At 43.0% G+C, this 72,089-nt stretch overlaps 2 protein-coding genes and 1 pseudogene across 2 annotated transcripts; 2 read left to right on the top strand and 1 right to left on the bottom strand.

The window, feature by feature from the left end:
- The first annotated feature begins 18,744 nt into the window (after positions 1–18,744).
- LOC145933768 (zinc finger protein 862-like) lies at positions 18,745–19,836 on the top strand. The gene has a single exon (XM_083033758.1). The coding sequence runs from the start codon at positions 18,745–18,747 to the stop codon at positions 19,834–19,836; it is 1,092 nt and encodes a 363-aa protein (XP_082889884.1).
- Positions 19,837–20,900: 1,064 nt separating this feature from the next.
- On the bottom strand, positions 20,901–24,727 carry LOC145933765 (uncharacterized). Its single transcript, XM_083033754.1, has 6 exons — positions 24,622–24,727; positions 24,210–24,494; positions 23,659–24,163; positions 22,316–23,575; positions 21,591–22,258; positions 20,901–21,085 (listed from the first exon to the last, which is right to left on the bottom strand). Exons 1-6 carry the CDS (start codon positions 24,725–24,727, stop codon positions 20,901–20,903), a joined length of 3,009 nt encoding a protein of 1,002 aa, XP_082889880.1.
- Positions 24,728–28,391: 3,664 nt separating this feature from the next.
- Positions 28,392–34,962, top strand: LOC145933764 (uncharacterized; annotated as a pseudogene).
- Positions 34,963–72,089: the final 37,127 nt, after the last annotated feature.

The following is a 72,089-nucleotide window of genomic DNA, read 5'->3' as shown; positions in this document are numbered from 1 at the left end:
GAGATCTTTCGCTCGAGCGCCTAGCGAAAGGTCTCGGGTTCGATTCCCGATTCAGCGACTTTCGGATCTATATTTTTCTCGCCTATAATTCTGTAGGGGGGTTAGAGGGGATCTTTGGAATTAAAAATCTCGAATTGAGATTGTTCCGTAATAAAGTCTTGGCGGTGTACCAAGCAAAATGTGTGCCCCGTGCACAATTAGTTAATTCCAACGAAAAATTAATTTTCGTTGGAATCGACGCACCGACATCCGCGTACGGCTCGAATAGCCTATCTATTACCGATTTATATTTGATATATATCGAGCCTTTATATTCTTAGTGTTTAATTAATAATTGTTATTTTTCTTTTGCACCAATTATAATTATAGAGTTTCAAATGTGCCCGCGAACTGCCGGCAGCACCAGGATGATATCTTCGCACGAAAGGGCCCAGGACTTTTATTTTGGAATTTGTTTATGAATAATAAATATAAAATAATTATCCATCAAGCTAAAAAAAGTATAAATATTTGATAAACAATAAATTATAGTGATTCAATCGTCGTTGAAGGAGAAGGAGAGGGAAATGTCCGATTATGTTTATTTATCAATCATGAAGTGAAGAGGTTCGTATTTTATAAATCTAATTATTTTTTTACAAATTTGCTAATAAATTGTGAATCGAATATTCGATTGAATTTGCTCGATTCCATGAAGTTCACAACTTGAATTTTTATCAACATTCATAAGTAAAATTATGAAATATAACTAATTTTTTTATCGAGCAAATTCAATCGAAGATTCGATTGACAATTTATAAAGCAAATAAAAATATCATTTGATTTATAAATTACGAATCTCTTCAATTACGAATATCTTCAATTGACTGATAAAAATAAATAAACGTAAAAGATTTTTCTTTCCTCCCCTTTCGATGACGATCAATTTCATTTATTGATCAATATATTTATATTCTTATTAGTTTGATGAATAATTATTTAACAATTATTATTCATAAAAAAAATACAAAAAAAAGTCCTGGGCCCTTTTTTGTACGGGGATATCATTCTGGTGCTGACGGCAGTGCGGGTACATATCCTGGTGCTACGTGCGATGCGTGCGGGGGGGGGAGCGACATTTGTCGCCATTCTCGTGTCCGCTGGTAGCGGCGTAAATCGCATCATGCGAAAAAGGGCATCATGTCCTTCTCAGTCTTGAACCCGAGTTCGCACGGTGATAATCCCACGCACTAAACTGGCGCCACAGGACTTAAGGTATCAACATAGATTTTTATGAGACATTTTAATTAAAATAATACTACAAATTGTAAAAAAAAATAATATAAATTGTTTTTTTAGAAACGTTTTTTATAGAAAAATATATTATCGATACACTTATTTTAAAAAGATAAAAGTAGTTTTATTTTGTGTTTTATCTTTTTGAAATAAGTGGATGAATGATATTTTTTCTATAAAAAAACGTTTTTATAAAAACAATTTATAGTATTTTTTTAAAAACAATTTGTAGTATTATTTTATTTAAAATGTCTCATAAAAATCCATATTGATATCATAAATTCTGTGGCGCCAATTTAGTGCGTGGAGTTATCACCGTGCGAACTCGGGTTCAAGACCGAGAAAGACATGTCCTTTTTTCATTTCCTTTTTTTTTTTAATTTATATATTAGACATATTTTTTAAATTATTTATATTATTTATTTATATTATTTGTAAATATAAATAAGAAAAAATTCTAATGCAATACTGCTTCGTTGAAAGCGAAAAAGACGCTCGAGAGACAAAAAGACATTATTTCTAAATGTGACATGAGTATTGAGTGTCTGTGTGTGCGCCGCGCAATCCTTATCTACAAACAAACAACAATCAGCCGCGCGGCAACAACGCACGTTGCTTGCACGAGCTCGGGAATCGGCAGTTCGTTTTTTGTCGCCGAAGAGAGTGGAGTGAAGACAACGATGCCTAGATGTAAGTATTTTATATCTTTTTTATTCTCTCTCTCTCTCTCTCTCTCTCTCCCTCTCTCTCTCTCTCTCTCTCTCTCTCCTATCTTTCCTCGCGCACGGTGTCGATTAGTTGTGGCACGTATCGCTCTCTCGTATTTCTGTCTTTTTCGAGTGCATTATACCACATTTACACATCAAGCAATCACAACTATCACTATTAACTAGCAGTCTCGTTGGGAGCTGCTTCAATTCTGCCTGCACGCTGCATCCAACGGGTGAGAGTTTCTCTTATATCTTTCCTTAAATCATAGAGAGAGGATTAAGCGACAGTAGATTAGACAGTTGGAGTCATCGTCAGACGTGTGTCGCGATGTCAAAACAAAGCGGCGCGCGGCAGGGCATCGACCCTATTGTTGACAAAACAAGCGAGAGGAAAACATTACCAAAAAGGCCTTCGCAACTATCCTTGTCTGGCAAGTCGGACAGGAGCGTATCTTCGAGAGGTAGCTTAGATCTCACTAAAATTAATGCCCTGAAATCGTCGATTAACGAACAGTACGACAACGTAATGAGAATTCTCCTATCTAGCAAGGAAACTGCAGATAGGAAGAATCAAATTGAGTCCACTCTCCGTCTCTGCAAGGAGTCGTTCTTTGAGGCAGCTTCGGCACTCATTAACCTTTTGGAGGAGGGCTCGCCCGAAAAGATCGAGGCGATAAAGGGCGCTCTCAGGGAGGTTCTCAGCGAGAGGGGCGGCGAATGTCAGCCGACGCATTCAAATGCTGATACTACGAGGACCTATGCATCAGCAACAAAAAGCAAGGCCCCCATGGTACGTGTTTCACGTGGCGCCGCTTACGAGGTGCCAATGACAATGTCCTTCGACATTGTACCCGATAAAAATGAGTCGACGGGGTGCACATCGTCGCAGGCCACTAGGGAAACTGTGTGCGGAATCCTCAAACCCTCCGAATCCGCTCTAAAGGTGACCCGAATTAGTGACCTGAGAAATAATGGAATTCGGATCGAGGCCGTCTCTCCGGATCTAGAGAAGATCAAAGCGCATCCAGATCTCACGAGTGCTGGTTTCAAAGTAATCGAGCGAGAAAAAATTAATCCGAGGCTAATCGTACGTGGAGTGCTCTCTTATATGACCACTGAGGACATTCAAAAAGGGTTGATTTCGCAGAATCTCGGCGGGGAGTGCTGTGATGACGGATTCAAATTAGTACACAGAGTATCAGAGTAAAACAAACAAGAGCTTCACAAACTGCATTATCGAAGTGATGCCTGGAATACGAAAACGGCTGCTTGAGAATGGTCGGATATACCTGGGGTTTTCGGCATGCAATTTTGGAGACCATATAAGGGTTCTTCAGTGCTTCAGGTGCATGGCCTTCGGGCACATTGCAAGGGACTGCAAGTCAGCGGCGGTCTGTGGGCACTGTTCGGAAGCTCACGAGATGAAGAACTGCGATAAAGAAAAACGAACACCTTGCTGTGGCAACTGTAAGAGGACATCGAGGGGATCTCCAAGCGACAGATCTCATTCGGCCTTGGACACGGATAATTGCCCGATACTTCGCGATAAAATAATTGACAGGATTAAAATGATCAACTATGGATAGACGGACACAGGCATGCGATGGGCTGTCAATCTGTCATGTGAACTGTCAATCTTTGGTGGCGCACTTTGACGAATTTAGTCACTACTTTGGAGACTCTAAATACCACATCATCTGTCTATCCGAAACGTGGCTGAGACCAGAGGTTCCTGATTGCATGGTAAAGATTCCTGGTTATAATTTTATAAGGAATGATCGCGTTGGTAAGAGGGGAGGTGGAGTGGTCTTCTACATCAGGGACTCCATTGGTGCTGTTGTTCTGGACAGATCTGCGTCCGACGTGCAATATCGTAAGCCGGAGTTTCTCGCAGCGGAGATCATTTTCAGCAATGTGTAAATTACTCCTCGCGGTTGTTTATCGACCACCGAACTGCGGGTACCTCAATGAATTCATGGACATCTTTCAGGATCTACTGACCAAGTACCAACACGCTGCGATTTTTGGCGATTTCAACGCGGACATGAACTTCAGCACGTTTGACAACTCAGATCGAGAATTTTGTTGCAACTTCTGGGATGTATCTAGTGCCATACGGTAACACCCACCACCTAATGAACTCCAGCACCTTCCTTGATCTGTGCATGGTTGATGATGTTGATAAGCTCATCAACTATGATAAAACAGCTGTGCCTTTCCTGTCGGCGCACGATCTCATTGAGATCATCTATGGCATAAATGTTGAGAGACGAGGAGAGAGGCGTGTCCTATGTCGGGACTACAGAGGTTTCAATGAAGAAGACTTCCTTTTTGAGGAGAGCGAGCTTGACTGGTCGGACCTGATGTCACTGGAGAACATAGAGAGCAAGATGCTAATTTTTAACGATAGACTATTGAACTGCTTAAATAGACATGCGCCGCTGAGACAAATCCGCTTCAAGAACCTCCCGGCACCATGGCTTACGGGTGAAATACGTAGCGCAATGCATGCAAGAGATGTCGCGAGAAGAGTGTGGAGGAGGACGAAAAATATCACAAATCATGAACATTTCAAAGTTAAAAGAAATTACGTACAGAATCTTATTAGGACAGCCAAGAAGAATTATTATCTGACCCTTTTCCGTCAGGACAAACTTGCCGTAATCTGGAGCAAACTTAGACACCTGGGTCTCATCAAAGCCAAAGATCTAAACGGAAGACTAGTACATACGGTCGAAGAACTGAACTCGTACTTTGCGGACGCTGGGATGGGTTTTCGGGATCTTGTTGGGAATGCGGCGGATGGAGATAATCTTGGACGCGTGGACTTTGACGAAAACAAATTTTATTTCAAGTACGTCAAGCCTGACGAGATACGGAGGTCACTCCGCAACAAGTCGGGTGGAGCGGGAATGGATGGAATCTCATCCAGGCTCATTCAAATGGTGTTGCCTTTTTTTTTTTCTTTTTCGCTGTGGAAACCTTCAGAAGGTACCCTTGCCCCCCGGGTAGGGACCAGGGGTTATGTGGGTTTCCTTCTCCTCGCCCCAGGGAGAACCGAAGTTCTCCCTGTGGCGAGGCACAGAAAGGGACCGCACTAAAACCACAGCGGGTGTCCTTCCCGGGCGTTTAGGTAGGGAGCGCGGAGGATGCTGGTTGCCCATGCCGACTCCACGCCCCCCCCGACTTTCCGTCTCGGGGGAAGACCGCAGGAGCAGCCTTCCCTCCGCCATCGTGCGGACTCCGCGGTTGCAACGCAGGGCGACACCAACCCCACGCTGCGCCCTCCCAGAAAGTTTGGGGGGCGGGGTCGCGGCTCGAGTATTCTCGCTCGGGCCGCGGCCCCCCGCCTCCAGGGCTGTCGCTCCCTCCGCTCCCCGAAGGGGACGCGGATTCGACGGTCAGCCCTGGAGGCCCGCTCCAGATGACTTTCCTCAGAAGGAAAGAGGTCATCTCTACAGCGGGAGAGCCCTCGCACCGGTGCACTAGGCTCCCGGTACGAGGGCTCCCTTCGCTGCATCTCGTCCGTGAGGGGAGGCGCGTGCCCACCCGGGTGCCGGGCCCGAAGCCCCGACTCCCGGGCGCGCGCGCCCCCCCCCCGACCCCACCGGTTGGCGCTCCCACCACCCCCCTAGGGGTTAGGCCTCGGCGACAACCGAGGGGGTTGCCCATTCGGGGGCCGGGGAGAGGAGACCGCGCCCTAAAGCGCGGCCACCCCAGCCCAATCCCCGATTTCCCGAGAGGTCACCGGGGGGGAATTTGGGGACTTAAGCGTCTCCGTCTCCCCCCGGTGACCTCATCCCGCATCCTGACTGGATGTGGGTGTTAAGAGGACGCCCCCCCCCTCGCCGCATCCCGACCGCAGGTGAGCCCACGGCCAAGGGCGCAGAGGGGGGAACGCCCTCGACTGTCTCCTCCTCGTCGCCCTCTTCCTCTTCTTCCTCAAACTCCACTCCTCATCTTCGCTGCTCTCACGCCTCTCCATCTCTCTCTGTCTCTTACCCGTCCTCTCTCGCTCTCTCTCCGCCTCCTCCTTCTGCAGCATGACGTTGCTGCAGAAGGAGGAGAACGCCTTCCATCCATCATCATTGTCTGTCACTGCCCGTATTACTGCGGGCAGTGACACATCCGTCCCGATTGCGGCCACGAGCTCGGATCTTTCGTCCGCCCAGGCAGCACATTCCGCTAGTGTGTGCTGGGCGGAATCCAGCCCGTGGTGGCAATGGTGGCATCGTGCCGTGCGCTCCTTCTGTATGCGACCCAGGTACTCACCAAAACAGCCGTGGCCTGTGAGCACCTGGGTCATATGATATGTGACACCCTTGCGTGTCCTGTCTAGCCATTCTTCTAGACAGGGCAAGATGGCCTCGACGGTGCGCTGACCCGGTAATCGTGGGTCGAGTAATCTTTCCCCCCACTCCCGGATCAGCGCCCGCCGAGTGTGGACCCGTAGGGCCTGCCGGACACCGTCCGTGACTGGAATGCCCGCCCGCTGATACTCCCGTGTACGCCGATAGACATCGGCGTACATGCGGGCTAGCAACTCCACGAGGGGTACTCTGGAGAGCACCCCCACAGCCGTCCAGCTTACCGTACGGTACCCCCGGCAGATCCTGTTCGTCACCCGCTTTTGCAGCTGATGCAAAGCATCTTTGGCTCTGCGGGTGGCGTCCAGTCTCTCCGCCCACACTGGGGCACCGTACAGAAGCATCGAGTGGACGGTGCCGGCGTACAGACGGCGAACATTCCCGTCCGGGCCCCCGAGATTGGGCAGCAATCGGCTGAGTGCCACCGCCGCCCGCTCTACTCTCGGGGCTATGCGACGGAAATGCTCGCCGAAGCTCCACTTGCCATCGAGGTGAAGACCCAAGTATTTAATTTGAGTCCCGATCTCCACAGGGGCGTCCTCCACGTAGATTTGGGCCCTTGGCGGCGCCCCACGGCGGCCGTTATGCATAAAAACGGCCTCCGTTTTTTGGGGCGCCACCCTGAGCCCAATCTGACTTATGCGCCGCACGACACGAGCCACCGCAAGGTTGGCCCGCGCAGTCGCTTCTTCCCACGAGGATCCCCCGGCCATCACGATTGTGTCGTCTGCGTAGCAGACTGCGTGACAGCCGGGGGCAGGACCGTCCGAAGAACGACGTCGTATACGAGGTTCCACATTAGGGGTCCTAGCACTGACCCTTGTGGAATCCCGCATGTCATTCTTATGTGTCGCTCCTCGGCGTTACCGTCCGTGTAAGCCAGCTGCCTATCCCGGAAGTAGTCCCCGAGGATTGTGACCAGGTACGGGGGCACCCTATGGTATGTTAGGGCCCCCCCCGACCCGGCTCCAGGGCAGAGTGTTAAACGCGTTGGAGATATCCAACGATACCGCCAATAACACCCCGCCCTCTCTCGTTACGGCCTCCGCGATTGAGCGGACGCGCAAGATCGCGTCAATGGTCGACCGCCCGGCGCGGAAGCCGTATTGATCGTTGTTAAGATTGGGATCCTCCCGGGACAAATGATGGACGAGGCGATCGGCAATAATCCTTTCAAGGATTTTTCCCGCCTCGTCCAAAAGGCAGATTGGCCTATAAGCCGATGGAGAATGCCCCGGCTTGCCCTGCTTGGGAAGGAGGACGATGTTAGCCTCCTTCCACTCTCGTGGGAATCGGCCCATGCGGAAGCACTCATTGTATAGGTGCCGCATGGGCTTGGCGAGACCCCGATGGGCTAAAGCCCAGGCCTTTCCGTGGACGCCGTCAGGACTGGGGACTTTCCCCTTTTTTATTTTCCTAACGGCGTCTTTGAGCTCTCCTCCCGTGACCCCCATAGTCTCATCGTCCCACTCCCACTCCCGCGCCGGAATCGGGTCAACATCTTCCTGTCTGCGCGGAAATAGGGTGTCGACGACTCGGCTAACGAACTGGGGGTCGAGAGATTCCGTCATCGGAGGCGCCCCGCCCCGTAGTTTGTTCAAGACTATTCGGTATGGGCGCCCCCACGGGTCCTCATCTAGGGAGGAGAGCAACTCCTTCCACGCCTGGGCTTTTGACTTCCTTATGAGAACGCGTAGGGCGTCCCGTCTATGGCGGTACGCGTCCCACGCGTCCTCGTAGCTCTCGGGGTCTGTCTGCGCGAACCGCTTCCTTCGCCGAAGGTGCCTTCTTGCGTGGTCGGAGGATCGCCGAGCCTCGGCGATTTCCTCCGACCACCAATATGCCTTCCGTGGGGACCTGGCCGTCACCTTGGGCATGGCTGCGTTGCACGCTTTTTCAATCGTGTCTTGCAGCCATGCCCGATGTCCGTCCAGGTCCCCTTCATGTCCTCGCCATCGGCCATGAGGACAGCCTCAACCGCGGACAGGAACGCGTCCTGGTCCATCTTGCGTAGGGCCTACCTGTGAGAGGCAGCCTCCCGAAATCGGCGGCGCTCCATGACTTCGCGGGGGTAGGCATCGACGGAGAACCCTATATACCGATGGTCGGAAAGGGTTTCTGCCTCCGTCAACACCCGCCACCCACGAACCATCCTCAGTGCGGAGCGGGTCACCCATGTGAGATCCACAATTGACCCGCCCCGCATTCTAACGCAGGTGTTCTCGCTCCCTGTATTGCAAGGAGCGAGATCACACCTCGCCGCCATCTCTAGGAGTTCGCCGCCCCGCCAATCTTAGCGTGGGGAACCCCAAACGCCAGATTTGGCGTTGAAGTCCCCGGCCATAATCACGGGGGCGGGGCGACGACTGTTGATCTGCCTCTCTAGGGCGCGTAACCTCTCGCCGTAAGTCTGTTTATCTAGACTGGGCGAGAGGTACACGCCCACTACTACGATGGACCCCCACTGGGCCACTACGTGTCCCTCCCCGGCTTGTATGAACCTAAGGGGGGAGACGTGGGCGCGTTCCTTCGGGTGATCGCAGCCAAGCCGTCTTTGCACCCAATTTGTCTTTTTGGGTACTCTGTACGGCTCGGCTACGATACCCAAGCCACAGTCTCTCTCCGCCAGATTATGGATGAAGAGATCCTGGGCGTCCCTCGCGTGGTTGAGGTTGGCTTGCAACTTTACAGGCCATCTTGCCCTGTCCTCATGGCTTCCCCCTCTGCCGCGACCTCCATCTCGGCGGGGTTTCCTTCTCTGAGGTCTTCCCGCAGGCGCTGTTTTTTACTTCTGCCTGCGGGAAGCACCTCCTCCTCCATTCTCTTCTCTCGCACCCTCGGGGTCCTCCTCTCCTTTGGCTCCTCTAGGGTGGGAGCCTCGTTGGAGAGGGGTGTCCCCTTGGGTGCGTCTCCCTCCTTCTTTACGGGTGTGCTCCCTCCTTTCTTCTCTGCCGTCTTCCCCGCTTTTTTCCTGCACCTGGAAGGTGGTCGCGTTCGGCATTGAGGGGGCTGTCACTTTATTGAGTGGGAGCCCCCTCTTGCCTTTCTGCACTGGTGTGCAGTTCTTGCTGCCCGTCCTATGATTCGCGGGCAGTCCTTTATCACTGCACACCGGGCAGTTGACTTCTGCCGCACATTGGCCGGCGTTGTGTCCCTCTTGACCGCACCGGTAGCATCTACCGCTGCGGTCCGCTTTGTTTGGGTACCGCGCGCGTACGTGCCCACCCTCCAGGCATTTATAGCAATGGAGGGGGCGAGCTTCAAGAAGCTCTGCACGCGCCAGTGCCCAACCGATCTTGATCAGTCCTGTCTTTGTGATCTGGTTCGCTGCCTTGAGTGGGCAGCGAACCCAGACCACTCCCATTCCACCTGGGGTCTTTTTGATTTCCCCCAGGTGAACTTCCTCTTCTTTACATCCGCCCGTTCGGGCGACTGCCTCCAAGACCTCGGGGGCTGTTATCGAGTCGTCCAGCCCCCTCAGTCTTAGTTCCGCCATTTTGGCGGGCCGCTGGACGCGGACACCGTCCTTCCCGGCAAGAGCTTGCCGTAGGCTGAACGCTAGTTTATCGGCCAACTCATGGCTGCCCTTGCCGGGGATCTCAAATATGAGGGCCCCGGTTATTGCTCTCCGGATTTTAATTCCGGAGATACCGAGGCCCTCGTGACTTATCTTCTGGCGCGCCTCCCGGATTGTCTCCTCGTATTTTCCAGGAGGACACGTCACCGACACCGCCGCCAGTCTGGGCTCCTTGCGTTGGACCGGCGGCGGCTGTTGTTGTTGTTTGGCCACCTTGGGAGCAGGGGTCTTCTTTGCTGCAGCTGCCGATGCAGCTGCGGCCACCGTTCCCTTGGCGGCCTGCTTGGCTCTCCTAGACACCACCTCCGTCCAGGAGGATGGTTTCTGAGCCGTCTCCTTCTGCTGCTGCTGCTGCTGTGGCTGCTGTGCCCCTTTGCCCTTGGGCGGTTGGGGTTTGGCAGCCACCTTTTTTCTTGCCTCTGCCGAGGTCTTTGGAATCCTGGTCATGGCAGACCTTGCCGGAGGGCCGAGTGTCGTGACAGGCAATATTTTCACTGCCTTCTTCACGACCTCAACCCTCTTTATTACTGGCTTCGCTGCTCCCACGTTGGGCTTTCCCTCAGCGGTGTCGGTTGCCTTTTGCTGCGGGACCGCCGTTGATGTTCCCGCGGTGGGCTTTCCCGCAGCAGTAGCTTTCGCTTTCTGCTGCGGGACTGCCTTTATCGGTTGTTCGCGAGCTGCCTTCTTCACCTCCTTCTGTTGGCAGTAAGAGAGCAGTGGGACCCCAAGCTCTTGTCGAGTATTCTTTCGACAATGCCTTCGAGCTTGGCTATTAGGGCCTCGCTTTTCTATCTCTCCTCCTACTTTTCCCTTCTTGAGGGGCGGTTAGTTTTCTTCCCCCTTGATAAATCTGCAGGGCCCCGAGTCCCCGCGTTTCTTTGGCTGGTTGGATTGGAGGAAGGTCTCCTATGTCCAAGACAAACTCCTCTTCGACCTCCATCCTTTCCTCCTGGACCGGTGAGGCACCCCCATCAAGTGGTGGAAGCGGTGCCTCCTCTGTCCCTTCCTTTTGGGTCTTCGGGGCTTCCCCACCTTTCGGTGGAGGCGAGGCTCCGTTAACCCACTTGTCCTTTCCTTTGCGAGATTTTTCGTCTCGCTGAGCGGCTTCTGCGACGTTGTTTCTGTCACTTTTCCCCTTTCCATCAGCCCTGGATGGTGGGTCCCCGTCCTTCTTTTCTTTGGCTGCTGCTCCAGCATCTGCCGCAGCTGGCTGTTCTCTCTCTTCAGCTGCTGCATCTGCTGGCGCATCTCCTCCACCTGCTTCTAGAGAGATTTCCTCTGGACACTGCGCCTTAAGGGCAAGGACCGTGGCAGCGGCGCACATTTCGGCCGCCGCTTCCTTGGCCCTCTTGGTATATGTACCTTTCATTTTGTCGGAGGAGACGGCGATTTTATAAATTTCCGTCGTCCTCTCCGACACCGTCGCCTCAAGGTTGGCGATCGAGGAGTGTTCCAGCTCCTCCTCTCTCTCTCCCTGATCATCTCCAAAAAGTCCTCATATGACTTTGTTTGGGAGGGCTTGATCAGGGGTCAAGAATTTCCTGTTCCCTCCTATTCTCCCTTTCCTCGGCTTCCGCTACCTCTCTCGCCAGCTTTCTCCTGTAGTTGCCGGTCGTTTCTTTCCTTCCCCTTCCTCTCTTTTCGGGGAGGGATGGCAGGGTTGCTTCAGCTCCTTCCTCCTCTTCCTTATTTCCCCGAGCTTCCTCCTGTGGTTCCTCAGGCAGGGCGGGGGCAGCGACCTCCATTTCCTTGTCACTTCCGACGTTGTCGGTCTCCTCCGCGTCCTCCATTCCTCTCTTCTTCGCAAGGTCCCTTTCCCTGGCGCTCTTTCTCTCCACCTTCTTAGCTCGGTGGAGGCTCCCCGTCGCGCTCGAGTAGCTGTTCTCGCTAGCTGCTTTCTCCGAGCCGACAGAGAACACGCTATTCTTTGAGTCGAATCTCTCCAGTCTTACGACTGGTTGGCCGACTCCTTCCAGCAGGAAGCGCTCGCTCGCCTCTTTTCCCGCGTCATTGTTGCGGGAACTTCTCGCCGTTTCTGCCCTTGTGACAGATGCGGCTCGCTGACGCGTTTGCACGCCAGCCACTCCATCCATATCGGTGTTTTGTGGGTTTGTGTTTGTGAAATTCATTTTGTTTTAATCCCACGATCCCCACGGAGCTCTGTCAGCCAGCGTATCTCCCACCGACCGGCATCGCCCCCCGGTCGGGCCTCGGGTCCTCCCGGGGTGCTGACATATGTCGTGGGGCGGGGGGGGAATACGCGCACTCCCGCCACTGGACTCCAAGCCCTCTACTCTCCATTCGGATTTCAGGGGTCCCTTACTTCCGACAATAGGGGCACTCCGTGGGGCGGCGCCACCCGGGGGGTCCCACAGACGGTTGGGGCTGGGTCGCCGCTCCCCGGCCCAGCCTTGCCCGCTGTGGCGACCAGCACACCCCTGGCTGGGGGATCAAGGCCAACGCGGGGGCAACTCCTCCACCGGCCGGTCGGTTCGGAAAGAGTAACGGTCCCGACCGACCGGTGGCATCTCTCTCGTCGCCGGGCCCCGCCTCGGAATACGTCCGAGCGGCCCCGGCGACCGACCGGAGATGTAGGGTCTCCGGAGTCCAAGGACTCCCTTGGCCCGAATGTTCCGGTTGTTAAACTCCGCCCTCCTGATCCTGCCCCGGATTATGTCCGGACGGCTCATGGAGGGCACGGACGGTGAGTCCGGAGGCTTCCGGATGCCCAGATATCTCTGGGCATATGCCTCGCCGTCCGTCTTCCCACTGGGATGGGGCGCTAGTGGGTGAGACCACGTCTCCCCCACCACTCGCCCCGCCAGATGGGAACATCCCCTTGTGGGACGCCGCTTCGCCCGCCATGCCAGGCCGCGAGCGACGGGAGACTACGCGCCGCCCCAGCCCCAGACACGTGAGCGACCGGCACCCACATTCCCCCCGTATTACCGCCGAAGCGATAATACTGACAGAAGGACTGGCACAGCAGCGCCGTGCAATGCCCTTCTGCTAAACCGCCCTCTCACGGAGCTAGGAAACTGGCGGAGCACCGCCGTGCATAAGTTCCCCCCTTTCGGTGCCGTGCCACCGGGCGTTTGAATTCCGGGTCGCCATCCCTTACCACCTACGGTCCATCTCCTCTGAACAAACGAGGAGAGGCCTCCTTTCGAGGAAGTGGTCCCCGTCCCCCCAAATAGGGAGGAGCCACCCCCGGCGCGGGTGGTCTTTCATGTACAGCCGAAGCCGTACGGGTCACTGTTAGCACTCCAATGCAGACTATCCTCTGCATTAGGGTGAGCCCTCTCACCACGACAAGGTCGTGACCCTCGAGAGGGAAATGGTGTTGCCTTACATAATGCCAATCATCGAGCATATACTCAACTATTCTCTCATGTATGGAGTGGTACCTGCGGTTTGGAAGTCGGCAGTCATAACGCCCATTCCCAAGATTGGCCATCCGACTTTGGTGCAGCACTACAGGCCTATTTCCATCCTACCGTTTCTCTCGAAGGTTTTGGAGAGAGTAGTTTTTGATCAGTTAACGGATTATCTGAGAGGAAATGATCTCTTAGATCCATGCCAGTTTGCTTATAGACGGAATTCCTCCACTCAAACCTGTATTATAAGGATGCTTGATGATATTCGCCTAGCTGCCGATCGAAGAAGAGTCACCATCTCTATCTTCTTCGACTTTTCCAAGGCTTTTGATAGAGTCCAACATGGAGTCCTTCTTAAAAAGCTAAAAGCATTAGGTCTCTCTTGCATCCCTCTGGATTGGGTTGCTTCTTACTTGAGTGACAGAACGCAAGCAGTGAGAGACGGGTTTGACGGCACTATCTCATCTCCGGTACACCTGACTGCAGGAGTTCCTCAGGGTTCCGTGCTTGGACCGCTCTTATTCACCCTATACGTGGCAGATATCAGCAAGGTCTTACAACATTGCAAGCACAACTTCTACGCGGACGACCTGCAAATCTATTACCATTGTGAGCCAGCTGATCTACCTAACGGACTTCTGAAGGTGAACAATGATATCGGTTCCATTGTTCAATGGGCCACTAACTATGGACTCACGCTCAACTCGACTAAGACACAAGCTATCATCTTTGGTACGGCCAGATACGTACATTCAATCGAATATGACTCACTGCCTGCGTTCAGCATCAATGAACAGGCTATCAAACTCTCATCCAGCATCAGGTATCTCGGAGTAACTATCACCAACACATTGTCATGGAATCTTCATGTTCAAAATGTCGTCAAAAGAGTACGTACGAAATTATATCAGCTTAATTTGTCTAAACACCTGTTACCTACTGAGCTCAGATTGCACCTAATCATCTCACTGGTTCTTCCGCATCTGGACTACTGCTGTGCGGCGCTAACTGACATAACGGATCAGCAGAACATGCAGCTTTATAGAGCAATGAATGCCTGCATTAGATTCGTGTCTAACGCAAGATGGGATGAGCATATAACATCGCATTATAGAGAACTTCGCCAGCTCAAGAGTGAAGCCAGAAGAAAGTACTTGGATCCAGGACTCATTGGATGCCAGCTCTTCAATATAATATGCACACAGGAGCCACGTGTCATATATAACGAACTGGCCTTTAAATCTGCAACAGCACTGAGAATCACGCGAGCTTCAGGGGACTTACTCACCCTGCCCTTGTGCAGAACTGAAATCTACAAACACTCTTTTAGATCCAGCGCATCCAGGCTATGGAACGACTTGCCGTCTGAAATACGGGGGGCACGAACTATAAATGACTTCAAAAGCAAACTCTATGAACACTTGTTCAGTACGACTTTTTTGTAACTTTTGCTTCCGCCTCACCTCGTCTTGAAGTATACTATAATTATATTCTCACTATATTCACCATTTCATCTTTCATCCTTCATCTCTCAAATGCACACTTCACCCAAATTTTTATTTTTTTTATTGTATTTATCTTTCCATTATAATATACTATTATACTATTTCACTACATATAAATATACTATTTCACTACACACAGAGATACATATGCGAGGTTGCGAGACGTACACGCCACACATTTATTCATTGTCTCATTCGTCTATATATTGGAGTATCTGTGAGAGCGAATCATGTGACGCGACACATGGTGTATGAAATCTTTTATACTACTTTGCTTGTAATCTGTTTTTCGTGCGCTTGAGGGGACGTAGTCCCAGAGCGCTCTCAATAAATATAAGCTTTCTCTCTCTCTCTCTCTCTCTCTCTCTCTCTCTCTCTCTCTCTCTCTCTCTCTCTCTCTCTCTCTCTCTCTCTCTCTCTCTCTCTCTCTCTCTAAATGTTATAAATAAATATAATTATAATATACTTTTATTTCAGCAAGAAGTGAGGGATACATCCCGAGACGGAAGACGACGGTGACGGCCCCGCTACCAGCGGACACGAGGAAGGCGACGGCGCCGTCATCAGCGGACACGAGGAAATCGACGGCGCCGTCACCAGCGGACATGAAGAAGGCGACGGCGCCGCTACCAGCGGACACGAGGATGGCGACGGCGCCGCTACCAGCGGACACGAGGATGGTGACGGCGCCGTTACCAGCGGACACGAGGATGGTGACGGCGCCGCTACCAGCGGACACGAGGATGGCGACGGCGCCGTTACCAGCGGACACGAGGATGGCGACGGCGCCGCTACCAGCGGACACGAGGATGGCGACGGCGCCGCTACCAGCGGACACGAGGATGGCGACGGCGCTGCTACCAGCGGACACGAGGATGGCGACGGCGCCGCTACCAGCGGACACGAGAATGGCGACGGCGCCGCTACCAGCGGACACGAGGATGGCGACGGCGCCGTTACCAGCGGACACGAGGATGGCGACGGCGCCGCTACCAGCGGACACGTCAGCGCAAAATGTAAAGAAGGTTAGTTTACTCAATTAATTATTTAATTTTTCCCATAATACATATTTCTTCTTTCAATACAAATATATAAAATAAAGGCTCAGACAAAGATAATGTAAAGGATAGATCAAGTATTCAGATCATTTATACGTTTTGATCCTGATATCGGATCAACGTCAACAAGTACCAGGACAGAAATGTACATGATCTGAATACTTGATATGTCTTTTACATTATCTTTGTCAGAGCCTTAATTTTTTTATATATTTGTATAAAAACAAAATATACATTATTGGAAAAATTGCTTCTGTTTTCTCATTTGTGTACGTTTCGGTCCTGGTATTTTATTGAATATAACAAACACGCACGCAATTGACATAATGTATCAGTGTATATATATATATATATAAAATATATGTACATTCTGATACATTGTGTCAATTGCGTGCGTGTGTTTGTTACAATAAAATACCAGGACCGAAACGTACACAAATAGACCAAAATATATATAAATATTAAAATATTACTCTTTTCTTGCAGCGGATTAATAATGCTGTACGCAAGGCAGTGAGTAAGGAACGAGCGCGGCAGCGGAGATACGTCGAGCGGCGCCGTACGTATATTTCGCCCGCTGCACCGGGATACGTACACGCACCTTCAGCAGCAGCGTATATACCCGCACCGCTGGTAGCACCAGGATATGTGCCCGCACCGCTGGTAGCACCAGGATACGTGCCCGCACCGCCGGTAGCACCAGGATACGTGCCCGCACCGCCGGCAGCACCAGGATACGTGCCCGCACCGCCGGCAGCACCAGGATACGTGCCCGCACCGCTGGCAGCACCAGGATACGTGCCTGCTCCGGCGGCAGCACCAGGATACGTGCCTGCTCCGCCGGCAGCACCAGGATACATGCCCGCTCCGGCGGTAGCACCAGGATACGTGCCCGCTCCGCCAGGATTTCTACATTATTTCTAAATCTTGTACAAATCTTGTACAAGGCATTCTTATAAGAATGTAAGAGGGTAATCGTCATCGCTATAATTGATTCGAAAAAAAGGAGAAAAAATGTTGAATTATATGCGATTATATTTTCTACATATTTCTTTTACTTTTTATATACAACTATATAAAAGTTAAAAGAAATATATAAAAATATAATCGCATGTAATTCAACATTTTTTACCCTATTTTTCGAGTCAATCATAGCGATGACGATTACCCTCTTACATTCTTATTACAAGAGTGCCTTGTACAAGATTTTAGAAAGCGCTTAAAAAAAATAAAAAAAATAAATCTCTAAAAAAAAAATAATGTGAACGCATAGACATTTTATAATAAAAATGTATGTATTTATAATAAAATTGATTAAAAAATAATTCTATCTCTCTCTGATACATGCTCACATTATAAATAATAAATATCAAGTTTACAAATATCTCTCTCTCTCTCTCTCTCTCGCTCTCTCTCTCTCTCTCTCTCTCTGTTTCTCTCTCTTTCTCTCTCTCTTTCTGTCTGTCTCTCTCTCTCAAAATGTTCGTTCAAAATAAGCGAGTGATTTTCGAGAGAGAGATTGTGCGTGCGTGTGTGTGCGTGCATGCGTGCGTGCGTGCGTGCGTGGATAGTGCGTGTGTGTGTGCGAGCGTGCGTGTGTGTGCGAGCGTGCGTGTGTGTGTGCGAGCGTGCGTGTTGCGTGCGTGCGTGAGAAAGAGAAAGAAGACACGCAGCAGTAATATTAATGTGTGTGTGATGTATACATGTATATTACCCTATACATGTATATAACTCTGCATGAAAGAGACGAAGATAATATGGTTGTCTATCCTTGTCAACTACACCGATTACAGCTCTCTCTATCGCGATATCACGCAACTAATTTTTTGCTCTGTTTTATTCCTCAGCCTCATCTCGCACACACACATATAAATGAAATATTTCTATTTCGAAATCTTTTTTATTAGACTTCTAAACTCATTTCTGCAAGTTCACTGATACTCCTTCATGCAATCCTTAGGACGAAGTTCTCTTATTTCGAATGTACAAATTGTAAAACTTTTATATTAAGTAAGTATTGTTGTGAGCTGTCACGAGAAGCTAATAAAAAAACTTGAATTTTCTAATTTTTTGTCATTTTACATTAAATTCGGATCACTTCGCCCTAGATTATTATATTCACTTTAATCCTGGAAAAGCTTTTTTTATTCTATTAAACCAATAAAAAGTTCTCGATATAGAAAAATATAACCGTTTTGGTCGGTAAGACAGACGCTTTAGGATCCCCTTAAGGCTTAAATCATCTATTGTAGACCCAGCCTAAGACATCTTTAAAAAGTCTTATGATATGATATCCAAAAGACATCTTTAAGATGTTTTTAAGATGTCTTATGCTCCGATTTTGGACATGTTTCAATTTTGGTGCTATCTGGGATGGTCTTAAATATAAGAACCGACTACGAATACCGGCCATGGCTGCTTTCGCGACAGAATCAAAATGATCCAGATTAAAATGATCCTGCGCTGTGATTGGTCAAATCTGAAATTTTATTGAATGAATCAGCGCAGGGTTATTTTAATCTAGATCATTTTGATTCTGTCGCGAAAGCAGCCCATATAAATATAAAAAATATTGTTACATCAAAGCTTTATATTATTTTATAACACAAAATTTAATGGAAAAACAGGTAGCGGGCAATGATACGAAGGCTCACTGCAAATTTTGCAAATGCGACTTAGCGGCAAAATACGTGGATTTAATCAATCACAGCAAAACAAAAAAACACACCCAAGCTGCAGAGCCATTCTCTTTACAACGGCAACAAAAATTATCTTTTCGCGAACAATCGTTGAGAGCTCGTCAGCTGCCGAAGGATCGATAGCACTTTTTCTCTGCGCGCATAGCGCAATCGCTTCGTGCGATCATTTAGGTGAAATGTGCCAGCATAATTTTAACGATAGTGAGGCAGCAAAAAACATAAAAATATATAGAACAAAATGCAGTGAGATAATAAAAAATGTACTCAGCCCTCACTTCAATAACGAGTTGCTCAGCGATATTGGGAACGAAAAATACAGTCTATTATTGGATGAATCAAACGACGTGTCCGTGAACAAACTGTTGGGTATCATTATAATATACTACAGCTATAAACGAGGAAAAACGATTGCGAGCTTTCTAGCACTGACCAAACTGGAAACATGTAATGCCGAGGGTATCGTCAACGCTTTAAAGAAAACTTTAGAGGAGATGAGATTGAATTTACAAAACTTGTGGACTATTGGAACTGACAATGCTTCGGTTATGATCGGGATAAATAACGGCGTTTATGCAAAATTGAAAGCGGAAATTCCGTCGCTGATTTTGATCAAATGTCTTTGCCACTCGTTGCAGCTCGCCGTGTCACATGCCATGACCGAGACTCTTCCGCGAAATCTCGAGTTTTTAATTCACGAGACCTATAATTGGTTTGCAAAGTCCGCTATGCGTCAAATAAAATACACTCAGCTTTACGAGACGATTAACTGTGGTGAACGCCCTTTGCAAATATTACAAATTTCCAACACGAGACGGCTATCTGTAGAAGCGGCTGTAGATAGAACGTTGCACCAGTGGCTCGAGTTAAAAACTCATTTCAATATGACGAGACTTTCGGAGAAATGCTACTCTGCGGAGATTCTATACAACATGTGCGACGAAACAAACATGTTGTCCTTGCTATTTCTAAAGCCAATTTTGTCTGAAATACAAGTCGTGAACAAGGCATTTCAAAGCGAGAAAAACCATCACATGAAACTTTTAAATGATCTCAATATCGTCGTGCAAGGAATTTCGAAAAAACTCGTGTTGCCATCATGTAAAGTAGACCCTCTGCTGAGTTCCATCGAAGATTATCTCGATCCTAAGCCGTACTTGGGACATTCATTCGAAAAAAAATTGAGCAGCTCAGGAAGGACGGACAGATTAACGCTAACGACGAGCAAAGGATCCGTGAACGATGCAAATCATTCTTACTCAGCCTTTTAAAGCAGCTCAAACAACGATTGCCCGAGAATGTAGTTATCCTTAAAAAAATATCGCTGCTATCAGTGGATAATGTATTGAAAGCGGTTAAAGAATCAATACAACCATTACTCAAATACGTTGACTCAAGAAATATCGATATCATCGCAACTTTCAAAAATCAATTTGATTGATTGGACAAACAAAACCGATACCATTGCATTTTGAGATGAGGTGAATAAATACAGAGACGCATCCGGAAGTAACCCGTTCGCCGAATTAGCCACTTTTGCTTTGTCAATGCTCATTCTACCGTATTCGAACGCACAAGTTGAGCGTATTTTTAACCAATTAAATCTCGTAAAAAATAAAACACGGAATAAGATGTCGGTCGAAATGACGAATGCAATTTTAACGATTCGTTTTGGTTTAAAAAGAGATAATAAATGCTGCCACAACTATGTCCTGCCGCCAGAGGTTGTCCGTAAAATTGGTTCCAAAGAAACCTACATAAAAAAAGCGGTCCAGTCGTGCTCGCAAGCAACTGAGAATGACGATGATATCGATTTTTGTTTTGATGAACATAATTAATTAGAGTTTTGATTTAGTTTAAAACTTTGTTTATAAGATAATTTTGATTAATTTAGTTTGAGTTTATTTAGTTCGTTATAAACAATGTTTATAGTTTATTTTTCCAGAGATTATAATGTTGAGTTTCTTTATTTTATCAGAAATGTGATATAACTAATTATATAATAAAATAAATAATTTCAAGTTTATTTGAGTATGGATTGCTTGAATTAAGATTATAATTTCTCTGCGAGAGATTAAGCCAAAGAATTTTTACCTTTAAAATATCGAATTACATAAATTATCAAATTTTCTGCTAAAAACACCGAATTATCTTAAAATCACCAAATTTCCAACTAAAATTATTTTGAAATCACTAAATTTCCCGCTAATCACTAGACCGATAAATGTTGCCACTAAAAATCTTCCAAAACCACCAAATGTAGCGGGAAAACCACTAAGTTGGCAACACTGGTTGAAACCGGCGTCGGAGCCGATGTTGAAGCCGGCATCGGAGCCTACGTCGTAGCTGGCGTCGGGGCCAGCGTCCGAACCGGTGTCTGAGCCGTGGTAGTCGGCACTAGCTTCGGTGTCGGAGCCGTCGGAATGGATGCTGGCTTCGGCTTCGCCGTCAACGTCAGCAACGGCATTTCCATTGCCGCCCTTTGTCGGCCCTTGACAGGCAAACTGCCTTCGCTACGTGCTATAACAAGACGTATATTATAATATATCTATAACATATATTATATATATCTTTTTTTAGAGAGAGAGAGAGAGAGAGAGAGAGAGAGAGAGAGAGAGAGAGAGAGAGAGAGAGAGAGAAGCATCATTTATTGAGCGCTCTGGGACAAGTCCCCTCAAGCGCATAATATAGGCTTACACAAGTAAATAACAACAATATAGAGTAGTTCAAAACTAACAAAAACTGTACATATATATATATAATAATGCAATAATTCGTTTAAAGAATAGAAGTAGATTATGAGCAAACTAAGACCAAAATGTCGATTACGACAGGTTTTGACCCGCAGGAATTCCTAATAGGTATTCGTTAAGCTCATGTTTAAATTTGCCGCTAGTTACAAGAACCCGTAGCCGATTTGGGAGGTTGTTCCATAGCCTGGCCGCACTCAGTCTGAAGGAACGTTTGTAGAATTCAGTTCGACTGTGGGGTACCAAGAGCAGGTCGGCTGTCATTGTAGCTCTACTTGTGGTCGCAGGTCTGCATTTGAGTTGCTCGTAAATGAGTTTTGGTTGTTGGTGTCTCAGGATACTAAATAGCAGGCATAGCACCTGATAGTCCCTTCTGCTTCCGATCTTGAGCCAACGGAGTCTAGCATAATAGGATGTGATGCTGACATCCGCACGAATACGGAAAATAAATCTGATGCAGGCATTTACCGCGCGATATACCTTAAGATCGAGTTCTGCAGTGATGTTTGTGAGGGCCGCGTTGCAATAATCAATGTGCGGGAAGACTAGTGATTCGACAAGTCTAGTTTTTAGAGCCTCAGGTAATAAGTGCGAACACAGCTTAAGTCTGTATAACGTAGAGCGGACCTTGCCTACTGTATTGATGACCTGACGATCCCAGGACAAATTATTCGAGATCCACACACCCAGATATTTGATGTGAGTTGAATACTCTATTGTTGCATCAGCAACCGTGATGCGCGGAGTTGCAGCAAGGTCTATCGCATTGATGTATCTCGAAGTTCCCATTATAATAGACTGTGTTTTGCCAGCATTCAGAAGCAGCTTATTAGAGACCGCCCACTCGAGAATGGCATCGACATCTTCATTAACTCTTCGTATTCCTGTCTCCAGGTCCGCAGGTTTGCAATGGTAATAAATTTGCACGTCGTCGGCATAGATGCTGTAGTGACATTATCTCAAGACTCCCCCAAAATCAGTCAGGTATAATGAGAACAACAATGGACCCAGCACTGAGCCCTGAGGAACGCCCATTAGTGTAGTCATCCTTGAAGACATTCGCCCACTTCCATTTTCTCGTACCACCTGGGATCTCCCAGTAAGATATGTGTAGATCCAGGTTAGCACGCCCTGTGAGAAATTAAAACCTCTCAGCTTGTTGATAAGAGTGAGGTGTTGTACACGATCAAAGGCCTTTGAGAGATCGAAAAAGACCGAGATAGTGACCATTCTATTATCGGCGGCCTGCCTAGCTTCATCCAGCATCCTGATGAGGCACGTCTGCGTTGAATGGTGCTCACGGTAGGCGAACTGGCAAGGATTTAAAAGATTTAAAAGATCTCGATCCGTAAGATATTGACACAGTTGCTCGTGGGCGACTTTCTCCAGCGCTTTAGACAAGGCTGGTAGAATCGAGATCGGTCTATAGTGCTGCACCTCCTTTGGGTTTTTGATCTTGGAAATCGGACAGACGATGGCTGTCTTCCACGATTCCGGGAAGATTCCGTGCATGAGCGAAAAGTTAAATAGATGCTCCAAAACAGGCATGATGCATGGCAGCGCAGTCTTGATAAGAGCTGGTGACACTCCGTCATTGCCTGTAGCGTTTGACCCTGCTTTATGTAGGGCCCTCCGAATGGCCAACGCTGAAACATGACCCCAGTATAGTTTGCTGTCATCAAAGTCACTCACCTGGATGTCGTGTAGCTCACAATCAGATGCACTCTCATCCGAAAAGTCGTCGTCAGCAGGACCATCAGGCATGGTAGTGAAAAACATATTGAGTTCATCTATGTTGCAAGCTAGTTTCTGAGTGTTGGCTTTGGATTTGACAAGTCCGAGGTGTCTAAGCTTGCTCCAGACAGTCGCAGCATCTCTCTCATTACTAAAAATCTCCAGGTGGTAAGCATTTTTAGCCGATCGTATCAGGCTCTGAGCTGCATTGCGCTTTGTTTTGTAAGTGTTGTAATGCGTGTCGTTTCTACTTCTTCTCCAAACTCTTCTAGCAAGATCTCTAGCCCTCATGGCATTCCTTATCTCACTGGTAACCCACGGTGCAGATAGATGTTGATAACGAATTTTCTTCTGTGGTGCATGCCTGTCATAGTATTGCAGCAGTTGAGAGTTAAAGATCTCGATTTTTTCATTGATGTTATTAGAGGCAAGGAGATCGGACCAATCCACGTTCAAGATGTCCTGGCGAAAGAGTTCTTCGTTGAAGTACCTGAAGTCCCTGCAGGTCACTAATCTGCTGACGCGTCTTTGTAATTTGATGTTGTAGGTGATGTGTATGAGATCGTGAGCCGACAAGAAAGAGACGTCCCTCTGACCGTAGCTCTTTACCTTTCCGAATCATCCACAATACAGAGGTCGATTAATGTACTGGAGTGCTGCAAATTATGGGTGGGCTGGTAAGGTACCAGAAATAGACTGGACGAGGAGACGAAGGAGTTGATTTGCTGGCTATCATAAGTATTCACGTTCATGTCAGCATTAAAGTCACCCATTATTACAGCGTGCATATAGTTGGCCTGAAGTTCCATAAAGAGGTCGAAGAAATCCTGAAGACGACCAACATTCGGCGGCCGGTATATAGTAGCCAAGAGTATGCGAGCGGAGCCCTGCAGACCCCCCTCAATGATGATGTATTCCGGTTCACTCTCACCTGAGCTTTCTGAATGCCTTAGAACAGTGGCATCTAGAGTGTCTATTATGTAAAGACCTACACCATCCCCAACTCTACCCTGTCTGTCGCATTTGAACAACGTGTAACCCGGCAGATGAGCCATTTGATCGTGCACACTGGATCTCAGCCACGTCTCCGACATGCAAGTGATAGCTAGAATTACTAAAAAAGTCACAAAACTCATCAAAATGTGCCAGTAGAGACTGACAGTTGACGTGACATATTCTTAGATCCTCCGCTGTGATGTCAGAATTAGCCATAGTTGGTGTTGGCAATCTTGTCCTTGATTTTCTTGCCAAGAATTGGACATTTGGTTGCGTCCAGTGCTGAATGCGCAATATCTGATGTGGCTGCACCGTTCTGCCCTCGACAATTACAACATTTTGGTGGCTGTTCTTTTTTCTCACAATCTTTGGACTCATGTGGCTCAGAGCAGTGGCCGCACGAAGGCGTAGCTTTGCAGTCCCTCGCAAGATGTCCAAAGGCAAGACATCTAAAACATTGTAGTACTCGAACATGATCAGCGAAGTTACATGCCGAGAAATGTAAAATGATACGGCCGCGATTAAAAAGAGTTCTGCGAACCGCCGGCGAGACCTCTATCACACAACTGGTCGTACTCCTATTTTGCTTCAAAGGATAGATGTAAATAACCTTGATGTCATCTTTGTGGAAGCCATTTAAATTTTGTGCCATAAGATCTCTCTTTATGTTCTCAGGGCCCATGTCAGCAGGTATTCCATGAATTATTAACCTTGGTAATGATTTAATGTCTTCACTAATCTTTAGTCCTGTTTCCGCTAGCCTTGCACATGCTTAAATTTTGTCGATGTCAGGTGCTCGAGCAGTTACTTTAACGCCGTTATTGCGAGCAAATGTGATTTTCTCAACTCGTAAATCGCATTCTGCAGGCTTTAATGCCTTATACAGAGCATCTCTAGTCTGAGTAGATGAAGTGAACTTAGTTACATTTTCCTCATTCAGCATCACTAGAAAGCTAGTAGTCTTATAATTAGTTAGCTCTACCGTTGGACCGCGAGGAACACAGACTGTTGATTCTGCAGAACAGATGGTTTCAGCGTAAGAGCGCCTTTTATTTGAGACAAAGTTCGCATCATTAGGACTTGAAATAATATTGCGGTCCGTAAGATCAGTCAGTACATCCTCGACGACTCTTTTCAAATTTTTTGCATCAGTATGTAGTTTAGAAACTCTGTCACTAAGCAGGTTAACCAGGGTGACAGCAACCTCCCAGAAGGCATCTCTGCACGCTCGAAAGGCAGATTCAATTGTTGTTTTCCTTTCCATCGATTCTCTGCTCACAGACAAGATTTTAAAGATCTCGTCGCAGTGCCTATTGACCATGCCATTGAGTGCGTTGATCCTGTCCGTGTTAGTAGCACTCATTGGCGTATTGGCTAGTTTGGAACTAGACGGTCGCTTCACCAATCCCCTCTTCGCCACACCGCTGTCGTCGGATCCCCTAGACTCCGCGCCACTGTCGTCTCCCTTTCCGTCCTCACCAGCGGCACGTCTAGTCTTAACACTCCCAATGATACCTGCCCGTGTCTCCATCGCGCATGCGCCCCCTCGAGGGGCCGATGATCGTGACAAGCAAGTTTTGATCCTTCAGCTGAGATCCTTCAAGTTTAGATAATTAGATGAGAGAAAAGTGCAGCTTACATACAGGCAGGCAGAGCAGGCAAGAAGAGTCAAGCAAAAACGGCCCCTGACAAAAAGTTACTGCAAAAGAGAGAGCGCCCCGAAGGGCAAAAGCGGCAGAAATCACCTCAAAACAGCAGAGCACGAAAGAAGCACGTGTATCGATACTCACCCGACACTCAAAGAGAGAGAGAGAGAGAGAGAGAGAGAGAGAGAGAGAGAGAGAGAGAGAGAGAGAGAGAGAGAGAGAGAGAGAGAGAGAGAGAGAGACATATATGTGTGTAAAACAGCTGCATGTAATATAAACTCCGCGAAAAAAAATCGTACGAACTTTGCTTTTTTTTAAAATTTGTAGTAAAAAGTCCACATTTTACGATAGTTATGATAAGATTTGCGAAAAAAATTTATTCCACACCGTGGAATGCGTCAAAGTACGCAATTTTTTAGAGACAAAACATGTCCTTACTTTGAAGCAGTGGCGTACGGGTGTTGAGGATAAATTAAAAATCTGACGAATGGTTTTTAAAGTAGAGACTTCAAGCTTGACAGTGAAAAAAAAAATTTTCAAATACGATAATTTTTAGCGGAGTTATGCTTATTTGAAATTATGCGAAATTTTGACTTAAAATACATATGCGTTAATTTTGTTGACGAGTGTAGTATCGAGAAGCCTTCCAAAATCGGGAATATATAATTCTAAATATCGTTACATTTATTTCTTTTTTTACAGAATGACTTCTAATGCAAATCTCAAAATATTGTATCATACGGATTCTGCATTATTATCAGGTATATCAACAACTCGGTCGATATACCTGATAATAATGCAGAATCCGTATGATACAATATTTTGCTAACGGAAAAAATTTAATTTTGTATATGGAATTTAAAGAAAATCGGTCGGGATTTATGTTACGTAGAAAAAATGCGGAGTTTTGTATAAAAAAATATTATTATATATATTATTTATGAGGCGCATTGCACACCCATATGCGGCCCTCGATTTAAAGTGCATTTGTTTACGGCGCGCGGTGGTCTTTACAATGAGCACGTGTCAACAAATGAATTGCGTGGTATCATGCTTTCAGTTGACCGGATAGCGCGCGCCTAAACGGTACCAACGTGATTCGCGTTGTATCGAATTGTGTCGTGACGAAGTCAACGAAAGCAGATTTATATATTTTAATTTGTAAGTATACGAAATATAATTATATATTATTATTAGAATGTTCAGTGAGTGTAAAAAGTATTGGTACACTAGAAATTCTCAGCAAAAATATTATATATTATAAGGCATAAATATTATTACATATTCGAAGGCACGAAAAGTATTCGTACACCGTTTTACAAAAATAATATTTTGTCAGATATCCTTTGAAATCGATCATTATATAATGATCTATAATCTTCGTCGTATCGAATCAACGAAATTTTTCGTAAAGATATAGGTGAAATGTCTCAAAATTTTAATAAAATCTGCACGATTCGATGCTTACTTTTTCCTCACTGCATTTTCGACAATTACTACACAAATATTCTGTGGGATTTTAAATCCGGTGATTGTGGAGAAGTATGCAATTGTCGGGGTACATTATACAACAGCCAATTTTTAGTATTATAAGCTGTATGCTTCGTTGTCTTATTGAAAAGTGTATTGATCTTCGAGTCCAAAATTTTCCGCACTAGCAATTAGATTATTTTTCAAAAATTTCAATATATGTTTTATACACAGGGAGAATTTTTATTGTGGGACAATATGGTACAGAAAGAATTTTATGAGAAAATTATATTATATTATATTTATATTATATTTTAAATTATATTTAAAATTATATTATATTATATTTTATTTTATCACAATATAAAAATAATATATATCACAATAAAATATAAAATATATTTGATTAATTTTACTATGCAGTTTGGTAAATATTATTTATTGTCCCACGATTACTATGATTTTTAGCGTAAATTCTAAAAGAAAATTATCTCAATGTAATTTATTATATCACCAATAAAATATAATTTTGCAATTTTTCTGGCACTCCAGCGGAAAAACTTGGATTCGAAGATCAATCATTTTTCAACAAGACAACGATTTGAAGTATACAGTTTATAATACTAAAAATTGGCTGTTGTATAATGTATCCCGAAAATTGCATACTCCTCCAAAATTACCGAATTTCCCACAGAATATTTATGCAGTATTCTCCAAAATGCAGTAAGGAAAAGACAAGCATCGAATCGTGCAGATTTTATTAAAATTTGTAGACAAAATTTCACCTATTACGAAAAATCTCGTTCATTCGATACCACGTAGACCATAGACATATAATAATCGACTCCAAAGGATATCCGACAAAATATTAATTTTTTTTATTTTGTTTCTTTATTGCTGTATAACATGTTATAATTTATAAGATTTGTTTTTGAGACATTATAAGAAAGAAAGCGTTTTATATAAACAAGTAATTATTTGTTTATTATTTATTATCACACTGAAATAAATTATTGCTGAAATTTATAGAGTATGAATACTTTTTACACTCACTGCATATATATTACGTATAGATTATTATATTATTATATTAGAACGTATTATAATTATATTATCTGCTATTTTTTTTATTATTTTATTTTTTGCTTTTTATTGACTTATAGCAACAATTATGAAGGAAGACGCAAAGAACAAATATCCTTCCCGCGTCCGACTTTCCCGGAAGAAAGGATGGATAAGAAGGTATGTTTTAAAAAATTCCAAAATTTATATATTTTAAATTTATGAATATTTTTACACTCACTTTATTTCTCAATTTATATTGAATATTTTTAATTTCACAATTCTGATTAAATTTTATTTATAAATCGATTATAAATCGATTTATAAATGTATATAATCTCGAAAAAAACAATTTTTGAAAAATAATAACAGTCTTTTGTTTATTTTTATATGTCACTAAAAATTTACTATGTACTTTTTATTAGTAGTTAGTGCCAGAGGCGATGTAAGTCGTGTGCTGGTTGTAGTAATATTTTATACCAGAAGTAGTTTGCACGTGTACTCTGGTTATTAAAAAAATGCTTTTTCCCAGAGGCGATTTATTCGTGTGCTGGTTGTTTAAAAAAATATTTTATACCAGAAGTAGTTTGCAGGTGTACTCTGGTTATAAATGCTTTATCCCAGAGGCGATCTATTCGTGTGCTGGTTGTTTAAAAAAATATTTTATACCAGAAGTAGTTTGCACGTGTACTCTGGTTAAAAATGCTTTATCCCACAGGCGATCCATTCGTAAGCTGGTTATTAAAAAAATAATCCAGAAACAATTTATTCATGAGCTGGTAAAAAAAATAATCCAGAGGCGATTTATTCGTGAGCTGGTAAAAAATAATTCAGAGGCGTGTACTGATTATTATTTAAAAAACATCCAGTGTACTGGTATTATTTAAAAAACATCCAGAAGCGATCTATTCGTTACTGGTTATATATATAAATATATATATATTTTTTTTCTTTTTACATAAATATTTCATTCTACATGCGGTTCGCATGTCTAATTATTAAAAAATAAGAGACATTTATGTCAAAATATTATATATTTTATTTCATAGAATTTTTTATCAATTATATAAAGATAAACAAAAGACTGTACCTATTTTTCAAAAATTGTACTATTTTCGAGATTAGCAATATTTTACAAAATACTAATTTATTATTTTTTCTTTTTAGGCGACAATTATTGAAGCTGATCCAAGAGACGCATGACTCCAAGAGTAAAGTTATGGGTTCTAACAACAAATCCATCGTTTATCAAAAATCAGTGGAATCACTTCCAGACGCGATGGATTTGTTAAAAGTTAGTACCCAAACAATGCAATGCCTGGAGTCAACTTCAAATACAGGTATGTATAATCAAAATGTCGAACTTTGCGAAGATAACGATGATTTCGTTATCGAAAAAGGCCGCCTGGATATAAATCGTATCCAGGAAAACTTGCCCGAAGGTCGTCGCATTGTCGATCTTTCTTTTCTGTGGACTGAAATCCACAGAACATTTGATAACCATTCGCGAGGAATAGAGTGCCAATTTAAAGATTGGAAACTCGTAAGCACTAATCCCGATGGGTTATTAACACAGTTAAACTTTAAATGCCAAATATGCAATCATACAGATGATATATGGATAGAACCGAGAGAGTCGAAAGATGTATTGGACATAAATACAGCCACTGTAGCTGGAACTATTACGACTGGTATCGGTTATTTTCAGCTGCAAGAGCAATGTGCAGCCATGAATATTCCCTGCATGGCTGAGGATAAATACATTAAAAATAGAGAAAACATAGTCCATGATTTCGAGAAAACCGCTATGGAAAGTATGAAAATGGCGGGTGAGATTGATAAGCAACTCGCTCTCGAAAGAAACGAAATTATTAATGGTATTCCGTACATAACCGTTGTAGCGGATGGTAGTTGGATGAAAAGATCCTATGGTACTGCCTACAATTCACCTTCTGGTGTTGGTGCTATAATTGGTTTCCGCACAGGAAAAATTCTTTTTATTGGCATCCGCAATAAATTTTGCGCGGTCTGTGAAATAGCGGAGCGAAAAGGTATCGAACCTAGAGTTCACTGATGTTACAAGAACTTTGATCGCAATGCAAGCTCCACGAGTATGGAGAGCGATGCCATTGTGGAAGGTTTTAAAAGTAGTCTCGAAATGCATGGACTAATTTACAAAACTGTTGTTGCCGATGGTGACAGTAATGTATATCAATCCATTATAAACAACAGACCATATCACGAACAGATGGTAACGGTGAAAAAAGTAGAATGCACCAATCATCTGCTTCGCAATTTATGTAAAAAATTAAGGTGTGTAGCACAGATTACGCAGCCAAAAAGAATGCGTGGCTTTGTACAGCAGCGAAATATTGTAAGAAACAGAATTTTAAATATACGACAAGAGGGGATAAAGGCAGCTGATCTACGAAGAGAAGAAAAGCTGCCTCAACATCTTGTTACGTCCTGTGGACTCCACGATTCTTTTCTTTCAAAGAATGCAAGGCGATGATTGAAAAATCACAGGCGTGGGAATAAGACTATGATCTGGCAGGCGAAGCAGCTGACCGGAGACGGTTAATCGTAAAAATAAAAATAAAAAAAGGAGAGATACATACCAGATGTAACTCGCGGTGTCTGAAATTCTCGCTTTGACTAGTTGACAACTCGCGCTTGAAAAGCAATAAAAATCTTTCTTTTAAAGGAAAATTTTACTTAAAAAGTAATAAAAACTTTTTAGAAGGAAATCTCCACTTGAAAATCAATAAAAATTTAGAAGAAAACTTCCACTTGAAAACGAATAAAATTTTACCAGACTAACAACGATAACCGAATCCAAACAAATGCCGCCTGACAGATCACCGAGATAATCTCGAGAGGATAATAAAAATATAAACCTCAACAAATTCTCCATTGGTCAAAACCTAGGGCCCTAAACAAAAGCCCTGACCAATCCCGGTAAACTTTTAAAGTCAAGAGACGCCTCCGGGACTGAAAGGGCGTTATTGAAAAATTCCCTATTCGTCAGGAAATATTAACAAACTAACGGGAAGGAGGAGCAAGAAGGTATATATACCCGCGACATCTCTCAGAGAATCTCAATCTTTTTCTCAAACCTACGCACGCGGATCATTCGCGAAAAGTTATACCACCATCCTTCGAGTCCGTAAATTGTTCGAATCTCGAACTCGTGAGCATTCGCAGTGATACATCGTGTGCTCAGTGCTCACCGATTACGACAATTTTCGCGAGTGAACAACCGTGAGTGGAACACCATCCTCACGGAGGAGTCCTTAGCCAGATTCACACCTGGGATAATCAGAATAGTTAACACCTACCTACGCACTCAATAAGTAGTAAGTGACCCTCTTAAATTCCTAATTTTATTTTATTTTATTTTATTTTTTTTATTTTCTTTATTTTAAAAGGAATAACTCTCGGATCTTTCAATTATCTAATTTGAAGCGCAATCATTTACTTCTCTGAAAATTATCTTAGAATCCCATTAACTCTCCTCTTTCTCCCCTTTTCCCAAAATCACTCAGGATTCTTTGTGTTAGCGAAGTAATCCGTGATTTTTCCCCTTTCTCAAAATCATTCAGGATTCTTTGTGTTAGCGAAGTAATCCATGATTTTTTCCCTTTCCCAAAATCACTCAAGATTCTTTGTGTTAGCGAAGTAATCCGTGATTTCTCCCCTTTCCCAAAATCACTCAGGATTCTTTGTGTTAGCGAAGTAATCCGTGATTTTTCCCCTTTCCCAAAATCATTCAGGATTCTTTGCTTTAGTAAAGTAATCCGTGAGTTCTTTTCCCACCTCTCTTCTCTTCAACCTTATTTAATTTAAGGAACAGAGAAATAAATGAGGAAACATTTATATAAAAATATTTTACATTATCCCTTGATCTAAGAATTTCCGAGAAATATTCTTGATAAATCCCCCTTATCAATTATTCCTTATTTCGTTCGTTCCCATAGTGAACGAACTCCGCAAACGACCCTCGCGAGCGGCAGCTAAATCAGCGCGAAACCGTCGAAACTGTCGGTTGAGGCGAGAATTGGCTCGGGCTACTGCGGCACTGCGCGACGATCTCCATCTAACTCGCGAGACACTAGAAAGATGGACTCAGGAGCACACTAGCATATCTAATAAATTTTCGATGATATATAGATATCCATGTTAGATAAAAATAATTGTATTACCAATCGGGACCCTAAAATTTAAATAATAACTCTTTCCCCTTTCTGCCCCGATTGAAGACCTCCGTACTAATGTATCACCCGCGACCCATACACATACACTCACACTTTCATTAGCAACTAAGTCCATCGATTATATTATTATGTATATAATCTCTTTCGTCTCTATATCAGGAATAAATTTATAAATTTCAACACAAATGGTTTTCATTTATTAATAACCCGTTCCCACTCATTCCCGTAAATCAAGATCGCACAAGGTCCCATCCTGCGTAAAAGAGAATAAATTCTCTTGCCGAAAAGGGACCACCGAGCGAACGGCCCTTTAAATAGAGTAAGAGCGACCCTTGCGGTCGTTGACCTATTTGGGCCCAGACGTTCGTTCGGGTCGAACAGACGGATAGTCTGCCGTCGTTCGAAAATAAATTTAGTTACGTCCTTCCTTTCGACTCTTCCTTCCTTGAGTCTGGACGTAACAATCTCAAGGCTACGGAATTACAAATAGACATATTGAATATTCCTAGCCATGTATATGGTGAGTATAGACGATGCAAAGAACGCGGTCTTATGTGTTTAGAAGATCGTGATAAAAATTATGTTCCACGTTTGAAATTGCATGGTCTCTATCGAAAAATAGAGAATGCTGTCGCGTATTTGAGCGCCTATTCTGATAGCTTGTTATTAAATTTAACAAACAATCCTGCAGAATTATTCAATTCAATAATCTGCAAAGAAATAGGCGGTAAATGCATTCATTTTGGTAAACGGGGCTCTTATAATGCTAGAATTGCGGGAGCAGTTGTACAATTTAATACACAAAATGTTATGTCGCAAGTATATGAAAGCATGGGTAAGAGTATTCCTTCCATTATCGAGAATCTGGAAAAGCGACGACAAATAAAAGTTGCAAGAACCAGAGAATCTCGAAAAGAAAGTGGAAGGAAGAAATTCAAACGAGACTCAGGAACAGACCGTCATTATGGTCCGCAATCACAAAAACCAGATGTTGCATCAAAGTTGTTGCAACCCGAGGTGTTTGAACAACTTCGTCAAAATCATTTAAGAAAATTGTTCGAAAACGGAAATAATTGGAAACAAATTGAGCGTGATACTATACGCCAAAGAGAATCGGAATTGTGGCACGTATTGAGAAATGAAATGTTGACAGCTTCTAATTTTGGAACTGTATGTAGAGATCGTCGTATGAGATCAACGACGTCTTGCGCAGCAGTTGTCAAAAGTATCTTATTTCCGGCAGCAATTGACACCGCAGCTATGAAATATGGTCGCGATAACGAGGAAATCGCAAAGAAAGAATTAGCTGCGAAAATAAATAAAGTAATAAAAGCATGTAGATTTTTCATTGATAATGAAAATCCATGGTTGGGTGCATCTCCCGATGGGCTATTGACGAGGATGGTGTGGTAGAAATAAAATGTCCTATGTCAGCAGAGGATTTAACTGCGGAAGAAGCCATACAAACATTGCCTCACTTGAAAAGCATTATTGATAAAAGAAATCCTGAAAAACTGAATCAAAATCACAAATTCTTTTATCAAGTTCAGGGTCAATTAAATATAACACAGCGAGATTATTGCATTTTTGCTATATGGACATCAAAAAGCTTATTAGTAATACGTGTCATGAGAGATAAGACATTTTGGAGAAATCACATGCTACCACTATTAACACGTTTTTATAACGAATGTATGCTTCCAGAAATCTTGGATAGCCGACATAATAGACATATGCCAATTAGAGAACAACAATATATTATAGAAGCAAAAGAAGAAGCATGTAAAAAGAAAAATGCTGTAAATGAAACAATGCAAAATGACATAAAAGTGGAAAGTGTTATCAAAGCGAGCAAACGATTATTGTCGAGCACTACTACCACTATTGTTCCAGAAATGGAGCAAGATGACGACTGCATTATAACTAATTACTCGATTGAAAAACGAGATCTAACTGAGGATGACATGAAAAGACAAAGAAAAATGTTAGATGATGTGATACCCTCTCTCTTATTAGTGAAGAATAATATTTTGCCCATAGATAGTAAATTAAATGATGAATCGTTAGATCTATTTTTATGCATTGTAAGGGAGACTTGTTGCTTTGAAACACAAAGTGTGTTATACTTAGAATACCCGCACATAATTGAAGCTAGTCGCAGCAATAAAAGCTTACAAATTATTGGTGGAAATTGTACAGATCATTGGCGGTGTATTTATTTTGATGGCACTAAACTTCACGTGTACGACAGCCTACCTGGTAGTACGTACGATAAATTGGCTGCTAAAGAGAAAGAATATATTCGCCTTCGTTACCCCAAGATAAATAAATATGATATAATTTTCGAAAAAGTACAAACACAACCGGATTGCACTTCTTGTGGAATTTATGCTGCGGCTTTCGCTACAACTGTAGCCTTGCAAGGAAATCCTTGTAGTGAAAAATATTCCAGTGACGTAAAATGCATGAGACGTCATTTAGTTAGCATTCTAGAAAGCAACAAATTATTGCCTTTCCCGAATTAAATATTTTTCATTTCACCATTATGCTTCAAAAAATAAGCAATGATAAGATAAGAAGATAGAAGTTATCTGTATTTGTCATTGTATAGAATATAGTAACATGTAATTGTTACTCTACCTCGCAAATGCAAATAAAAATCTCGGAGAGACGATGAAAGAATATTGGTTGCGTTCTCACGGAATTGGGCGTTGGAGGGGCCCATTCTATATTACAATCACAATTTTGATTTTGTAATATTGTTTCAGTATTTGAAACAGAAAAGATAAGATAAATAAATTAATCAATTTATATAAATTATAAATACAATTCCCGAACAAGAAATGACCTCGAAAATATCGAACGAAACTTTTTGCACGTGAAATATACATAAAATAAAAAGATTCGTGTTTTTGTATTTGTCTAAAATATTTTTTTGTAGAAGTTATAAACAACATAATTTTCGTGAAAAGTGAAAAAGTTGTCAACTTTAATTTATATCTCTGATTATATTTGTCGTAGAGAAATTTTCAAAAATGCGTTTGGAGACAATCTTTTTTATAAAAATAATTGCAAAAAATTGCTATTTATAATTGTTACAAATAATTAAATGTAATTATTTTTTGAAATAATGCTATTTTATTCTCCACTTTATTCAGAAAATGTACATATTTTTTAATTTTTTTATATTTGTAATAAATAAACCGTTGCGCCGTGACCGTTGCGCCGTGATCACGTTATTGGCTCGACCAGATAGCATGGCGCATCGATTTCTTTGGAAATCTTTTGTAGGAAAAATGTATAATATAAATGACATAATTTTTTAATGTAATCAACATTATACAACATTATATAAATTATATTTTCATCGACGAATATTACATTTTAGAACGCGATATTTCTGATAAAGTAAATCATTACTGTATGATTTGACTGTCACTTTTATTCTTACCCCTTTCTGAATTGCAAGGATTATCAGAAATACTAGAACTAATGTAATATTCACAAAAAATATGATTTGTATAATGTATAATGTTGATTACATTCAACGTTATAAATTATATCATTTATATTGTACATTCTTCCTGTAAAAAATTTCCGAAGAAATCGCACTATGCTTGGTCGAACCAGTGAGTCACGGGGAACATGCGCACGGCGAATATATATAAAAAAAATAGAATATATCGATTCTGCATAAAATAAAAAAATGTACACTTTCTGAATGAAGTGGAAAATGAAATAGCATTACTTCAAAAATTTTTAAAAGATAACAATTTAAATCAACAATTTCTTGCAACTATTTTTATAAAAAAGATTATCTTCTTAGTTAAATGTATTTTTGAAAATACTATGCATGATAAATATCAAAGATATAATTAGTTGAATTAGTTAGAAACAAGTAACTTTGCTTATCATTTTAGATGAAAATTTTGTTGTTTATAACTTTTGCAGAAAAAGTTTTTCGGATAAATAAAAAATACATATAACAATATTTCCTTATAGATTTTGCGTGAAAAAAGTTCAGATCGATAAAAATATGAGGTCAAAAAGGTCGATTTTTGTCTAATTTGACGTGGAATTGCCCATATAAACTACATAAAAAAGTTATTATTGATTCTCGATCAAATCGATTCCAAAAATAAATCTGTACTGCACAAGTTCTTGCATAATAATATCAAGACCATACGTATATATTATATATATATGTTCATATTGTATAATGTATATACTCACACATATAATTATCATATATATATATATATATATATATGTACGAGGGCGGTCCGATAAGTACTTAGCCTACAAAAGAAAAACGAAAATTTTGGAAAAGTGGCGATTTATTTCTCAACATAGTCTCCTTTTAGCTCGATACACTTGACCCAGCGATGCTCCAACTTCTTTAACCCATCTGAAAAATACGTTTTCTCGAAGTCTGCAAAGTAGGCCTCCGTCGCGGCGATGACCTCCTCATTCGACTCAAATTTCTGCCCGGCGTGTGACTTTTTCAAGTTTGGAAACAAAAAAAAGTCGCACGGGGCCAAATCTGGAGAATACGGTGGATGGGGCAGCAGTTCGTAGTGCAATTCGACCAATTTGGCCGTGGCGACGGCGGAGGTGTGAGCCGGTGCGTTGTCATGGTGGAAGAGCACTTTTTTCTTCGCCAAATGGGGCCGTTTTTTCTGCAATTCGGCGTCGAATCGGCCCAATAATTCGGCATAGTAGAGCCCTGTGACCGTTTTGCCCTTCTCCAGGTAGTCGATGTAGATCACACCTTGTGAATCCCAGAAAACTGTGGCCTGTTACGTCCGGGGGTGCAGTTGCGGCGTAAATTTTACGAAATTTAAATCGCGACCTACGAACTCGAACTGCGGGGCGGACTACGTCGTATTTCGGAATTACTCCGGGGATACCCACGACGACAGGTATTTCCTTTATGGTCACGGTTGCGTTTTGGGAGAAAGGGAGCGTTTCGTATAGGTTCGATTACTGACGAATCAGTCCATGTATCCGCGGAATCGTTCGAGTGAATCGTTGACGGAGTGGAAAATAGTGATTACTGTATTACCATCCGAGTCGATACGGTAGGGTTCTTCACCACGGCGGTACAGAAGGTAAGCTCGTTGGCAATGATAACAAGGGTGGTCGATGTCACGTGTTTTCGACAGTCGGTAAAAATTGCAGACTGAGCAAACGACTCCGGTCGGTACGTCGCCGATAACGAGGAGATGCTTAGCGCAAGTTAACCACTCAGATTGCACGCCAATAGGTAAACGCATATGGCAATCCGTACAGAGAGCGGCACTTGTTTCCTTATTAATAAAACCGATTATCCGTTGGCAATACGGGAGGTTATTTAGGGTTTCTTCAATAGTTTCTTCCTCGGAATCATCCTCGGGGAGAAGCAAAGTGGTGGGGATGTCCAAGTGTGACGGTATTATTGGACACATAGGAGTTGATTGTTTAAACTAATGTTAGTTAAAATAAATAATTGCCATGAGGTCGATTTGAATGTTCTAACACGTTCACGAAGTTTCTAGATATTCTGGAAAGATTTAGAATTTTCCAAAGGGTTGACTGTAGGATACCTACTGCAGTTTTATGAGGGCCATAAACTGACCCTTGATAAAAAAAAAAGGTTTCGCACGATTTCTCTTTTTGGGAGATGAGAAAATTTAAGACGCGCAGAGAATATTCTGGAAACCACGTGGTAAGCTAATATTTCTAAAATTGCAAGAGAATTTATTAGTTATTATTGTTAAGTGATTCAAAAATGCGTAGACGTAGCTTCCGAAATAGATTCTTGTATTTCGCGGGTTCCCGGGCAGAAGGGAGGCTCGTGTTGTAAAGAAATATCTTGAGCACCTACCTTATTTAATTTCCAAGGAATGGACAACGACTGGATGGCGATGATCCGGGGTACCCGCGTTGTAGAGGGTGTACAGGATGCCAGACCTTTCTGCAGATACCTTGTACGGCGTGGATCGTTGTCGGGGATGTCGTTCAATGGCACCTTGGAATTCTTGATTTCGATCGCGTGCAATTGCGTAGGCCACTCCCGTAATTTAACGTCCGCGTGATTATTATTATTATTATTATTGCTAAAAGGCACGGAGTCGCCGAACAATCTATCGTATTCCGCGTCGTTATGATAGTCGATTCCAATGAAATTAGAGAGACCACGTGTTGATTCAGTGCGATGTAGTCGTGCTGTTATACGCCGTAGTTGATTCTTTCTTCCTGCACGGCGTGTTTTAGGCATTATAAAATTTAAACATTCTGAACGTCGTTTCGCTTCTGCAATAACTAACGTGCGGCGGTCCTCACTGTTCGTTGTTGCTTTCGGCGAGAGATTATGAGCGGTTCGTCCTCTCTGAATAATCACTACGAGGTTCAGGAAATATTTCTATGTTATAGAATAGTAATTTGTTAGGAATGAATTACTTGACGCGTGTTTTAGGCATTGTAAAATTTAAACGTTCTGAACGTCGTTTCGCTTCTGCAATAATTAACGTGCGGCGGTCCTCACTGTTTGTTGTTGCTTTCGGCGAGAGATTATGAGCGGTTCGTCCTCTCTGAATAATCACTACGAGGTTCAGAAAATATTTCTATGTTATAGAATAATAATTTGTTAGGAATGGATTATTCGGCATGTGCAGGCGAGAGAATTCGAGATGCGTTTTAGAAATAATATAGGCTTGGAGATACACGAGGTTGGAACTAATTTAGAATGAATTTAGAATATATATATATATAACACTTTTATTCTAGTATAACACTACGAGTAATACAAAATATCTAAGTTAAATTTTAGAGTTAGAATCTTAGAGTTAAAGTTAGAATTAGAATCTTAGAATTAGAATTAGAATCTTAGAGTTAGAATTTGAATTTTAGAATTCGGAGAGAGTCTTAAAAGTGACTGCTCTGCTTGACGGCGCGATTAGAACTGAGCTCCTCTGGGCTCGCTCTGAGGTCCTTCGGTTTTCGGCAGCTCGGTTGCGGCGGCCGAGAGTGGGGGAACTCTCTAGAGTAGGGAGTTGCCGTGGTAGGGAAGTTCCCAGGTGCTGCGGAGCGCCGCGCTCAGGCACTAGGCGGAGTTAGACGTCATGGCCGGCATTGGCGCGCATTTCGAACGGTGTTATAAGAACTTAGAATTATTTTGCATAAGAATGAAAAAATTTAAGTAGCCGGACGTGACAGGCCATCACCTTTCCGGCCGATAGGACGGTCTTCGCCTTCTTCAGAGCACGTTCGCCGGGTGAAGTCCACTGTTTCGACTGTTCCTTGGTCTCTGGTGTGTACCAGTGGATCCATGTTTCGTCGACGGTCACGAAACGACGCAGAAACTCCTTCGGATTGCGCTTAAACAGCGTCAAACACTGCTCTGAAATGGTCTCACGGTTGCGCTTGTTGTCCGGAGTGAGCAAACGCGGCACCCATCGCGCCGACAGCTTTCTCATGCCCAAAATTTCATGCAGGATATGACCCACGCGGTCTTTTGAGATGCCCACTGTTTCAGCTATCTCGCGCACCTTCAATCGGCGGTCTGCCAATACGAGATCGTGGATTTTTGTCACGTTATCCTCCGTGGTAGCCATTTTCGGGGCACCTGAGCGTGGCTCATCAAAAACCGACGTGCGACCACGTTGAAACTCGTTAAACCAATTTTTGACGGTCGCCATCGAAGGAGAAGAGTCACCGTACACAGCATCCAAGCGCTCTTTGATTTCGCTGCGCGATTTCCCTTCCAAAAACAAGAATCGAATCACCGACCGATATTGCTCTTTTTCCATTTTTCTAAAATCCGTGGACACGCTCGCTCCCACACGCGGTCAAAACAAAACTACGAGTCCGATTCGGTTGAAATTTTGACAGTAGCCGTCTACGAGAATGTACTACACGATAGTAAATCTCTCTTGTGATACTGGCACCATCGGGCGGTGAGGCTAAGTACTTATCGGACCGCCCTCGTATATATAATGATTAATATCCTCAAAAAGAAATGCATGTATTGCCGATGCATATTTACGTTCAAATCTATATGGACGTAGCAAAAAGTGACTCTACGGTTGCGTTCGGAAACGTCACCGAGTGCATTCTCTCTCTTTCTATATCATTTCTCTCTCAGTGATTGGTGAATAGCGATTACGTGCGTTGCCCAGCCGAGTCGACCCGCCGAAACGGGTCGCCATCTTGGTCTTTCTAGAGTGTGCACGTGTTTTCGAGCGTTAGTAGATATACTAGACGGGTTCTAACTCAGTGGCAATGAGGGGGGTGGTGAGGGGCGAGGGGAACCCACGGCGCGGGGGAATGACGTCACGCGGGGAGGGGGGAGCGTCCGCGATGTACCGCGAGAGATCCGCGGGGAGGGGGGAGCGTCCGCGATTTTGGTGCCGGGTCCACGAGGGGTCCGCGGGGAGGGGGGAGCGTCCGCAATTTTGGTGCCGGGTCCGCGAGGGGTCCGCGAGGGGTCCGCGGGGAGGGGGAAGCGTCCGCGATGTTAGGGTCCGCGAGGGGTCCGCGGGGAGAGAGGAACCGCGAAAGACCGCGTGGAGCTTGATTGGTGAGGGGACCGCGGGGGAGGGAAACCGCGAAAGACCGCGTGGAGCTTGATGGGTGAGGGGTCCGCGCGGAGAGACGAACGCGAAGGAGAGCGCGAGGCGAACATGAGAGAGAGATGACGCACGCGAAGGAGAGAGATAGCGGTCGCGAGATAGTGCGAGATGGAGAGGTAGCGAGATGACGCGAAGGAGAGCGCGAGGCGCACGCGAGCGAGATATCGCAAGAGAGGCGTATATGCAAGAGTGAGAGAGATAGCGGTCGCGAGAAAGAGAGAGATGTCGCGAGGCGCACGCGAGAGAGGTAACGCGGCGAAGGAGAACGCAAAGAGAGAGGCGCACGCGAGAGTTTTTTTTTAATTAATATTTTTTTTTCTTTTAATATTTTTTTTAAATTAATATTTTAGGATTAGGAAGGGGAGAGAGGAATTTTAAAATAAATACATTTATTTTTTAATATTTAAAATAATGTTTATTATATAACTGTGTGTGTGTGTGTGAATTTAAAATATAAAATATAAAATATATAAAATATAAAATATAAATTAATATAAAATGTAAAATATAATAATACAATAATAATATAAAAATATAAAATATATACAGCAGCGCGATGGTGGCTGCGAGATGGTGGGTGTCGGCGCGGCGAGGTGGATGCGGTTTCTGCATAACAAAAAATTTATTAATATTTTCCTAATTTTTTAATTTATTCTAAATTAAAAAATTTACACAGATTACCAAGAAAACTCGATTGCAGTAAAACTGGGATTGGGGCGATGGTGAGCGATGGTGGGACTCCTACATAACAGAAATTTTTTCTTTTTTTCTTTTTCTTTTTCTTTTTTTATTATTTTATTTATTATAAAATTAATGAGACTTACATGTATTGCATACTGGACACATATTCCGTGTGAACATTTGGTCCAGCGGGCTATTACACTCGCTGCACCATCTCCCCAAAAGCTGTTCAAATCTCCCGGTCCTGTGAATGCGGACGACGTCAATCTCCACATATAGATCTCGCAATCTAATGAAACATCTTGTGCACAACATAACTCCATCCCATGGACAATAATAAATATGTATTGCACACATTCTCGTACTATCATCCATGGCGATGATGTCCGCTGTGCACAAGCTGTGCACTCTTCTCTCGCGAGTAACGTAGCCACACTCACTATCGTAATCAGAATCGTTCGCGGGCTCAATTTCAACGTCCGAGCCCATTTCAACGTCTGATATAGCATCAACGTCTGATCCAACTTCAACCACTATCACTTCATCATCACTATCATCAATAATTATAACCTCGTGCTCCATTATTAACAGTCTGAAACTTTATGATGGATATACGAACACCATAGGGTTAAAAAGACTCACGTTAAAAAGAGTAGGGGATGTATGACATAAGAATTAGCTTGAACGCTTACTCGGTACATGAGATAAGAAAACAGATGGTCCGAGACAAAGATTCCATGATGAGAATAAGCATATGAATAATATTTAAAATTGAAACCACAATCGAACGTCTATAGAACCACGTTCGAACCACAATCGAACCTCGATCGAACCACGTTCAAACATCGATCAACCACCTTCAAACCACTTTCGAACCACTTTCATACCTCGATCAACCACCTTCGAACCACGATCAACCACCTTCAAACCACTTTCGAACCACGTTCGTACCTCGATCGAACACCAATCAACCACCTTCAAACCTCGATCGAACCTCAATCAACCACCTTCGAACCACTTTCAAACCATGTTCGAACATCGATCGAACATCAATCAACCACATTCAAATCTCAATCGACTACATTTAAAATTATAACATAAGAATGCTGTCGCATACTGAAATTAATACGAGCACGTGCGGACATATAATTCTTGTATGCATATGAGGAAAAGGAGAGAGAAAACAAAGAGAATATTATTTTAATATTAATTTATTCAAAAAAAAGGGTGTGGCGAATTATTGCGATAATTTGACCACCAATTAAATATTTTAAATACATTTTCTAAAGCGCAATTTTTTACATGTTTATCGCAACGTAGGCTATAGGTAGTATCTAAGTTGTTTAAGGCAGAAATCTCTTCATAGTTTGCATCCAAGGTCTCAATAATGAAACCGTTTCTCGCATCGTCTATTATATCGGTCAACCATTCTCGCTTTTCATGACCTTTTACGTACACGAGAGAGGATGACTCTTCTTCTTCTTGTATCATACCAGCGATAGCTGTTGTAATCAAACGCTGAGCCATGCTGTATGGAACGTTTCCATCTACCCAGTGCAATCCATGATGATTTCGAGTCAACCATGAGGCTTGACGTCTCTCCGATTTTATGAGCACACCCCATGGTACGGGGCATGCGAAAAAATAATGTGAAACAATGAATCCTCTTCTCAGGATCGCCGCTTCCTTCACAATAAACTGTTTATTGAAAATAAATCCTTGTAGATCCACAAACGTTGGCACAACCATATTGTTGCAAGAATGTTGGACGACTGATATCGATTTTTAAAAATCTCAATCTTTTATATCGGAGGATAAATGCTGATTAAGTAATTTTACGAACTATGTTGGTCAACGGACAATATTCGACAACACGATCGTGCAAAATGAGACAATAGGCGGTAGTATTTGCCAGTACATCTTCCTTACATTCAAATTCTATTCTCACGTCCACGGTAGAATTTTTGACAGATTCATTTTGTCGCGAACAATCAATAACTGCGAGAGGACCGCAATGTAGAAATTTTGCGATAGTTAACACATTCTCAATGGGTGCGTTCCGTTTCACGCATGAATTGCATAAAACGCAGCGCATCGCATGAGCGCATTGGCTCGTTCCCTTTTTCCCATCACTCTTACTGCGCATAAAGAAACGGAACAGACCCATGCGCGCTTGGGCTGTTTGTAAACAGACATGGCAGATAAGATGTCAGCTGATGTGCTCTCTGTGGTATCTTCCGTTATTATTTGCAGCCAGGTTGATGTTGATGGAGAAGATGATAATGACGAAACCTCCGTTATCTAGCAGCAGTGAAGAAGATTCCAGTGACGAAGAAAGTGAAATGCGTATATTATATGCCATGTTGATAGTGAATGAGACTCGGGGTAAAACTCCTCAGATGGAAAAATTGACCGATTATGTGGAACGAGTTGTCCCAGGATACTCCAGAATAACTTTTAAAGAACATTTTAGGTTTGCGAATGTATTTCCCGTCAACGACTGATAAATGCAGATCTGCCATATGTTTGACTTTGACTATGTTGCAGGGTGTTTCCAGAGACCTTTCAAACGGTTTTGAGACTTCTAAGATCAGCTTTGAATGCTACAAATGCTCGTGGAAGGAAGCAAATATCTTCAGAGAAGCAACTTATGGTAACGTTATGGTTCATGGCTACTCCAGATTCATATCGGTATGTATTTGATTATGTTGAAATCACTAAAAGAAACAATATAGTATTGCAGCTTTAACCCTATTGTTCTGTGTACACACAGGTCTGTATGTGTCAAATTTGGTGTGGGAAAGGTTACTGCACTGCGCGCTGTGAGACGTGTGACTTACGCCCTCCACTGCCTAGCACCACGTTTTATCAAATGGCCAAGAGGAGAGGAAGCTACCCGTGTGATCGAAGAATTTCAAAGAGCGAAGGATTTTCCAGGCGTCATTGGAACTGTTGATGGTTCTTTTATACAGATACGAGCTCCTAAAGAAGATGCAATTTCTTATATTTGTAGAAAAAAATATCCTGCCATTCACCTCCAAGCTGTGTGTGATGCTCGGAGTCTATTCACTCATTGCTATGCCGGGCATGCAGGGTCTGTGCATGATGCACGAGTTTTTAGGAACTCTCCTTTAGCTGAGTTCATCCAGAGGCCAGATGAATATTTTCCCTCGAATTCTCACCTTCTTGGAGATGCAGCATATATAGTTCACCCATGTGTCATGATACCGTTTAGAGATAATGGACATCTTACTGCAAGGTAAAAGAACTTCAATTATTGCTTATCATCTACTCGCATGGCCATTGAAAGAGCCTTTGGGCTTTTGAAAGTGAGATTTCGAATTTTGCTCGACTGTCTGGCTCTCACTGATATCACTAAGATACCACAGTTTATTATTGCATGCTGTGTCATGCACAACATCTGCATACTGCAGAATGACAATGTTGATGTTGTTTGTTCTAACAATGAGAATGTTGCTCTTGGTGTCATAGCAGCAGGTGCAGATTTGGGTAACCAAAAGAGAACGAGGATTATGAATGAATTGAGGATGAGACTTGGGAATGAAAATAATTAAGTGTGTCTGTGAGGTGTGAAATGGCTTGGGGCCATTCACATTAAAATGATTTTAAAGCATAAATTTTTTAATATTCAAAATTTAAGATGAAATTGAAATAGCTTCCATATGTATTTTAATTAATTGATCAATAAGCCAGAAGCAGTCTCGTTTGTTTATATGTACAGTGTTATTATAAAAAGGAAATAAAGGTATCTAAAATCAATGTTTAATTATTTATTGCACATATATTTATTCGCAACTTTATATACGAACAGTAAGAACAAGTTGCAGGGTTACAAAAATAACACTTCTCACTCTTATGGCTCTAACACACTAGACGCGATGGGCGATGATATCCAATGAGAGTTCTGTTTTTTCCAAAAAGCAGAGCTCTCATTGGATCGCCCATCGCATCTAGTGTGCTAGTCTTTCTAATTAGTTTTGCTAATTAGTTTTGATAATTAGTCTTGCTAATTAGTCTTGCTAATGCAATAGTAAAATATAAAAGGAACATCGTATCCAATTCAAACTAAAATTAAGTATGCAATCACATAAGAAGCTACGTAAAATATAGGAACAGAATAACTTGAGTGGTGCAGTAGTCTCATAAAAAAATTAATATATCGGAAATATGAAACACCGTTAAACTTAACTCAGAGATGTACACAAAAGCTAAATAAAATATCATCGACTAGAGTGACACAGTCTATATAAAAGGACAATTGTCCTGGATCCCTAAACTAAGGCTCCTTGCGTTCTGCAATTTTAGCGAGTAGTTCAACCAGAGACTGCTGGAGCTGCATTCTGTCTTTATGAGTAGTAATACTAGGCGGGTTCTAACTACGGGGCAATGAGGGGGGGTGAGGGGCGCGGGGGAATGACGTCACGCGGGAGGCGTCCGCGGGGAGGGGGAAGCGTCCACGATTTTGGTACCGGGTCCGCGAAGGGTCCGCGGGGAGGGGGAGCGTCCGCGATTTTAGGGTCCGCGAGTGGTCCGCGGGGAGGGGGAGCGTCCGCGAAAGACCGCATCAAGTTTTTTTCTTGGGTGAGGGGTCCGCGGGGAGAGAGGAACGCGAAGGAGAGCGCGAGGCACACGTGAGAGAGATGACGCAAGCGAGGCGTATATGCAAGAGCGAGAGAGATAGTGCGAGATGGCTAGGTAGCGAGATGACGCGAAGGAGAGCGCGAGGCGCACGCGAGAGAGATGACGCAAGAGCGAGAGAGATAGCGCGAGATGATGAGAGGTAGCGAGATGACGCGAAGGAGAGCGCGAGAGCTGATGCAGCGAAGGAGAACGCAAAGAGAGAGGCGTTCGTAAGAGAGAATTTTCTAAATATTTTTTTTTTTATAATATTTTTTTTAAATTAATATTTTTAGGATGAGGAAGGAGAGAGGACCTATTCTAAAATAAACTATATATTTTTAATATTTAAAATAATTTTTATTATATAACTATGTGTGTGTGTGCAATCATACAATTGTGTGTGTGTGTGTGTAAATTTAAAAATTTAAAATATATAAAATATAAAATATAATATAAAATATAATATAAAATATAAAATATAAATTTGAAATTTGAAATATTATATACATATAAAATACATTGATGGCTGCGTCATGATGATCGAACCACATGGGTCGATATGATATTCCGTGACGATCGACCCATGTATCACCACTTGTGGTATGAGGCGGAGGCTGCGAGGTGGTGGTGGCTGCGAGGTGGCGGTGGGGCGGTGGCTGCGAGGCGACAGGGCGGAATTCCTACATAACAGAAATTTTTATTAAATATATTATTATTTATTTTATTAATCAATTTATTATTTTAATAATTTATAAATGAAAAGAAATACTTACAACAATTATTCCTCCTCAGAGGATTCTCTATGCTCAGCATAGGAAAATCTTTTAACGTTCAACTCGAATAGAAAAGAGCGTTTTTTCGGATCATCCCAATGTTTCATATCCCATAGTTGATCTTTTAGAGCATCAGTATGAGGTTTTTTTAAAACCGATTTCACGCCCATGTATCGCCTGCACAATTGAATTAACCGGAGTGTGTCGAAAGCGCAGGAACATTGATATCTGCACCGAAGAAACGTTTGCGTAGCAATCTTCTTATTTCTTCAAGTCGCGCGATTCGAGTTGTCCGTGACTGCAAATTTCCAATTAATAATTTCTTGGGGTTGATTTGCATTCCGAAAATTCTCATTAGTTCTTGCGGGCATTGTCCTTCTAACAAGTCGATACAACCATCACAATCTGGCTCCCACATCCAGTAAATCGTTTTATCAATTTTATGTGGAGGCAGTCCGAAAAAATCCCATTCTTTCAGGTCAGCAGCATTGCACAACACAAGTTGTTCCAGTAATTCAATGTATTCCTCCAGAGTTATCATCTTTACAACACTTGCAGAATTATATATCTTACAGTTTCATGCAACCGCACAGCACGAGCATGCAAGTATAAGTCTGCTACTCTATGACACGACACATATATTATAATGTTGCTCCCCTCTTGATTTTAATTCTACATCTCTCTTCATCTCTTCATCTCTCTGTTCTAACTGGAGTATCATCTAGCTCATCATTTTTTGAAGAGTTTTGCTGATAATGCATGTGCACATCATACTATTTATATACATATAGAACAGGGGCGGGAAAGAAAGAATTAAACACAGTTTAACAGTAAAATAATTTATTTGTTGCAAGCATTATAAATAATTTCATTTATAGCACAAGTTATCAATTCACAATCTATAAGTGATTCGCTATTAAACATATTACTATCACGTATCGCCTTTGCGGCATTGCTCACATCGTGGATATTATGCGTTGTAATACATTTACAAATTGCTTAAATTTTTCATTAACACTATGAGTATTCTCACACAACCAGGAATACATATGATCAATACATTTGTCGAAATCGAATAAATGTAGTAACGTTGATGGTTTCATGTACAAAGAATTATCAGATGAAGTAATTTATATAATTTTTGAAGTATACATGTTAACCGCTTCGAGTGTCAGATCACTAATCCATAGCGGAGTTTCAGTTAGCTGCTCAATGTCTGCTCGTTTCCGCATTAGAGATTTCCATGTTTCAATGGGTAATATTATTTGATTGCCTCGATTATCACCGAGAGCCAATTCCACATAGGATATTATTCCGACGCTGATTCCTATTTCCAAATATTTGTATGATGTTGGGGTTAAGACGTATCTTCTTCCAAGTATACGAGCCGCACGATGAGATGAAGCGCTACAAAAATTTTATTGAAAATAATTATTTAACAACAACAAACAAAGTTGTTTATTGAAAAATTCATTTAACAGATAATATTGAAACTTACTTGTCACATTTCTTCTTGTACAAAACATTGCTCTATTGTACTGGAACGTAATAATTCATGCTGGCGGAGTACATTTTAAAAGAACCTTTTCAATCGAGTGATCAATGTAATACTAAATTATTTTTAAATTTTATCCATAATATCCATTGTGACGGGGTGGGGATTATTGCTGATCCGATATTATTTTCAACCAATCAAAGCGCCGATGCACAGCTGCTGCTATGACACAGTCCCAGGTGTTCAAAATGCAACATATTCAAAATTTTCAAGCGCCGATGCGCGGCTGCTATCACATCATCCTCAAATGAAATGTTAGAATTATTGTCAAGGTCAAAATGTGCAAAATGCAACATATTCAAAATTTTCAAGCGCCGATGCGCGGCTGCTATGACATCATCCTCAAATAAAATGTTAGAATTATTATCAAGGTCAAAATGTGCAAAATGCAACATATTCAAAATTTTAAGCACCAATGCACTGGCTGCTGTCATCTCCCAGGTGTTCAAAATGCAACATATTCAAAATTTCCAAGCGCCGATGCACGGCTGCTATGACATCATCCTTAATGAAATATTAGAATTATTGTCAAGGTCAAATGTGCAAAATGCAACATACTCGAGTTTTTCAAGTGTCAGTGATCAAATGAAAATCCTAGTAAGGAGGCATACTCTGTCAGTATCTTTGTCAGAGGTTCAGCAAGAGCACCTCAAATATGGCACAATTGGAAGCAAGTTTGTTGGAGCAAGCCACAAGGGTGAATTCGGTGGAAGAATATATTGTGTGGGAGCAGCAATGACGAATACATCGAATCACTGGAAGAACAAAGTCGAATAAAACGACCACGATTACCGATCGGAGTTCGACAATCGCTTGTCTCCCAAATCGCGCGTCTCGAAGGGTTGAAGAATTCGGTACGCAGACGTTTCGTACATGCAGGTGCCGGAAGCAGTTCGCGTGACATCGGACTCATATGGCGAGAGATTGATACGGCGTTCGAGAGCCGCATCTTGACTGGTGCAGTGATAAACAGCAATCACATCGAACCTCGTCAATTTCTAGAGGAAGCCAAAGACATTGTGATCAGACACATGCAAAAAGTGTTGCAAAAACACACTAGTGTGAAAGTGAACACTATATTTAATGGCGAGTTTGTGTCGGGCGATAAGCGTGCTAATAAAAGTATCAATACGAAAAACTTTGAAATATTTCGCACCTCCGATTTACATGATTGGTACAAACGCCGTGTTATCGACCCCACACTAGCATCGCTAGAAGAGTTTCAAGAATAGTGGTTGGGCATTGTCGCGAATAAACAATTATTATAATTGTAAATATAAACAAGTATAATCCAATGCGTGCGGGATGTCACATTAAATTGCCGCGAGAAATAATGATGAAAAGAGCGGTGGTGAACGTGCAATCAAAAGACAATGCATGTTTTGCGTGGGCGGTGGTCGCAGCTCTATACCCCGCCGAAAGAAATGTGCAACTAGAATCTTCATATCCCCATTACACAACAGTGTTGAATCTCCAGGACATTGAGTTTCCAGTGACTGTGAATCAAATTAAGAAATTTGAACTATCAAACAACATTTCGATAAATGTGTACAGCATCGAAGAAAAGAACATTGTCTCGATACGTCTCAGCGAGCAAAAGAAAGACAGACACGTCAACTTGCTGTACGTGGAAGACAGCAACAGCGTTGGACATTTCACCTGGATCAAGAATCTCTCCCGACTTGTCAGCTCACAATTGAGCAAAAACAATGACAGAAAATATATCTGCGATCGGTATGTATATTTATTGCAAATTATATATTAAATAATCATAAAATAATTATAAAGTGTTTATAATTGTTATTTTACAGATGTCTGCATTATTTCGGTTCGGAAGACAAGTTGCAGTCACATATGATAGACTGCGGAAAGATGAATGACTGCGCTATCCGGTTACCGAGCGATAAGGACAAGTGGCTCAAGTTCAACAACTTTAATCGCAAAGAGCGACTTCCTTTTGTCGTATACGCTGACCTCGAATGTGTGCTGACAAAGACGGAAGAAGAAAAAAACTTTCAACATCACCAAGTATTTAGTATAGCATATTATGTACATTGCTCATATGACGATTCATTATCCGAGTATTATTCTCGTTGTAGTGTAGATTGCGTTTCGTGGTTTTCCAAACAACTACAAAATTTAGCGATACGCGTAAAGAATATTTTAGCAACTAACGTCCCCATGGTAAATTTAACATCAGACGAGTGGGAAAAATTTCATAGCGCGACGCATTGTCATATATGTGAGAAACCATTCACGCAAGATGACGATACACGCGTACGCGATCATTGCCATCTGACCGGACGATACAGAGGTCCAGCACACTCAAATTGCAACTTAAATTATAAAAACTCTTTTTGTATTCCAATTTATCATAGTATTTCATAATTTATCCGGTTACGACTCACATTTCATAATTAAGGAAATAGCTACAGCGTTCGAAGGGGGAATCGAATTACTTCCAATAACTAAAGAAAAATATATATCATTTACAAAAAATGTTCAAATTGCAGAAGACAAATCCAGAAATATTAAATTACGTTTTATCGATTCATATAAATTTCTCAATACCAGTCTCGACAAATTGGCATCATTTTTAAGTAAAGATAAACTCAAAAATTTACAATTGAAATTTCAAAATTTATCTACCGAAAATTTCAATTTATTAACACGGAAAGGTGTCTTTCCGTATGAATACATCAACTGTTTTGAAAGGTTGCATGATACATGTCTACCGCCCCGCGAATCATTTTACAGTTCCTTGACCGGCGACACTGTATCCGAGAACGATTACGCGCACGCTGAAAACGTATGGGAGCGGTTATCTATTCGAACGCTGGGCGAATATAGCGACTTATATTTAAAAACAGATGTCTTGTTATTAGCCGACATTTTCGAAAATTTCCGGGATAAATGTATCGAGAGTTATGGGCTCGACCCCGCGTATTACTATACTCTCCCCGCGGGTATACGTGGGACGCCATGTTAAAGCACACAAAAATTACGTTCGAATTACTTACAGACGTTGACATGGTAATATTTATCGAACGGGGTATACGTGGCGGTCTGAGTCAATGTTCAAACAGATATGCACACGCTAATAACAAGTACATGCAGTACGATCCATTGAAACCATCTTCATATCTAATGTATTTCGATGTAAATAATTTGTAAGGATGGGCAATGTGTCAACCATTGCCTTATGCTGATTTTCAATGGGTCGACGATGTATCTAATTTCGACACATCATCTATCGCGCTCGATTCACCCACAGGCTACATCCTCGAGGTAGATTTAGAATATCCGCGACATCTTCACGACACGCACACTGACCTACCGTTTTGCCCGACACGCGACAAGCCGCCAGGCAAGCGGGAAGATAAGCTTCTCGCAACGCTATATGATAAGAAGCGATATGTGATACACTACCGCAACCTGCAGCAATGTACGCGTCACGGCCTTCGCGTTGCAAAAATACATCGCATATTACAATTCGCGCAATCTCCATGGCTTCGAAATTATATCGAACTTAATACGCAATTTAGAACACACGCAAAAAATGATTTTGAAAAAAATTTATATAAATTGATGAATAATGCACTATTCGGCAAAACGATGGAAAATGTGCGTAATCAGGTTGATGTAAAACTTATCACACATTGGGAAGGAAGATACGGTGCAGAGGCAATGATTGCGAAACCAAATTTCGACAGTAGAAGCATCTTTTCGGAAAATCTTATTGCTGTAGAATTACGTAAACTCGAAGTAAAATTTTACAAACCAATCTATGTCGGCATGTGCATACTCGACATCTCCAAAACATGTTTATACGAATTTCATCATGAGTACATGTCACCGCTGTATCGTGACAGATGCAGGGTAATGTACACCGACACAGACAGCCTAATATACCACATCGAATGTGAAGATGTGTACGAGAATATAAAGCGCAACCTCGACAAATTTGATACGAGCGATTACGCTGCGGACAATGTGTATGGTATACCGCTCGTGAATAAAAAAGTACCTGGTCTAATGAAAGATGAAAATAACAGTGTGATTATGACCGAATTTGTAGGGCTTAGAGCAAAAATGTATGCCTTGCGAGTGGATAGCAAGAAAGATACGAAAAAAGTAAAAGGAGTCAAGAGTAACGTTGTCGCGAGAACGATAACGTTTGATGATTATACGCGGTATTTGAATGAAGAGATTGAAATGACACGTAGTCAGTCATGTATAAGATCGAAATTGCATGAAGTATACACCATTCGCGAGACGAAAATTGCTCTAAGTCCTCACGATGACAAGCGGTATATCATACTTGAAACCACTGATACATTACCATGGGGACATTATAAAATACCTTTGTAAATAATATTTGTTGTAAAATATTTTGTATAAATATGTATATTATATGTATATTTGTATTTATAAAATCATTAGATAAATATATTGTAAAATAAAGAGTGTACAAATATTTTAAATAAATGTTTATAATACATTATTTTTATGAATCCATGAGTTGTGAGATTTATCCAGTCCCAACCATTTCAAATAGACATCATCACCTCTTTTCCGCAAAATCTTTTCCACGAGATATACTGTCACGTCCGGCTACTTAAATTTTTTCACTCTTATGCAAAATAATTCTAAGTTCTTATAACACCGTTCGAAATGCGCGCCAATGCCGGCCATGACATCTAACTCCGCCTAGTGCCTGAGCGCGGCGCTCCGCAGCACCTGGGAACTTCCCTACCACGGCAACTCCCTACCCTAGAGAGTTCCCCCACTCTCGGCCGCCGCAACCGAGCTGCCGAAAACCGAAGGACCTCAGAGCGAGCCCAGAGGAGCTCAGTTCTAATCGCGCCGTCAAGCAGAGCAGTCACCTTTAAGACTCTCTCCGAATTCTAAAATTCAAATTCTAACTCTAAGATTCTAATTCTAATTCTAAGACTCTAATTCTAACTTTAACTCTAAGATTCTAACTCTAAAATTTAACTTAGATACTTTGTATTACTCGTAGTGTTATACTAGAATAAAAGTGTTATATATATATATATTCTAAATTCATTCTAAATTAGTTCCAACCTCGTGTATCTCCAAGCCTATATTATTTCTAAAACGCATCTCGAATTCTCTCGCCTGCACATGCCGAATAATCCATTCCTAACAAATTATTATTCTATAACATAGAAATATTTTCTGAACCTCGTAGTGATTATTCAGAGAGGACGAACCGCTCATAATCTCTCGCCGAAAGCAACAACAAACAGTGAGGACCGCCGCACGTTAATTATTGCAGAAGCGAAATGACGTTCAGAACGTTTAAATTTTACAATGCCTAAAACACGCGTCAAGTAATCCATTCCTAACAAATTACTATTCTATAACATAGAAATATTTCCTGAACCTCGTAGTGATTATTCAGAGAGGACGAACCGCTCATAATCTCTCGCCGAAAGCAACAACGAACAGTGAGGACCGCCGCACGTTAGTTATTGCAGAAGCGAAACGACGTTCAGAATGTTTAAATTTTATAATGCCTAAAACACGCCGTGCAGGAAGAAAGAATCAACTACGGCGTATAACAGCACGACTATATCGCACTGAATCAACACGTGGTCTCTCTAATTTCATTGGAATCGACTATCACAACGACGCGGAATACGATAGATTGTTCGGCGACTCCGTGCCTTTTAGCAATAATAATAATAATAATAATCACGCGGACGTTAAATTACGGGAGTGGCCTACTCAATTGCACGCGATCGAAATCAAGAATTCCAAGGTGCCATTGAACGACATCCCGGACAACGATCCACGCCGTACAAGGTATCTGCAGAAAGGTCTGGCATCCTGTACACCCTCTACAACACGAGCCTCCCTTCTGCCCGGGAACCCGCGAAATACAAGAATCTATTTCGGAAACTACGTCTACGCATTTTTGAATCACTTAACAATAATAACTAATAAATTCTCTTGCAATTTTAGAAATATTAGCTTACCACGTGGTTTCCAGAATATTCTCTGCGCGTCTTAAATTTTCTCATCTCCCAAAAAGAGAAATCGTGCGAAACCTTTTTTTTTTATCAAGGGTCAGTTTATGGCCCTCATAAAACTGCAGTAGGTATCCTACAGTCAACCCTTTGGAAAATTCTAAATCTTTCCAGAATATCTAGAAACTTCGTGAACGTGTTAGAACATTCAAATCGACCTCATGGCAACTATTTATTTTAACTAACATTAGTTTAAACAATTAACTCCTATGTGTCCAATAATACCGTCACACTTGGACATCCCCACCACTTTGCTCCTCCCCGAGGATGATTCCGAGGAAGAAACTATTGAAGAAACCCTAAATAACCTCCCGTATTGCCAACGGATAATCGGTTTTATTAATAAGGAAACAAGTGCCGCTCTCTGTACGGATTGCCGTATGCGTTTACCTATTGGCGTGCAATCTGAGTGGTTAACTTGCGCTAAGCATCTCCTCGTTATCGGCGACGTACCGACCGGAGTCGTTTGCTCAGTCTGCAATTTTTACCGACTGTCGAAAACACGTGACATCGACCACCCTTGTTATCATTGCCAACGAGCTTACCTTCTGTACCGCCGTGGTGAAGAACCCTACCGTATCGACTCGGATGGTAATACAGTAATCACTATTTTCCACTCCGTCAACGATTCACTCGAACGATTCCGCGGATACATGGACTGATTCGTCAGTAATCGAACCTATACGAAACGCTCCCTTTCTCCCAAAACGCAACCGTGACCATAAAGGAAATACCTGTCGTCGTGGGTATCCCCGGAGTAATTCCGAAATACGACGTAGTCCGCCCCGCAGTTCGAGTTCGTAGGTCGCGATTTAAATTTCGTAAAATTTACGCCGCAACTGCACCCCCGGACGTAACAATACATCGGGATTTGCAACATGATGTAACTCGTACTCGTAGAATCCTCCGGCGACGGAATTTCCGCGCAAATCTTCAAGTATATATGTCGCAGGATTAGTTTTCTGCACTTTGATAATTTTAAATATTTCGGTAGTCCAATTTGGTGTAAAACCTTTTTCGAAGATGGTCATGAATTTACTCACGCGTACCTGACAGCCTACTTTGAATCTTGCCGGAGCAGCAATTTTTACGTTACTGTATATCGTATTTAAAAGTTTTTCGGCAATCTCCGGAGTAACATCGATAGGTTTCATGCTGATAGTGCGATGTTTTCGCGCATTGTACTCTGCAACGAGTCGCGACAGCGCGTCGATCCACTTGTAATTGCCATTAAGTGTAAACATTTTCCACATATTGTTCTTTAAAGTACGATTAAATCGTTCCACCACTGAGGCTTTCATAACAGAATACGTCGAGTAATGATTGATGTTGTGTTTTTTTACGAGTTTCTGCACATTTGCATTGTAAAATTATTTTCCTCTATCGGTTTGTATGTTTCTCGGACATCTCTTGCCATCTCGAATTATCTCGGTGATAGCGTCAGCTGTTTCGCGTCCGCTCTTATTCTTGAGCGGCACGGCCCATGCATACTTACTCAACACATCGATGACGGTGAGTATATAATTGTATCCTTTGTTGAATCTTGCATAAGGACGCATCTCGACCACGTCAGCTTGCCACAGGTCATCGTATCCACGTACTATGACGCGTCTACGCGGAAAATTTCTTCTCGCTGGAGCGTGCAATTCCTCCACGAGTAGCTGCTTTTCAGAGGTGTTTGATCGAGGTATATTTGTAATAATGTGATATAATTTTCACGTACAGTTCTTTATGTATCTTTTGAGGTAGTCTACGTTACAGCCATTTTATCCAGCGTTAATAATAGCGCCTGCATATTCCTTTCAAGCCTGATTATTTTTTTCTCAATTTCTTTCTGTTGATCTCTCAAAAGCTTGACACTCGCTTCGACATATCGTTTGTTGGCTGCATCATTATCATCTTCCGGTTGCTCTACACGTCTTATCTTGCGCGACCTTGCGTCATAGCCGGAGGCTGTTAACACAGAGTGTTATCGCGCACGTAACTTCTTAGTAATCCATTCCATTGATAATATGAATTATTATTCGACGTTCCAAGTGATAATCCAAATTTATTAATCGACATTTCGATACCACTAATATTGACAGACTGACTCGTATCGTGGATGTATAACTTATTTTATAATAATGCCAGCTTCGTAAAGTTCCTCGATAATCGACAATATTTCATTGCCGTGGGCGTTGTTGCCGGCTTGACGTGCAGCTTCGAGCAATCGCAGACGATCTACCAACTCGTTGGGATCATTCCAATGCACATAATCAATCTTATTATTGTTTAAGGTCATAGCATGCGGTATACCTTTTCCAGATTTTTTATCAGAGAATAATAGTGCGGTTATATATTTATATTTGTATCCCTTGTTACCTAATACTGGATGATTCACATTACCATTTCGTCTGTGCGCATTTGTTCTTATTAATATACTTTTGTAGTTTTGCAAGTCATTTGCAGTATATATTTCATCGTCGGGAATTCTCTTGAAAACCAGCTCGTAAAGACCTGCTGTTCCAACGTATTTTGATCCATCGATAATTATATTATCATTTTTATCCACATCGAAATTTTTATTACCGAGCATCATTCCTTTGTCGATAAATTTAACACCGTATACGTAATCCATCTTGGAATTTTTATCTTGACTCAATATAGCTGCCACATATTTTTGAGCAAGTGGACCCAGGTGATTTCGCAATGAATTTTGACCCTCAGATGTTTGTAATGAATGTTGAATCGATGTCACAAGCGATTCAGGTGAAGTCTCGAAAATTTCCTCGATAGATGTCTTATCATGTAATAATTGTCTTGGTTGTACATCTTGTATCGGAGTAGAAGTTGCATCCAATAATTGTTGCATTCGCCTGCTTTTGATTCGCTTTGGAGTAGAAGTTATCCGCTCAATGATATATTTGATCGCTTTGTTTTAAACTCTTTTTCTCTCCGAGTATACTCGATGGTTCAATCTTTTCTTCACCAGACTCAACACCGACTGTATTTTCAACAAGCTGTTTCAGAGGTTCAGAGATTGGTTTAAAATGCCTCTCCAATGCATCGTCCTCCTCCATTATACCAGTTTTCAAGAAACGATAATTTTTGCGGATTGAATCGCTCGTTTTCGCAATCTCTTTCACAATCTTTTCACGATCATTATTCATCATGTTGCAATTTAGACGTTGCTCGATCAATGTGTCGAAAGCGACTAATTGCTTTACGGTATTGCAAATTCATTAAATCCTTTTCTATATCGTCCATTAGTCAGCGGACTGTCCTTGTCAATCGCCGCGAATCCATATTTATGTTGCCAACATTTCTGGCAAAAAGCGCGAAAATTATCATAAGACATATCTGTATTTACGTGATCGTTGTACACATGTTTGTCCCATCTTGTTTAAATAAAATTAATAAGTTTGCATTGTCACGTATAAGATGCTTGGGTATCTTGGCATACATTTGACAAAGATAGAAACAGTCGACGCTCGAGTGTCGTCCCATTGCAAAGTACTCTCTTATCATATCTTGCTTGTCGCATGCCACGTCATCAAAGATAAAAATGGAAGCGCCACACTCGGTGGAATGACATCGCTATTATTAGAAAATGTAAAATAACCAATTTCTTCTATCGTTGATAGCAAATTTTCCAAATATCGATATTTCGGTTGTTGAAGCGATTTCGAGTAAACGTACATGTTCTCGAAGCGAACACCATACGGGCTTTCTATCAAACTAATCAACGCGTTAGTTTTACCGCAATTCGAGGGGCCGCAGATGATTCCGCGTATAGTATTTGGTAGCATGTTTCCATGTCTGCGTATTTCTTTATCCAACATTAACCGTGCTTTATCGTCGAAATTTGTAACTTTGATTATCGTCGATTGCTGAACGAACCGCATGTTTTCTCTCCAATGAATGAATGTGTCATGGAGAGCCTATTTATAGCTGCGCGGAACCATGAATCGCTCAGTACCGAAAAAATGTTTCTTCTGCTAACAAGTGCTTCCGATATTCACGGTTTAAGCGCCGAACAGCTACAATTTGTGCCAAAAGCATTTTTATTGCGATACGAAAATCACATCCACTACGTGTGGGACAAGCTTCCTGAACACATAAAGGCGGATCCAGAGATTCAGGCCTGTCGCCGCTGTTTCGAACATTACAATCGACCGTGGCAGCGAACGCACATCGACGGTCCAGCGCAGATGATAAAAGATTGCAGCGAATGTCAACGAAAATAGGTAGTGGTTTCTTTAATCGCGCGATAAACGCACTTCCGATCGAATTACATATCCCCGGCTATCAGTTTTGCGGTCCGGGGACTCATTTCGAAAAGCGATTGGCTAGAGGTGATCGAGGCATTAATCCTTTGGATGCCGCGTGTCGCGAGCACGACATTGCATATTCTCAAAGCAACGCCCTCAGAGAACGACACGTTGCTGACAATATACTCGCTGCGAAAGCGCGAAAACGTATTACTGCGAGAGATTCGACTCTTGGTGAAAGAGCAGCCGCTACGACTGTTTGGGCAGCTATGAAAGCAAAGACAAAATTCGGTATGGGGATGAAGACGAAAAAATCTTTGAAAAAGAAGAAGAAACGAATACTACCTGTGGCGAAGCGTGGTGGTATCTTGCCAATTTTACCATTGTTGGGAGTTCTCGGTTCGTTGGCCGGTGGAGCAGCGGGAGTCGCAAAGGCTGTGAATGATAGCAAGGCTGCGCAACGTCAGCTTGAAGAAATGCAACGTCATAATCGCGCTATGGAAGGTCGTGGAGTTTATATCGCTCCATACAAGCGTGGACAGGGATTCTCAACTAAGAAAAAAAAAATTCAAAAAAAAAACGCTAAAAATGCCTGTGGGTGTAACAACTAATGTACAATTGCAACAACTGGCAAGACGTATGCGTATACCATTCTTTAGAGGTTGTCACGTCCGGCTACTTAAATTTTTCCACTCTTATGCAAAATAATTCTAAGTTCTTATAACACCGTTCGAAATGCGCGCCAATGCCGGCCATGACATCTAACTCCGCCTAGTGCCTGAGCGCGGCGCTCCGCAGCACCTAGGAACTTCCCTACCACGGCAACTCCCTACCCTAGAGAGTTCCCCCACTCTCGGCCGCCGCAACCGAGCTGCCGAAAACCGAAGGACCTCAGAGCGAGCCCAGAGGAGCTCAGTTCTAATCGCGCCGTCAAGCAGAGCAGTCACCTTTAAGACTCTCTCCGAATTCTAAAATTCAAATTCTAACTCTAAGATTCTAATTCTAATTCTAAGACTCTAATTCTAACTTTAACTCTAAGATTCTAACTCTAAAATTTAACTTAGATACTTTGTATTACTCGTAGTGTTATACTAGAATAAAAGTGTTATATATATATATATTCTAAATTCATTCTAAATTAGTTCCAACCTCGTGTATCTCCAAGCCTATATTATTTCTAAAACGCATCTCGAATTCTCTCGCCTGCACATGCCGAATAATCCATTCCTAACAAATTATTATTCTATAACATAGAAATATTTTCTGAACCTCGTAGTGATTATTCAGAGAGGACGAACCGCTCATAATCTCTCGCCGAAAGCAACAACAAACAGTGAGGACCGCCGCACGTTAATTATTGCAGAAGCGAAACGACGTTCAGAATGTTTAAATTTTATAATGCCTAAAACACGCCGTGCAGGAAGAAAGAATCAACTACGGCGTATAACAGCACGATTACATCGCACTGAATCAACACGTGGTCTCTCTAATTTCATTGGAATCGACTATCATAACGACGCGGAATACGATAGATTGTTCGGCGACTCCGTGCCTTTTAGCATTAATAATAATAATAATAATCACGCGGACGTTAAATTACGGGAGTGGCCTACGCAATTGCACGCGATCGAAATCAAGAATTCCAAGGTGCCATTGAACGACATCCCGGACAACGATTCACGCCGTACAAGGTATCTGCAGAAAGGTCTGGCATCCTGTACACCCTCTACAACGCGGGTACCCCGGATCATCGCCATCCAGTCGTTGTCCATTCCTTGGAAATTAAATAAGGTAGGTGCTCAAGATATTTCTTTACAACACGAGCCTCCCTTCTGCCCGGGAACCCGCGAAATACAAGAATCTATTTCGGAAACTACGTCTACGCATTTTTGAATCACTTAACAATAATAACTAATAAATTCTCTTGCAATTTTAGAAATATTAGCTTACCACGTGGTTTCCAGAATATTCTCTGCGCGTCTTAAATTTTCTCATCTCCCAAAAAGAGAAATCATGCGAAACCTTTTTTTTTATCAAGGGTCAGTTTATGGCCCTCATAAAACTGCAGTAGGTATCCTACAGTCAACCCTTTGGAAAATTCTAAATCTTTCCAGAATATCTAGAAACTTCGTGAACGTGTTAGAACATTCAAATCGACCTCATGGCAATTATTTATTTTAACTAACATTAGTTTAAACAATCAACTCCTATGTGTCCAATAATACCGTCACACTTGGACATCCCCACCACTTTGCTCCTCCCCGAGGATGATTCCGAGGAAGAAACTATTGAAGAAACCCTAAATAACCTCCCGTATTGCCAACGGATAATCGGTTTTATTAATAAGGAAACAAGTGCCGCTCTCTGTACGGATTGCCGTATGCGTTTACCTATTGGCGTGCAATCTGAGTGGTTAACTTGCGCTAAGCATCTCCTCGTTATCGGCGACGTACCGACCGGAGTCGTTTGCTCAGTCTGCAATTTTTACCGACTGTCGAAAACACGTGACATCGACCACCCTTGTTATCATTGCCAACGAGCTTACCTTCTGTACCGCCGTGGTGAAGAACCCTACCGTATCGACTCGGATGGTAATACAGTAATCACTATTTTCCACTCCGTCAACGATTCACTCGAACGATTCCGCGGATACATGGACTGATTCGTCAGTAATCGAACCTATACGAAACGCTCCCTTTCTCCCAAAAACGCAACCGTGACCATAAAGGAAATACCTGTCGTCGTGGGTATCCCCGGAGTAATTCCGAAATACGACGTAGTCCGCCCCGCAGTTCGTAGGTCGCGATTTAAATTTCGTAAAATTTACGCCGCAACTGCACCCCCGGACGTAACAAAACTGGTGACAGCGGTGGGATGCTGAAATTTCCGAGCTATGGTCGGGACGCGCGGAAGACAGGGAGATAAGGAAGAATCGGTTGAAAAGGAATTCGCGGGAAAGGAATTAACTGAAGCACAGCTCGCGGATATACAAGCAAAACTAAAGCAAAAGGAAGTCGAAATTATCGAAGCTCAAAATCGTATTAGAACTAGGGAAGCTCTCGCGAAAACCAAAGAAATCAGCCTAAGAGAGGAGGCCGCACTCCTCGAAGAGCAACGGAAAAGAGCAGATAAACGAGAACGCGAAATCGAAACGCTCCGCGAAAATATGGAAAGGAATCCGGGAAAGAGCCAACCCCAGGGCACCATCCCTGAGGATATGAATTCCCTCAAAAACGATCTCCTCGCGGAAATCGAAATATTACGCAATGAGGTGAATCGGCTGCGGCGAGAGCCCAGTCCGTCTATCAGACTCTCGGGCCAACCTCTACTATCGCTCGACGACTCCGCCGGGCATTCCGAGTTACCTTCCGGACGACCCCAGTCCCCCAAGGTCTCCTTTCGCGAAGCGACCGAAACCGTGCCTACTTTCGACGGTTATAATATACCGTTAAGGCAATTTACACGGGCATGGCAACGCGCGAAAGAAATAATTCCCCCGACATCCGAACGCAACCTCACCAAACTCTTACTTAATAAGCTTAGCGGGCGTGCCTATAGCGCCGTCGAGGGGGAGCCCTGCGAAAGCATCACACAACTGATCGACCTATTAAATAACGCATTCGGGCCCGCGAAAACGATCGATCAATACAGGGGAGAACTTAGTATCGTATACTTAAAACCCCAAGAGCACATGTTTGATTACATCAGCCGCGTCAAAGATCTACGATCCGCGATTTTAGACGCCGAACGCCGCGCAATGGGACGCATAGATAATGAGACAGCCCTAAGAATCGATGAACTCACGGCACGATCCTTCTGCGAAGGACTCCCTCTGCAGTACAGATTGCAGATGGATAGACGATTATACTCCGTCCCGTCTGAGGCGTTCGCGAGAGCGAAAGAACTCGCAAAACGGGAAGAAATAGACCGCGATCGATATAAAACACGTGACCGCCGCGAACCCGAACCACCGCGAAACGAACATACGCGTCGAGGATACGCTAATACGCCTCCGCGTAACGAAAATTATTTTCGGGAACGCTATCCGAACAATACGCGTAACGATCCGGTGAGATTCTCCGATGAACGCCCAACATATGGCGATAGACGCCAAAATTACAATAATACTAACACAAACACTAATGCGCCTACTCGTTACAACGACCGTCGCAATAAATGGTGCCGCTATTGCAAAAACAACGGGCACGAGATAGAAGAATGCAGAAAACGTGAATATAATAATAACGTGCAAAAAAATGAGTCGGGAAACGCACCGAGCCCCGCGGGAAGGTCGGGTACACCTCACCAAGGGGCCTCTTCTCAAACGAACCGCCCGATAAGAGCGATAAGCACGGAACACGATCCGGAAACACGCGAATCGCAATGTTAACTCCGAACGATTTTTCACATGCGCCCGCGGTCACCATAGCCGCAGGTGGATTATCGACCGAGACATGCTTTATGATAGACACAGGTGCAGCGCCTAATCTTGTTAAACAAGGACAAATACTCCCCAGCAACGACATTGATAAAAGTTCGACGATCTTCCTTAGCGGAATCACGAACGATAAAATCAAAACGCTCGGGACTATTAGCATAAAATACCTCGGTCACCAAATCAAACTCCACGTCGTCACCGACGATTTTCCAATCTCGCAAGACGGAATCTTAGGTTCCGAATTCTTACAAGACGCGTCTAAAATAGACTACGTCAAACGCTGCATCATTTGGCAAGGGGCCTCAATCCCTTTCAACGCCGAACAAACATTCACGATCCCAGCAAGATCGCGAACTACACTACCGCTCTGTGTTAGCGATACCAACGTTAGCGTAGGGTATATATCACGGATCCACGTAAACGATGACATCTACTTAGGAGACGCCATCGTCACCAACCGCAACGGCATAGCCTACATAAAAGCCGTCAATACAAGCGATAAGGATCTCAAGTTCAACTTACCTAGAATAAGTCTTCAAGAGATAGAAAAATTCTCCACATCTTATCCTCGAGACCATGAGGGCTCACCGCCCCCTTCTAAGAGTCGTAAAAGTACTCTCTCCAAATCTCATCCCTCGACCAAGAGTCATAAAACCTCCGAAGCCGCTCTCCCAACCTTAGGGCATGAGGAGACCTTCGCTAAGAAAACACAGTACGTCGCAACACTAAGTAAACAAAACACATCCCGTTCCGACGAGATTAAGACACTACTGCGACTCGATCATCTAAACACGGAAGAAACGAAACACGTACATAACCTAATACACACTTACAATGATCTGTTTCGCCTTCCTACCGACAAACTACACTCTACTAACGTCACCACACACACCATCCCGACGACCGACGAACTTCCGGTACACACAAAACAATACAGATACCCGCCGATGCACAAGGAGGAGATTAACAAACAAGTGCAAGAACTCATTGAGAATGATGTAATCCAACCATCTATGTCACCATATAACTCCCCCTTGTGGATCGTGCCCAAAAAACCGGACTCACAAGGTAACAAGCGTTGGCGAATGGTAATAGATTACCGAGCACTGAACGAAAAAACAGTCGGGGACGCTTACCCCTTACCAAACATAGTAGAGATCCTCGATCAGCTGGGGAGCGCGAAATACTTTAGTGTGTTTGACTTGGCATCGGGTTTTCACCAGATAAAGATGAACGAATCCCACACACATAAAACCGCGTTTTCCACTCCGTATGGGCATTATGAATTTAAACGAATGCCATTCGGGCTCAAAAATGCCCCCGCGACCTTCCAAAGGCTCATGGACCAGGTACTGTCGGGACTTCAAGGTGCCGAACTCTTCGTGTATCTCGACGATATAGTATTGTATTCCTGTTCGTTGCGAGAACACGAAATCAAATTCCACAAACTAGCGGAACGACTCAGAAGGGCAGGACTGCGCCTCCAGCCCGACAAATGCGAATTCCTCCGCAAAGAAGTCACATACCTGGGCCATGTAATAAGTGAAGCCGGAGTAAAACCCGATCCCAAGAAAATAACAGCGGTCGAAGATTTCCCTAGACCCAAACACGCGAAAAACATAAAACAATTCTTAGGACTCGCGGGCTACTATCGAAGGTTTATACCTAACTTCTCCAAGATAGCACAACCTCTCACGAATCTGCTAAAAAAAGAGGAATCATTCGTCTGGAAAGAGGAACAAGAGTCGGCTTTCACGCAGCTCCGCAATGCGCTTTGTAATGAACCGATTTTGCAATACCCAGATTTCACTAAACCGTTCATTGTAACTACCGACGCATCCGGATATGCGGTTGGAGGAATACTTAGCCAGGGCACTATAGGGAAGGATCTTCCTATAGCCTACACATCGAGACTATTGAATAAAGCAGAAATAAACTACTCTACCATTGAGAAAGAACTGTTAGCAATAGTATATAGTGTAAATTATTTCAGACCATACCTATATGGCCGACAATTCCAGTTAGTAACCGATCATAAGCCTTTAGTATGGCTACACTCAGTAAAGGACCCATCATCGCGTTTAGTCCGATGGCGTCTAAAATTACTAGAGTACGAATATAAAGTAGAATACAAAGCAGGTAAAATAAATGCTAACGCCGACGCGTTATCTAGAAACCCTGTTATCGAACAAATTCTCCCGCTTGTAAACACATCCGACTCCGACGAATCACTATTTTCGACTAATCAACATAAGAAAACACAAGCCCCAACAAATGTCGATTCTCCCATACCAACAAATGTAAAGTCATCAACAAGAAATAACGTTGATAGTACCGCAGAAAATGAATCCGACAAAGAAATCGAGACTGACGATAGCTCCAGTTCAGACGAAGAGAATCAAATCTTCGATAACCCTAGAACCCCCTTTGAATTACGAGAACCGAACGCGAGATTCAAAATAATAACTATTCCAGATAACTTTATAACCAGAAAAGACAATCTTGTTATATTTGCTACGCAACAAGGCGTACCGCTGGGACGAGGAGCTCAAATGTTGCATGATAATAACATACTACCCGTAATTAAAGACGCCACGTTGGGCAGAACAAAAGTTAATTGCAACGGTAACAGACACTTAATATCACTTATCGCTAAAGAAAGAGTCTCAGCCGCCACTGAAATAGAAATTATCAAAGAAACGCTACGCTCACTAAAGGACGTAGTTACAGAATTGGACCTACAGTCAATCTCGATATGTCAAGACAATGTAGATAGCATTACCTGGAATATCATATATTCATTGCTGCAGCGTACATTAAGCGACACTAATCTTAAGATATTCGTATGCGCAAACAAGATCGAAATTCCACTCCCTGCAGATAGAGAAAGAATTATAAAAGATAACCACAGCTCAGCGATAGGAGGCCATAAAGGAGTAACCAAAACGTATAACCGACTAAAAGAACGATATTCCTGGCCAAAGATGAAGGAAGACGTCTGTGAATATATTCGTAAATGTAAAGATTGTCAACTGAAAAAATTAGTAAGAGTAAAAACTAAACAACCAATGGTGCTTACAGATACGCCAGGCACAGCATTTGATAAAATCTCAATGGATATAATGGGACCTCTTCCTACAACTTCTTTAGGAAATACATACATTCTTACCATACAGGACCTTTTAACTAAGTATTCACTAGCCATTCCATTGAAGCACGCATCCGCAACCGACGTAGCCGATGCACTCACTAACGAATTCATATGTATATACGGCGCTCCTATAGCTTGGTTAACTGACCAAGGGTCACATTTCCTTAATTCTCTGTTGCGCAATATAGCACGTAAGTTTAGAATTAAGCAATATAAAACTACAGCTTATAGACCGCAATCGAATGGTTCGATTGAAAGATCCCACCATGTACTATGGGAATACCTTAAACAATATGTTAATAAAAACCGCGAATGGGATCAATTTTTGAAGTTAGCTACGTTCTCATATAACACTAGTGTACACGAAGGCACGCGATACACTCCGCACGAACTTATATTCGGCAAAATAGCGCGTGTCCCCTCCAACGATCCGCCACTAGAGAATGAAGAAAACGAAACATACTCGCATTATCTTCGAGAATTGTTCTCTAGAATCCGCGACGTACAAGATAACGCGCGCGAAAATTTAATAGAAGCTAAGATTAGATCTAAGAAATATTACGATAGGAAACTAAATGTAAAGGAATTTAAGGTAGGAGATAACGTATACCTATTAAAAGAACCCAAAAAGGGGAAACTATCCGACCAATATACAGGCCCCTATAAAATTATACAAATCCTAAAAAACCATAATGTTAAGTTAGCTATAAGTAATAATAGGTTTAGAATTGTACATATGGATAAGCTAAAACCCTCGCCACATCAAGCCCCTACCCCGGAATACCCCCACTCCGAAGATGACTATATCTCGGACACCCCGACGGAGGACGGGCCAGTAACCAGCCAACCACGACAGAATGAAGACCTACGCAAGCATACTAACTGCAATCGCACTGTTAGCCCTAACCTCTAATGGACTAATAGGGTACGACTGCGGAGGCCGCGGTTTAAATATCACTACGCTCTCACTATTGGACATAGAAGAATGCAAAGTCGACGACATCGAGCCAAAGAAGGAAGAGGTCTACGTACAATTGCTACAGTTGAGCGAATTCGAGCACACATCAGGAATCCAGTGCAAAATTGAAGTCGACCGAACTGTCTATTACTGTGGGATGCACTCACACATATCTGCCGTACATAACGGCAGACGCGAGTACATTCACGAAACATCGGCCGATACTTGTAGAAAACTGCACGAAACGGGAACCATCTCCTTAGGATTAAACGGACATCTCTCCGACATTAAACCAAACGCTACCAATCTGCGCGCAGTAACATTCGCAGGTTCCGTAAAAACCGACGGAGGATGTAGCGGGACTCAATACAGCGATCCGTACGGCACCTGGGATAACGCAATCGTCCAAGCCTCAATACGGATCACTACCCGGAAGCTGGAGTTACCCGTTAAACACAACACTAACGAGGTAATACTCCCCTCAGGTGTTCGCTGCCCCGTGACAACAGGAGAATGCAACGACGCAGACGGAGCCTCCACATACTGGTCGGTGTTACCTGCCGACAATTGCCATTTCGGCCGATACGATGTCCTATACGAAGGATTGGCACATCGCTTATCACCGAAATCATCGCATAAGGACTCCCCAACGGTCTACACGGTAACGACACAAGATACCACGTTCGCGCTGGCACGCACAACCGAGACAAACATCTGTGGATATAAACTCCTGCGAACTGAGCACCCCAAGCTCTGCGTCCTCGAAACGCAACCAGGACGCGTGTTCAAAGGTCGTTCAAAAATCAAAATCGACAATCTTGATATTTTCTCGTACGTAAACTCCAAGTTTATTTACGTAGAAAAACACCTCAGAACACAGCTATCACAACTATACAGAGACATAATGGAACAGAAATGCGCCCTAGAGAGACAAATCCTGCTCAACGCTCTCTCCCTTGCAAGCATTGCACCAGACGAGATGGCGCACAGAATTATGAAATCACCAGGGTACACCGCCATTACAGCTGGCGAGGTTATCCACCTCATCAAATGCGTACCTGTGGAATGCCGAGTACGACCCGTCGACAATTGCTACAACGAGCTTCCCGTCACCCACCAGAATAAATCCCTTTTCCTATTACCCAGATCAAAAATACTCACAAAATCTGGAACACTCAGGGATTGCAACGAACTCCTACCAGCGATGTACCAAGTGCACAACATATGGTACCGACTGACACCGAAACCAGTGGAGTCAATCGCACCTCCGACAATCCAGCCGTTGACCAAGCCGTCATGGAGATACGTAAGCCCTGACTCGCTCGCCTCCAGCGGCATTTACACCAGCGAAGACCTGGATCGTCTGCGCGACCACATCATGTTCCCGATGGAAAAACCCTCAATGCTCAACACGATCGCCAGGGGAGCAATGGGACACGAAGTCCCCACAGGAAGTCTATCCATGCTAAACCTGCTAGACGAGAAAACACTCGACAAGCTAGCAGAAAACACGGGAGCACGCTTATGGAAAGGTTTCATAAGCTTCGGATCCGCCAGCGCCGGAGTGCTGGGCATCTTTGTCGTCGCACGACTTGCCAAATTAATAATAGACACACTGATCCATGGCTACGCGCTTCACTCCGTTTACGGATAGAGCCTACACCTCCTGGGAGCCGTATGGACATCAGTCACGAACATATTATTACACATGGGAAGACCGGCCGACGGAGGACAAAATAACAAAAGGAAGCAACCACCACTGGGACCACTATCCGTACAGGAAGAATCACCACCCCTAGCCCCCCCCTCACAAGAAGACGACTCCCCACCAATACAAAAAGTGAAAAGTGAAGCGCATGTAAATTATAAAGAATTGCGCAACCTCCTCAACGAAGAGGTATAGACTCGTTCACCACTAAGAAATAAGAAAGTGTTAACCTTAACATTAAGCATAAATAAAATTATACCCACTATGATATAGAACTGAAAAAGTTAGACATGGTCCAACTTTTTCTTCTAAGGGGGGAGGTGTCACGTCCGGCTACTTAAATTTTTCCACTCTTATGCAAAATAATTCTAAGTTCTTATAACATCGTTCGAAATGCGCGCCAATGCCGGCCATGACATCTAACTCCGCCTAGTGCCTGAGCGCGGCGCTCCGCAGCACCTGGGAACTTCCCTACCACGGCAACTCCCTACCCTAGAGAGTTCCCCCACTCTCGGCCGCCGCAACCGAGCTGCCGAAAACCGAAGGACCTCAGAGCGAGCCCAGAGGAGCTCAGTTCTAATCGCGCCGTCAAGCAGAGCAGTCACCTTTAAGACTCTCTCCGAATTCTAAAATTCAAATTCTAACTCTAAGATTCTAATTCTAATTCTAAGACTCTAATTCTAACTTTAACTCTAAGATTCTAACTCTAAAATTTAACTTAGATACTTTGTATTACTCGTAGTGTTATACTAGAATAAAAGTGTTATATATATATATATTCTAAATTCATTCTAAATTAGTTCCAACCTCGTGTATCTCCAAGCCTATATTATTTCTAAAACGCATCTCGAATTCTCTCGCCTGCACATGCCGAATAATCCATTCCTAACAAATTATTATTCTATAACATAGAAATATTTTCTGAACCTTGTAGTGATTATTCAGAGAGGACGAACCGCTCATAATCTCTCGCCGAAAGCAACAACAAACAGTGAGGACCGCCGCACGTTAATTATTGCAGAAGCGAAACGACGTTCAGAACGTTTAAATTTTACAATGCCTAAAACACGCGTCAAGTAATCCATTCCTAACAAATTACTATTCTATAACATAGAAATATTTCCTGAACCTCGTAGTGATTATTCAGAGAGGACGAACCGCTCATAATCTCTCGCCGAAAGCAACAACGAACAGTGAGGACCGCCGCACGTTAGTTATTGCAGAAGCGAAACGACGTTCAGAATGTTTAAATTTTATAATGCCTAAAACACGCCGTGCAGGAAGAAAGAATCAACTACGGCGTATAACAGCACGACTACATCGCACTGAATCAACACGTGGTCTCTCTAATTTCATTGGAATCGACTATCATAACGACGCGGAATACGATAGATTGTTCGGCGACTCCGTGCCTTTTAGCATTAATAATAATAATAATAATCACGCGGACGTTAAATTACGTGAGTGGCCTACGCAATTGCACGCGATCGAAATCAAGAATTCCAAGGTGCCATTGAACGACATCCCGGACAACGATCCACGCCGTACAAGGTATCTGCAGAAAGGTCTGGCATCCTGTACACCCTCTACAACGCGGGTACCCCGGATCATCGCCATCCAGTCGTTGTCCATTCCTTGGAAATTAAATAAGGTAGGTGCTCAAGATATTTCTTTACAATACGAGCCTCCCTTCTGCCCGGGAACCCGCGAAATACAAGAATCTATTTCGGAAGCTACGTCTACGCATTTTTGAATCACTTAACAATAATAACTAATAAATTCTCTTGCAATTTTAGAAATATTAGCTTACCACGTGGTTTCCAGAATATTCTCTGCGCGTCTTAAATTTTCTCATCTCCCAAAAAGAGAAATCGTGCGAAACCCTTTTTTTTTTATCAAGGGTCAGTTTATGGCCCTCATAAAACTGCAGTAGGTATCCTACAGTCAACCCTTTGGAAAATTCTAAATCTTTCCAGAATATCTAGAAACTTCGTGAACGTGTTAGAACATTCAAATCGACCTCATGGCAATTATTTATTTTAACTAACATTAGTTTAAACAATCAACTCCTATGTGTCCAATAATACCGTCACACTTGGACATCCCCACCACTTTGCTCCTCCCCGAGGATGATTCCGAGGAAGAAACTATTGAAGAAACCCTAAATAACCTCCCGTATTGCCAACGGATAATCGGTTTTATTAATAAGGAAACAAGTGCCGCTCTCTGTACGGATTGCCGTATGCGTTTACCTATTGGCGTGCAATCTGAGTGGTTAACTTGCGCTAAGCATCTCCTCGTTATCGGCGACGTACCGACCGGAGTCGTTTGCTCAGTCTGCAATTTTTACCGACTGTCGAAAACACGTGACATCGACCACCCTTGTTATCATTGCCAACGAGCTTACCTTCTGTACCGCCGTGGTGAAGAACCCTACCGTATCGACTCGGATGGTAATACAGTAATCACTATTTTCCACTCCGTCAACGATTCACTCGAACGATTCCGCGGATACATGGACTGATTCGTCAGTAATCGAACCTATACGAAACGCTCCCTTTCTCCCAAAACGCAACCGTGACCATAAAGGAAATACCTGTCGTCGTGGGTATCCCCGGAGTAATTCCGAAATACGACGTAGTCCGCCCCGCAGTTCGAGTTCGTAGGTCGCGATTTAAATTTCGTAAAATTTACGCCGCAACTGCACCCCCGGACGTAACAGTATACCGCGTTCGATAAACATTACCATGTCAACATCTGTAATTAATTCGAACGTAATTTTTGTGTGCTTTAACATGGCGTCCCACGTATACCCGGGGAGAGTAT

The sequence above is a fragment of the Prenolepis imparis genome, unplaced genomic scaffold (assembly GCF_030444845.1).
Source record: "Prenolepis imparis isolate NDT839.2.m4 unplaced genomic scaffold, iyPreImpa1.0 SCAF_3, whole genome shotgun sequence".
NCBI classification, from domain to species: domain Eukaryota; kingdom Metazoa; phylum Arthropoda; class Insecta; order Hymenoptera; family Formicidae; genus Prenolepis; species Prenolepis imparis.
Note: the sequence above shows the minus strand (reverse complement) of the source record. Positions and strands in the feature narration are given on the sequence as shown.

Bases quoted from the DNA above. Each gene is read 5' to 3' on its own strand.
- LOC145933765 (XM_083033754.1), bottom strand. From the start codon at position 24,727: ATGGGCCCTGAGAACATAAAGAGAGATCTTATGGCACAAAATTTAAAT. The intron at 24,164-24,209 runs GTCAGTCTCTAC...TGACTTTTTTAG, and splicing joins AAGAATATGTCACGTCAACT to TAATTCTAGCTATCACTTGC. The intron at 21,086-21,590 runs GTAGAGCTACAA...GTCTTGTTATAG, and splicing joins ATGCAGACCTGCGACCACAA to CACGTAGCGAAGGCAGTTTG.
- LOC145933768 (XM_083033758.1), top strand. From the start codon at position 18,745: ATGTGCCAGCATAATTTTAACGATAGTGAGGCAGCAAAAAACATAAAA.